Consider the following 69,679-nt stretch of genomic DNA (forward strand, 5'->3'; position numbering starts at 1 on the left):
GGCTCGCAGGGGTGGTTTCGAAAGCAGGGGCTGCACCTCTGCGCTGGTCCTCTGCTCCTCTCTGCTCTGGGAATCTGAGGGGCTGCCCCCGGCCCCTCTGGCTCTGCCCCCACCCACCCACCCCGGGCTCCTCTTGGGCCCCGTCCTCACCTCACTTGTGGTAAGACTGCTCTGGGCGTCGAGGCTGAGGACGGCATCAGTGCTGATGGCTCTGTGCGGGAAGAAGCGGTCACTGACCTGTAGTGGGAGGGAGGTGAGGCCAACTCAGCCGTGGGAACTGTGGGAACCCAGGCTCCCACAGTGACTAAGTAGCCTCGAAGCGGGAGCCCCTGCGCACGGGTGTAGAAGGCAGGCCGATGACACCAGCCAGGCTGCCTGGAACTGGGACCCGGAGCTCACTGTGACTCTCCGCACTTCCATTTCCCCTTTGGTAAAACGGGCAGAGGGTATCTAGGGGTCCTTCTAGTTTCGATGCCTCTGGATTCCTCTTGTCACATTACACGCTCACCTCAACCCTGGGAGGGGCTGTCAGACATCCTTTGAAAGAAACAGCTCCAGAGAGATGAAGGGACTTGCCCAGAGCCACACAGCACGCAGGTGGCTCCCACCATCCCGGCTTCTCAGAAGCCACCCTCCTCCGGCTCCATGTGCTGCAATCTGTTCTCATTTCCTCAAGATCCCACGTTTTTCCTCTGGCTCATCCAAGGCAGCCCACATACGCCCTCTGCCTTCCCTCATCACACAAAACCCCAGTTCTCTGGAAGCACAATCCACAAGGGCCAGGGATGGAAGAGGATCATCCCTGTGGGGCCCGCAGCTGAGACCCACGTCAGACAGCCCACCATCCACTCCAGGAAGCTCTGCCACACCCACACGGCGCAAGCAGTCCCCCCCCCTCCCCGGGGAGATCCTTGAGTGACGGGGGAGGAGGGACTTCCTGACCAGCTTCAGGCCTGACTGGAAATCCAGATCTGGCTCAGGCTCAGGCTCAAGCAAAGCACCCTGTGTGTGCCCTCCTGGGTTCCCTGCATGCAGGGGCTGGAGCCCTCCCTCCCGTGAGCCCCTCCCCCACTCCTCACCTTCCTCTGCCCCTCCAGGACTGTCAAGGGCACTGTCGTCTTGGGCCACCTGGGTGGGGGTGGCTTCTCACTGCTCCAGAGAACCAAGATCTAGGAGGAAAAGGGGTGTTCCTGAAGTCTGGGAGAGCAACTGTATTTGTGAGTTTGGGAGAGTTTAGTTGGAGCCAGGGTCCTTTCCTCGCTGCCCTGTTTTTGCCTCTGGGCTTCAGGAAGGCGGGAATTCCGGTGTCGCGAAGGAAGCTACCTATACCATTAGAACTGGAGGGAGTCAGTGGTGGTAGCCCCTCGCCTGGGCCCTGGCCCCTCGCCCCATGCCCATCTTCTCTCAAAGGCTTTCATTCTCTTCTGCTCCTTCTGCTCAGATGTCCCATCTGTGGAGCTGCTCTGTCTGTCCCCGGCTGAGCTTCCCTCCCCTGTGAGTTCTCTCAAGAGTCTACGTGGCTTCTCTGGAAGTGAGATTTGACAGCGTGTGCCAGGAAATGCTAACTGAATGGGATTCCGGGGCTGAATCCTTTCCTGCTTTTTCTCTCCATCAGCATCAAGCCCACGGCCTCGCACTGAGAAAATGACGGATGGGTGAGCACACGCGTGAACGCACGTCTGTTTACCTCTCCAGCCCCCCCAAGGGGTACCTGCTTTTTACATGATTTCATCAGTTTCCATGAGGGAGGGAAGGGTTGGGGAGGAAAGGAACAAGAATGTTGGGACTTAAAGAGGAGGGCACTGGTGGCACTTGGAAACCCCTCCCGTGCCTCCCCCCTGGAATGTGTGGTTACGCTTGGGGTCTAGACGTCTTCAAGAGCCCTGCCCTTTCCCTTGCCCCCACCCTGGATCCCAGGACCCCAGCTGGCAAGGGGAACAGACCTGGGCACAGTGCTGGGAGGCTGCCACCGCCTGGATGAGCTTCAGGGGGGGCTGGCCTGGGGCCCCCACCCAGATCAGGGCGCTGAACCTGCCCACAGGCCGAGAGCCTGAGGGGAATGAGACACAGGCTGTTAGGGTGGGAGGAGACAGAACCTCCTGAAGAGTGACCTGAGCCGGGCCCTCCAGGAGCCAGGAGAGATGTGGGAGAATCAGGGAAGGGCTTGGCAGAGCTCTATGGTTGAGGCCGGGACAGACTTGGGAAGAGCTGGTGAGGGGACTTCAAGTTGCCCCATCCCCAGGGCATACCCCGTTGTAGGTGGTAGAAGGGGAAGTCCAAGGGGCTTGTGGAAAAAGTGGGCAGGGCCAGGAGGGCGCCTGGGGGGCTGTTCCACAGTAGCGAGGGGTGAGCAGATGCTCCAAAGATCCGGTCCTGAATAATCTGTGAAATGAGAGAGGGCTGTGCTGAGGGAGTGGACGGTGTGGTCGGGGGCAGGGTCTGGGGAAGTGCGGACCTGGCCTAGCACCCACCCCCCCGCAGCCCCCCTTCAGGCTCCTGGGAGGGCAGCAGCTGCATCACTGTCCAAAGGGTTCAGGTGCAGAAGTCCAGAGTAGGGGGCACTCAGTGATGGTGTCCAGAGAGGGCTGATGATGGTGAGTTTGCTGCCTCCCTTTCCTTCCTCACTCATGGCAGACGTTGCCAACAAGTCGCAACATTCTTTCCGGGCCCAGAATCCCCTTTAACACAGCACCCCAGGCAGCCGCTGCCCATCACCCGGGCTGACATCTTGGCACTTGCTTTGAGATCTATTGGCCAGAGCTGTCCCTCTACAGATGGGGAAACTGAGGCCAAGACTGGAGAAGGAACTTGTCCAAGAGCTCAGAGCCAAGTCTCAGATTCATCCCAGAAGCCTCTTCAAGGGGGAAGTCCAAACAGCAGGGTAGAAGAGGTGTCCAGAGAGAGGGGTGTGGAGAGGGAACAGGGATGAGGCCGGAGCCAAGCCCCACGGCCCCCATCATGGAAGTCCCCCTCACCTCCAGAGTGGTATGGATGACCTTCTCCACTGAGGAGAAGTAGGCATCCCATAGAAACTGGGTCTGCTGACGCAGGGCAAGGACCCGCGTGGGGGGCATCTCCTGGAGGGCGGCAAGGACCTGAGGCACAGAGGGAGGAAAGGAGAAGGCATGGCGCCTTGTCAGGCTCTGACCGACTCTGAGGTGGGACCGCCCAGGTTGGCGGTCTGGGAACCAGAAGCCTTCTCCGCACGGTTTTCCAAGTGGGTTAGAGCAGCCACCTTTGGCCAAGTCCCAGGTAACAATCAAGAGTTCAAGGATCACACAGAGTTGGGCCTAAATGCCACTTAGTAACTGTGTGACTATGGACAAACTACTCAACCTCTCTGAGTCTGTGTCCTCATCTGTAAAATGGGGATAATAATAGTACCTGCCTCATAGGGTGGCTGTGGGGATGAAATTAGATTAATACAGCGGCACGTGGGGGGCTCAGTCTGTTAAGTGGTTTGCCTTTGGCTCAAGGTCATGATCCTGAGGTCCTGGGATCGAGTCCTGCCTCAGGCTCCCTGCTCAGCTGGGAGTCTGCGTCTCCCTCTGCCTCTGCCCCTCCCCCTCCCCCTGCTTGTGCCACACTCTCTCTCTCTCTCTCAAATAAATAAAAAGATCTTAAAAATAAATAAATACATTAGATAATATACATTAAGTGCTTAGCATATGGTAGAGGCTCAGTGGCTGGTAGCTATTATTATTAACTACCATACCATTCTCACTTCTCAGGGGATTCAAGGCTTATGCAGGGTTTTCATAGTCAGGCAAAATCAGTTTCATCAGCTGGAAAAGTCACTGCATTTTGCTTGCCTACCCCAGCCTCCATGGAGGCACTCAGATTTTGGATTTTTTGTGGCTTTCCCTTAAATTGGTCGAGTCATGGGCTGGGCCCATGGAGATCATCCGGTCTAACTTATCCCATTGTAGAGATGGGGAAACTGAGGCTGGAAAAGGCTCAGGACTTGCTCTCAGAACCCTCAGGAGTCTCTGCCTCTCTATGATCCTATGGGAGCCCCAGAGGCTTGGGGCTTGGAGCAAAATCATGAATATACACGTATGGGGAATAGGAATGAGGACTGAGATCAGCCTGGGGGCTGAGATCCCGGGCTCCTCCCATGTCCTGGGTCCAGTCCCACCCTGTGGGCAGCACCCTGAGCTACCTGAAATGGGAGCCTCTCGTCAGCTACGATGGCCGCCTTGGTCCAGTCGATGACCTCGGAGAAGGGCAGCTCCCACCGAGGGCTGAGAAGCACAGGGATGCAGCCAGCCTGGAGGGAAAGGGGAGGCACTGGGGAGCCCAGTCTTATCCTACACACACTTCCCCTCCCCCAGTTCCAAATTAGCAGCTGCTTCCGTTGGGGGCAAGGGGGAAAGAGGAGAGAAAGGTGGTTTTTTGGGCAGTGGGTTGTTCTACAGAGGGTGTGGTGAGCGTGGGTGCGGGCAGCTCACTGTCCCTTCCCATCGGCCTGGGCCCAGAGAGCCCGCCAGCTCAGGAGTGTGGGGGGACAGGGCCAGGGGATGCCTAGGTTGGGGTTGTACCTGCAGGGCTTGGAGGAAGTGCAAGGCATCAGGACGGTGGCCCGGGATGAGGCAGAAGGTGGCATTGGGTAGTGTTGCCCCAGGGTGGGTCCTAAGGAAGTACAGGAGGGGTCCCACACATATGAGGTCTGAGATAGCCGCCCCTCGCCCCACCTGGCTCCCTTGACGTCCCCCCAACTCCCCACACCAATACTCCCAAATTCACAATGTGTAAATCCATCATCTGTGCTTCATATGTTAACGAACACTCACGCACACGTACAACCACACACGGAACACTGACACAAACAAGCTTCACACCTGCCCCTCACCCATGGTGGGCTGGGAGGCAGGAGGCCTGGGTTCTAGTTCTGCCTCTGCCCTTGGTGGGCTCAGGCATCTCCCCCCTTCTCTGGACCTCAGTTTCCTCATTTGCAAAATGGGAGGTGGCGGGACCAGCGGTTTCCAAGGCCTGGTCTGAAACCAAGACACACCCCCACTACTCTGCCACACGCAGGTTCTCGGGCAGCCCTCACCTGAGTGGCCTCCATGCCCTGCCTTCCCCCCATCCCAAGAGCCCAGGCCCATGAAAGGCTCCTCTGTCAGGAGGTGGGCTGGGCCCCCAGCCTGGAACCGCACAGGAAGCTGCTGCCCAGAGGCCCCCTCGCCCAGAGGACAGGCCTCCTCTGTTCCTCCCAACCCCAGGGCCACACTCGGGCTGTGTTTGTTTGTGGGGGGAGGGGCTTGAGTCGCAGCCTCCTCGGAGCCGCCTCCCTGGGACTGCCCACCCAGGGAAGCGGTGCCCATGACCTAGCTGCTGGGAGGTGCAGGGAGGGCGTGGAGGGGGCAGGACTCCTGGCTTCACAGGCCTGCTCAGAGTGGGACTGATGAATAGAGCTCAGAGGTCCCAGGACCCTCCTCAGCTACAGCCTGTCTGGCCTGAGTCTGAACCATTGAACAGATGGGGAGACTGAGTCTCAGAGAGACCCAAGGACTAGCTTAGGGTCTCAGAAAGGGTTAAGGCAGAGCTGGAACTAGAACCAAATAGGCTAACTCCTGCCCCTGGGTTATTTGAACTACCCTGGAGCTGCGGCTTAGGGGTCTCCCAGGGGCTCTGCCTCCCGCCTCTGTCTCTCCTGCTCAGGTGGCCACCAGGCTTCTCCTGGAAGAAGCCACACGTTAAACAACAGAACATTCTCTAACTCATTGGTGCCGCAGCACCAGCCAGCTACAACCCTCCTCCCCTCCCCAACAAAGCCCTAAGGGACTGAGAAGCCCTAAGTTCCAGGCTTCCGAGAACCCAGAGACAAAGAGCTTTCTGAATAAACTGTACTCCTCAGTCCTCACTAACCTCCACCGTTCCCTCCCTCAGCCTGGAGCACCCCATCTCTGCCTTAGAGCCCAAAGAATTCCTCCTACTTGATCTTTTTTTTTTTTTTATACATTTTTTTGCTTTAAGATTTTATTTTTTATCTGAGAGAGAGAGTGGGAGAGAGAACACAAGCAGGGGGAGCAGCAGAGGGAGAGGGAGAAGCAGGCTCCTTGCCCGACGTGGGGCTCGATCCCAGGACCCTGGGATCATGACCCGGGCTGAAGGGAGACGCTTAACCGACTGAGCCACCCAGACGCCCCTCCTCCTACTCGATCTTAAAGTCTAAGCTCAAACCTCACCTTCTCTGGGAAGCCCTCCTTGATCTTTCCAGAGAAGGCTCGCTCCTCTCTGCTCCCACAGCCTGTGCGTGCACACAGTAGTGATGACCACGCCGAGCTTTACTGAGCACTGCTCTAAGTGCTTTACCTGCGGTAACTCACCTCCCTGTCACAGCACTCCCTCAGAGACCGGAGGTCTGTGCTGCTAGTCCCCTGCTTTCCAGATGAGGGAACGGAGGCCTAGAGAGGCCCCACGGCTCTGAAGTGGAGGAGCCAGCGAGCAAGACAGCTTGCACAGCATCTCTCTGCTTAACAGTGTGCGTCCTAACCAGGGGTCTGCCTGCCTCTCCCACAAGACCGAGCAACTTGAGGGCCGGGGCCCTGCCTTCCTCATCTTAGCATCCCCACGGCCTAGCGGAGCACCTGGCCGAGACTGGGCACGTAATAGCTGGTCAGTGAACGGATGCCCGGCGTGTGATAAAGCAGGGACCCAGGACCAGGGGGCCAAATGTCTGAAAGGTCAGTTTTGGCACCAATTCTAGTAATGAATCTGGCTGACAGGAGCCAGGGGGTGGCCTTGGGAGATGGTGAGATCCCCATCAGTAGAGGTAAATAAGCAGAGCTGGATGAGCACCTGCCTTTGTGTCTGTGTGTCTGTGTGTGTTATGGAGGGGACATCATGGTAACTGCCAATGAAGTCTTAGGGTTCTGTGACCATAAAAGGTGTTTGCCACAGACTCAGGGCCTCAGTGCCCAAGGATGGAGTCAATGTGGTTCCACTGGGCTCTCTTGCAGCCTGGCTATAGGCAGGGCCACATGTGACTTCCGTGTGCCCTAGGTACTTTGGCCTTTGGGGTCTCTCTGCCATAATATTATATATATAAATTACATTTGATGATTGCATTGGTATAAAAACAAAAACACTGGGGTGCCTGGCTGGCTCAGTTGGTGGAGCGTGCAACTCTTGATCACGGGGTTGTACATATTTTAAGATTACTTAAAAATAAATAAAAATAGTAGTATTATATATTAGGGGCACCTGGGTGGCTCAGTCAGTTAAGCATCTGCCTTCGGCTCAGGTCATGATCTCAGGGTCCTGGGGTGTCAGGGTCCTGGGGTGTTGGGCTCCCTGTCGGGCTCCCTGCTCAGCGAGGAGCCTGCTTCTCCTTCTCCCTCGCCCCACCCCACCCCCGGCTCATGCTCTCTCTCTCTCAAATAAAATCTTTAAAAACATATATATTAAAACATTTTCTTCTACTTAAAAGTACGGTTTTTCCTTCTGATTTTCAAAGGAATGAAAACGTTTTCCTGGGTCCCTGAAAGTACCATGGGTCCTAGGCACTGCGCCTCCTAGATGCAAAGGAGACTTTAAAACATGCATTGAATTTATGTTAAAAAACAAAAACAAAAACAAAAACCTAAGTGAGGGAGAGCATACATACGCGTTGTTTGTGCACACACAGAATACCTCAGAAAAGCCGTGAGAGAAACTAGAAACGGTGTTTGGCTCCAGGAAGGAAAACCGGGTGGCCAGAGACACGGGTGGGAGGGAGTTTTACTGTCTACCCTTTTGTGCCTTTGGAATTTTGTACCCTGTGAATGAATTCCCTATTCATAAGAATAAATAAATAACAATTTAAATGGGTGGAGGCTTATTCCAAAGCAACAGGAGACTGTTCACCCAAGATGGAAAAATGGCTCTGGAGCCAGAAGTGCCGGGTTTAAGCCCAACTCCGCAGGCGCCCCATCACAAACTCGAGGGAGGCCAGGGTGAATCAAGGAGCTCCTCACCGAAGGGCCTTGGCTGGCTCCCTCCACCGCTTTGAGCCTCAGTTTTCTGTTCCCTGAAATGGGAATAACAATGCCTCCCTTGCAGGGTACTTGAAGGCACGTGACTTGTGCAAAGTGGCCCGGAGCAAGCTCTCCCGGACGTGTTCGCTTCCTCCCCTCCCCCTCTCCCACCCTCGCCAACCCAGGGAATGTGGGACAGTGGCTGTGGGATGGTGGCAGGGACTGTGAATTGCCTCTTTCTCTGGCCAGTACTTGCTTATTCAGGCCACCTTCCAGGGGCAGCCCTGGGGCTGGTGGCCTCCCTCTCTCCCTCTGTCCCTATACTGTCCGGCTGCTTCAGGCAGCTGCCTGACACCTCGGGGAAACTGAGGCTTACGCTACTCCAGAGATCACAAGGCCTGTCCCCTGCAGGGGGGCTGAGGCCAAAGACAGACCTTGTGAAACTGCAGAGGGTAGTCAGAGGCTGCCAGGCATCACACCTTGGAAATAAACTCAGCCACAGGGCGGCCCACGCAGATAAGAAAGCCTTGACGAGTTCTGGCCGATTTGGGATCAATCGGTAAATATTTGGTGCGTCAACAGTTCACCTATGGTATGCAACTCCCTAATTTCCAGTCTCTCAAAGAAGTTCAGACTGAAATAGCTTTCAGATTCACCAGTGCAGTAACTCAAGTCAGCCGAAAGAAGAACTTCCTATAAGCAAGAACGGCTAAGAGCCTAATCAGAAAGGTCAGGCGGGGCCATGGTGAACAAGAGAAAGTTGTTCACTGAAGGTAAGCTCTGTCTGAGCTCTGAGCTTCAGGGGCCTGGGGTGGGGGGATACCCATCACTGCTGAGGACGCCTGCTAGGGATGGGTCCGGGCAGAAGGGCCTGGGGGCTGATGAGGCAATTGCGTTCCTACCTCTGGCTGTGGGGCTCCCTGGAGGCCCTGTGCCTTGAGGGAGTGCATTCCCAGGAGAGCCCTCTGGCTGAGAGAAGCCCCTGAGAAGCAGAGGCAAAAAGGGAGCTTGGCCACGTGAAGCATTCCTAGGGGGCAGGTGTTGCTGAGAATAGCCCATGTTGTTCTAGCAGAGAACAGGGAGATACCTGAGGGAGGGAGCAAGGGAAGGACTCCAAGAGTGACAGGTTCCAACTCAGGTCTGCCCCAGAGATGGAGAAGGAACCCTCTGCTGCCTGGGCCCTGGACAACCTTCAAAAGGATTTGAGTTCCTGCCTGCCCAACCAGCCTTCAGACACACGGGCCTCCTGGGGGTGCAGAGGGGTTAGGGTACTTTGGGGTTAACTGCCTTATCACCTGAGGCCTGTCACTGCAACTAGCCCACAGAGAGGGGTTTCTGCACAACTCTCCATGTCCCATAGGCCACCACACCCCCCTATATGTCTCCAGGCAGTTGTGGGGGTGGGAAGTTCTTCTGTAGGTCTGACCTCATTCATATTTGCTGTTTCCTTAAGAGATTAATCCCTCAAATTAGACACCGGGGCAGCTTCCATCTGTGACCAGTTCTTAATCTCCATGGCCCTGAGGTATCTGATGGGTTGATCATACACTCTTGGTTGAAACTCAGAACTCTAATGCTGAAGGCTCTGGAAACAGGCAGCTCTGCATTTCAACACTGGCTGTGCCCCTTCTGTCTGGATGGCCTCAGACCAGTTACTAAACCTCTCTGAGCTTAGTGTCTGGGACACAAACAAATGATAGCAATTAATATTATTTTATTATCACCATTATTTATAATTTAGCACAGAGTGAGCACAATAGATGTGTACGTTAAAATATTAGGAAAGGAGGAATTGGAATAAGAGAAAAAGAGTAAGCAGGAGTGAGTCATATTTTTGTTTTTACAGATCCCCGAGGGAGAACTCCAAAACCTCCTTTGGACACCCCGTGTGACAAAGAACCATCTTGGTGGGGTCTCTCTCTGTCTAATCTGATTCCCTCTTGCTGCAACTGAGGCCAGAGTTTGCCAGGCCTCTGGTTCTCTCGTCCCATCTCAATCCTGCCCTCCACCCTGGCCTCTGGGCTCACTCCCATTGCAGATCCCTCCCACTCAGCCGCCCCCCCCACCCCCCGGGGGTAAAGGTCCACTTACTGCTCGGGTCCACGGTCCTGCTCACAGCGCCCATCCCAGGGGCAGGCAGAGGAGTCAGGGACTGCTGTGCGCCACCCGCCCCTCTCCTCCGCCAGGGCTAGCAGGGGCACCCCAGGGTGGGGGCTGTGCTGTCCCAGCCGGCCAGGGGCCCCACCTCGCAATGGGTGGGCTTCAGGGAGAAGCGGGAGGGCCACGTCAAAGCCAGGCCGGAAGGTGTCCACCGTGGGGCTGGCCTTGGCCACCATCGCCTGTCCCAGTTGAAAGGTCTGGGGGCAGAAGGCTGAGTGGAGACTGAGGACCAGATGGTTCCTTCCCCCATTCCATTGCTGGGGCACTGGGCTGCACTCTCCAGCGGGGGCTTCCAGGCTGAGGAGGAGGAGGATGCAGGCCTCATCAGGGCTGACGGAGCGGGATCGAGAGCTCTCAATGGAAGCCAGGATCCCACGGTGAGTGTCAGAGATCGGGCCAGCCACCGGGTACACGAACACCTTGAGACCACCACCCCTGCACTTGGAGACATCAAAGCAAGCTCCCCAGTCGCAGCTGCCACCACGGGGGGCTTGAGGACGTTGAGGGTCATCTTCTGGGAGCTCCCCAGGCTGGGAGAAACTCTGCAGGAGCTCTGCATCCAGCCAGCGGGGCCAGCCTTGGGGGGCCCCTACCCAAGGTCTGGCAGGCACTACCAGGCGGAGTAGGGGGAAGACTCTCAGAAGGACGAGGAGCCAAGAGGCCGACAGTGCCAGCCAGAGGGACTTTCTTCTCCACGACTGCATGTGGCCACCCGCAGCCAGGGCTGGGGGAAGCAGGAGGAGCAGGGGCTTGAGGGCGAGTCGCTGGAGCTGGGATCTGCCTTCTAGTTCAGCGCCTTCATCGTACGGATGGGAAGACTGAGGCCCATTGAGAACAGGCTGCCTGTGTGAGGTCAAACCGCAAGTCACCAGCCAGGCACCAGGAGGCCAGGTAGGACCCGGCTTCGTGGCCTTGCCTTCTTGAAGTCAGGAATCTACTTCCTTGGCTTTTGGACAACCAAGCCAGGCTTTGACACTCTCCCCCTCCCCGACCCCGCCAGCAGGGCCCCCTGCCCCTGGGCACTGCTCAGGCTGATGCAATCCCCTGACCACACTGCAAGGCCACGTCCTTCTGCCCTCCTGGCTGCACCCCCTGACCTTGGCCTCAGCAGGGAGGCAGGCAGTCTGCCAGGCCATGGGGGACCCGTCAGGGCTCTCACAGGAGGTGGCTTGGCCAGGGTGTGTGGCTGGACAGAAGGGGGGCTGGCCTCCCCAATCCTCCCCTTGCCTGAGCAGCCCCTGAGTAGCCCTGGCTGCCCCTGTGCCCACTGGCGGGCACTCCCAGGCTGTGGGCCCTGCGGCTGGAGCTAAAATTAGACTCGGCGGTCCATGTGGGCTCTCAGGGTCGGCTGGGGTCAAGGCCTGGGTGCAGCCGGTGCCCCCTGCCTGGGGGGCTGGGAGTGCTCTGGGTCCTAGTCCTCTCCCACCCCGCCGCTGTCCCCCACTCAGGCAGCTCGGCCCCTCCCCCCCACCCCTCTCAGCTGGTCCTGCACCCTCTGACTTGCAGCTATCCCGGTGCCGACACCGGGGACCCTGCCCCACGCTCCTGTCCCATGGCCCCCCAGCCCTGCCGGGCGCCTCGGTCTTCTCCCCCGTTCCCTCTAGGGCAGCATCTGGCCCGACTGGATCTCTTTCCCAGCCTGGCTCCTCCCCTGCCAGCCCTGATTCGTTCCTGCCTGGGAGGCAGGGTCTCCTCTTAACCCGTTCCAAACCAGTTTCCTCGATGGTCAATAATCCTCACCAGCAGGACCCACTCCTCACAGATGCCTCGCGCTATCACAGCTTCTGAACCCACACATCAACGCTCCAAGGCAGAGGTTTAGCACTGCCATTTTTCACAGGTGAGAGAAGTGAAGCTCAGAGAGGGTGGTATCTTCCTAACATGTGGCAGGGCAGGGACTTGAACCCTGAACTCCTGACCTTCCTCCTTAGAGCTTCCCACTGGTCACCCCAGCAGGGGGGTCCGAGTGTGGGGAGTCTATCAGTCAACAGATGAGAAAAGTGAGGTGTGAAGTGAGGGGAGGGGCAGGGGGGGGTGGGATGGAGTGGGTGGTACTGGGTAAGATGCTCTCAACTATTCCCAGGATTAGTCCCACCTCCAGCTGCAGCCTTTTCAGGCCCACTTCTGGCACCTCTCACTCAGGTGTCCAGGTAGGTCTGCCCTTGCCTGGAGCTCTGGAGGGAAGATCTTGATGCTCATCCTCCAGTCCATATGCTAAGTTCTGCCCGACGTTGAACTTGGCTATCCATTAGTCCACGGCCATTGAGGGGTTCCCCTGCTCAGTTCCTTAGTCTGTGCTCTGAGAGGGGGGTCAGGAATGGGTGATGTCACCCACTAAAGAGTTGCTGAGGTGAAGGGGGAGACACAGCCCCTGGCTGCCAGGAGCCCCAGTCTGATGAGGGAGGCCATGTGGAATGGGCCGGCCTAGAGCGAACTCTGCCTCCACCTCTGAACAGCTGGATGATGTGGGGCCTCTGTCCCCTCATCTCAAGATGGAGGTAAAGATCTTCACCGTGAGGTGGTTTTCAGATTAAATCCAGGCCTATCCCAGGGGGTCCCTCAACAAGTGGCCACCTCCTTTCCTTGCTTGCCTGCCCCTGATCTCAGAGGGCCACTGATCTGACCAGGGAGAATGTTTTGTCCTACGTGGGAATGTTTTGCTATCGCATGGGCAGCATGTCCTAGGGAAGAGTACAGTTCATTCACCCAATGTCCTCAAAATGGCCAGCACAGGGGAAACCTGGCCTCTTTGCCTACAGCGTCCATCACTAAGTGATGGACTGACTTTCCCTGCACACATCAGGCTTTCCCAAGGGGAGAGAGGCCTTTGCACTTGCTGTTTCCTGCTCCTGCCATTCATCCTGCTCAGCTAACTCCACCTCATCCGACAGGAATCAGCTCCCCTCCTACAGGAAGCCTCCCTGACTCTCCTTGGGCTGGTTGGGGCCCTCCTCTAGGTTCTTATGCCACTTCTTCATCCTTCTATCCCTGTACTCATTCATTCATTCATTCATCCAACAAGTACTTATTAAGTCCTAAATATGGGCCAGGTTTTGTGCCAGGCCCTGGAGATATGACACTGAAGAACAATAAGAGCTAACGTTCCTATTACACTTACTATGTTCCACACGCAACTCCAAGTGCACGTGTATTAGCTCATTGAATCCTCTCCTGGGGGGCTCTGAGGAAGGTATGTTATTATCCCCATCTTATAGACGGGAAAAGAGAGGCCCAGACAGCTTAAGTAAGTTGCCTGAATTCCCACAGGATTAGCCAGGATTTGGACCTAGGCAGTCCATTCCTTCAGCCATCACACCATCCTGTCTCCTGAGTGAGACAGGTATACCCCCATTCTTGCAGAAGGCACCGTCTCTGAGGAACATCAGGATCCAGGCAATCACAGGACGAGGGGGGCGGGGAGCATGGGAGTGCACCGAGGGACACCTGCCCTAACGCTTGAAGGACATAGTACGTTTTTTAGAAGAACCAGTGTGGCTGCCTAGGTGGGAGCAGACAGGAAATGGCAGGAGTAGAGGCAGGGACTGCTTTTTTTTATGACTGTCGCCCCCACAAGTCATTCATTCCCTCATTCCACAACTCTCCTTCATGAGCCTGTACTGTGTGGGCCAGGTGGGCTCTCAGGGCGGGGAACAAAGCAGACAAAACCTTGCCCTTATGGAGTTCATGTTGAGGGAGGAGAGAGCAGCAATGAGCAAAACAAATAAAAAATCTCGTGTTATTTGGCAAGAAAGGCTGTGGAGAAGGGTGGGGGGAGCTGCAGTGTTAGATGGGACGAGTGGGGAGGGGCGCCCTGAGAAGGTGACGTTGGAGGTGAGGGAGTGGGGGGGGCAGTGCAAGGTCAGGTCACTCCAGCAGGGCGGGGAGAAGCACAGGTTCTGGGGGTGGGTGGCGTGGACGTGCAACGTGAGAGACATGATCTGACTTGTTTTTGAGGCACCGCTCGGACTCCAAGGAAGAAGTTGCCACGGGCAGAGACAGAAGCGGGGAGCCATGTGGGCCCAGGCGAACCACGCCAAGACTGAGTGGGGAGCTGAGGTAGGGGAGAAGGTCAGGGGTCCAGCTCTGAGGCTAGGAATTTTGTCTCATTCACCCTTCTCATCCCAGCACTAGGGTAATAAATGGCCAACAAATACTTGTTGAATGAGTGAATGAATGGACCGGTGGACAAAGCTGGGAGGGCTAGGAGGCCAAGGCCAGTGGGCCAGGGGCTTGGTAGGGGACTCCTGCTCCCCCAGCTCTGGGTACCCTGGCTGGCTCCTGCCTCTGTCCACACTTGTGTACACGCACAAGCCAACTCCTACCTTTGCCCCTGCAGGGGAGGCCCTCAGACTAGCTGGGCCCTGGGCTTGTCTGGCCTGCGATTCACATGGTTGCCCAGCGGCTTGGATGGAGGAAGAGAAGGCAGGGCATCCTGGCAGGCAGGACTGAGCTGGGTTCATTCTAAAAATACATCGCCGGGCTCTGCCAAAAGCTCTGGGGGCCTCTGTCGAGCTCTTAGGGCTCATCAAAGCCGCCCGGAGTTCCTGTCCTATGCCTGGGCTCTGATCAATGGCCCGATAGCCCACAGTTTGGGGACAGGGGGGTGAGACAGGGCAGGAAGGAAAGGACAGCAGGGAGGAGGAGGAGGAGAAGGCTCAGGCTCTGGTTCAGTGAAGGGAGGCTTCTGGGAGAAGGCAGCACTCTTTTTTTTTTTTTTTAATTTTTTTATTGTTATGTTAATCCCCATACATTACATCATTAGTTTTAGATATAGTGTTCCATGATTCATTGTTTGTGCATAACACCCAGTGCTCCATGCAGAATGTGCCCTCCTCAACACCCATCACCAGGCTAACCCATCCTCCCACCCCCCTCCCTTCTAGAACCCTCAGTTTGTTTTTCAGAGTCCATCGTCTCTCATGGTTCTTCTCCCCCTCCGATTTCCCCCCCTTAGAAGGCAGCACTCTTGTTTCCCACAGGGCAGGGTCGAAGCCGACCTTGAGTGGATTGGAGACCAGGGGGTGCTCCGGATGGCATCCCGGAGCTGGAGCACTGCAGTGTTTGCTTCGGGGCTACGGTGTGTCACGCTGCGGGGGGGCTGCCCGAGCAAGGGGGTGCTCCCTGCCTGAGGTGCCAGGTATCGTGTTGGCCAAGTGCCCAGGCGGAAAATGGGGATTAACACCACTGTGTTTGATCCGGAGTATTCCCTCTTTGCACCCTGGTTCTGCCTCCCTCCTGTCTTTCCTTCTCTGGAATGGGCCTGAAATTTCTAGAAAGAATGCATCTGGTCTTCCAAGAGAAAGGGGCCTGGATCGTTAGCTCAGGTGCTCTTAACAAGCTGTGTGTTCCTGTGCAAGTTACTTCACCTGTCTGTGCTGCTGTTTCCCTCTCTATAAAATGCCAAGAATAGCACATTCTTCCAAGGCTTCCTGGGAAGAGGGTTCAATGAGATCATGAATGGACAACCTTCAGTACACCATGCCTGACACGAAGCCGGCACCTAACAAATGCATCCTCTGTCCCCCTCAGACCCCAGGAGAGGTGAGCCGGCCTGCACCACGCTGTCCAGATGGGGTAGATCAGGGCTAGGCCTTGGACTTTCTCCCCTGTGCCCATGTTCTTCCTACTGTATCTCCATCTCTGTTTGGAAAGAAAGATACTTGGAGCTCCAGGAGATGATCACCATGGCAACCCATCTGCTGCTTCTCATCCGCCGCTGTTGTTTCCTCCAGCTCTGAGCTTTCTGGGCGTCTCGCTGCAGAATTCACACGTGTGGGGGGCTGGAGGCCATGGGAGGCTCTGGGGTCTCAGCTCTCACTTGCCTGAGCACTGATAACCCCAAAGCACGGCGAATCCCCACAGGACTCTATGATAGCAATCCAGCTCCAGCTAAAGTTGAGTCTCCCCCTGAGGCCCCACCAGGATGCAGAGCGATTCCTGCCTATAGCGGAGAACTCACACCTGGAACCCAGAGCTGGGGCAGGCCCAGGAAGCAGCCCAGGGGCCCAGGGGATGAGAGTCAGGGAACAGGTCTGGCCTCTGCCACTCCCCCAGGTAGAGCTGTGTGACCTTGGACCAGTCACACCCCTTTCCTGGACCTTCACTTTCTCTCCATCATCCTAACGTAGTAGCAAGACTAGCTTTTTAGAGGAAAAAGATCTGGAATGCTTACTGAGAAGCGATTCTGACAGTTTGGAAGCCCAATCCTTCCCTTTCCCATCCTATGAACACTTGACTTTGTCAGGAAAAATGTGCAAAACTTGGAAGTGAAGCAATGAGGAGACTGTATATACTTTCATCATTCTCCTGGGGCATCATCCAAGAAGCCCCCAAGGGTCATGTGACCCCCTACGTACTGGGGGCCCAGACATTTTATAAGTATGAGAAATAAGACTAAGTTGTAGGGGTGCCTGGGTGGCTCAGTTGGCTCAGCATCTGCCTTCAGCTCAGGTCATGGTCCCAGGGTCCTGGGATCCAGCCCTGCACCAGGTTCCCTGCTCGGCGGGGAGCCTGCTTCTCTCCCTCTGCCTGCTGCTCCCCCTGCTTGTGCTCTCTCTCTCTGTCAAATAAATAAAATCTTTTAAAAAAGACACTAAGTTGTAGAAAACAGGTAAGATACAAATGATTTTTATCTAATAGCAGCAATACAAATGATTTCTGACCAGTAGAGATCATCCCAAAGGTTGTAAGTCATGCCCTGTAGGGTATTTGCCAGGTTGGAATCTGACTAGCAATCTTGTTCCAGCATTCTCTGTGCTTCATGGACCATCCTCAATGAGTCCCCTGAACCAGCTCTGTCATCCGACAGTTTCCTTATGAATGAGTGAAATACAACTTTGACACGTGCTCGCTATGGTACGATCATTTTTTCTAAACACTTGGATGATTATAATTTGATAGCTCAGTGAACCTCATTTTCCTCTTCTGTAAAATTCAAGAGAGGAGTTCAAGGGAATTTAAAGGAGGGGCCGGTACATTTGCTCCCCAGTGCCAGGCATGATGGCGCTCTTTGGATCCATGATTTCATTTAAGCCTCAGAGTAAAATTGCCGCCACGGGCATCTGTTGTCCCCATTGAACAGGTGAGCTTAGCAAGGTCCTGAGAGGTGATGTGACTGCCTCAGGGCTACACAGCCAGTGAGTAACAGAGCCTAGATTTGAGCCACTGCATCTCAGGGGCCTAATTCCTGCTTCAGAGGTTTATTATGGAGCTGGATGAAGGAGACAATGCAGGGGAAAGGGTTTGGCCAACCGGACTGGCATGTGCACGTGTGAGTAATTACTGTCAGCCAAGGCTACCTTCTAACCAGCCACACCTAGACACAGCCCAGGGCCTGGGTCCCCCACCCCTGGGAGGTGGGCCTCTGCTTCTTATAGGGTGGGTGTCTCTTAGCTGGAGAAAGCCAGAAGGGGTTGAGGTGAGCAAGCTTCGCTGGGCCAGCCTCTCACAAACAGGACACCATCCCTGCCTGAAACTGCAGCCTGAGCTTTCAGCCCTGGCCACTCCTTTGGGGCCTGTATTCCTGGGACAGGGGTCTTAGGGTGGAAGCTGGAGGATAGCAGGACCGGACAGGCCAAATAAAGGAAATTTCAAACCACAGTCAGAGTCATTCTGTTCCCTCCTCCTATATGTTTCACTTGAATCAGTCCCTCTCTGAAGGCTCCAAAGTCGTGCCCAACCTCTTCAAGTTCCTCGACCCTCCCCGATCACCCCACACCCAGACTCCTCGACCTCAGCCCTGGGTGCCAAGGAGTTAGTCGACAGGCCGGCTAGGCAAGTGTTTACATAGCAGTCAGGCTGCTTGGAACCCCAGGTAATTAACAGTCTGCTTTTCAAAGCCAAGGCAAGAAGATTTATTTCCCTCTCCTCCCTCCCTAGGGATGCCACTTGGCAGAGTAAACACAGCTTTCTGTTGGCTCTTTGAGGAGATGCCCAGCAGAGCAGTGGGAGCTGGGGCAGGAGGTAGGCTTCAAGGAGGAGATAAAGGGGGCTCAGTCCTATTTCTCTGGGAGTCTTGGCTCCACCTCCAAAGCCTGGCTCAACCGACATTCCTTAAGACATTATAATTATGGCTGCAATTGATGGGAGCCCATGCAAGGGCTGGGCCCCTTACAGACCTCGCCTCATTTAATCCCTGCCACCACTGGAAGAGCTAGGTGCTTGCATCTCTGCTTCCAGATTAGGGAAGGGGGATGCAGAGAGATGAAATCACTTGTGTAGGGTCACCCAGCTAGTGGTGGTAGAGCCAGGACCAAACCATGATCTCTCCGACATCAGACCTGCAGGACTTTGTACTTTCCCTTATGGAAGAAAAAACTGTCTGTTGAGTACCTACTACGTGCCAAGCACCATGTCGGACATTTTATTTCTTTTTTTTCTTTTTTTGAGATTTGATTTATTTATTTATTTGAGAGAGAGAGAAAGAGTGAAAGAGAGAGAGAGCAGGGGGAGAGTGGCCCTGAGCAGGGAGCCCGATGCGGGGCTCGATCCCAGGACTCTGGGATCATGACCTGAGCCGAAGGCAGATGCTTAACTGACTGAGCCACCCGGGCATGCCGGACACTTTATTTCAATCTCTACTCTGGAAGTATCATTTTCTAGAACGTCTTTACTGTGCCATTAACATCAGAAGAGTGAGACAGTACGGTCCGTGACTGGAGGAGGAAACACAGGCGGGAATCCCAGAAATGAGGACAGGACGGCCCCCTGGCAAGTTGCCTCTTGTAATCCCAACAGCATCCTCATCAGGTCCCTCAGGTCCTGTTGGCCCCACCTCCAAACACACCCTGCCGCTAGCCTGACTCCCACCCCCTGCCCCCACCCAAGTCCAGGCCGCCATCATTTTGTGTCTGGAGCGTTGCGTTGACCTCTGGCGTCTGCTTTGCTCTCGTCTCACTAAAATACTATTTCCTCACAGAAGCCAGAGGATCTTGTTAAAGTGTAAACTCCATCCCTCCTTGGCTGTAACTCTGTATTAACCATATCTTTTAATTTTCTGTATTTTGATGCTATGACATGGCGGGGGGGGGGGCTTGCTGACCCCCGAGGGACTGCCCCTCCCAAGGCTAGCTGTTCCTGGAGATAATAAACAAGACACTCTTTTTTCTTTTTTTCTTTTTTAAAGATTTTATTTGACAGAGAGAGAGACAGCGAGAGAGGGAACACAAGCAGGGGGAGTGGAAGAGAGAGAGGGAGAAGCAGGCTTCCTGCTGAGCAGGGAGCGAGACACACGGGGCTCGATGTGGGGCTCGATGCGGGGCTCGATGCGGGGCTCGATGTGGGGCTCGATGTGGGGCTCGATGCGGGGCTCGATGCCAGGACCCTGGGATCATGACCTGAGTCGAAGGCAAACGCTTAACGACTGAGCCACCCAGGCGCCCCTAAACAAGACATTCTTGAGCTCACCTTTCAAATGCAAGCCAATCAATCCAGAGCCCATACCCCCAGACACCTCCTGGAGGGCTCTCGGACACAGGGCCACTCTCCCCCCGCACTATTCACCCCAGGGCCAGGTGCTAGACAACTGGGGACTGCCCCTCTGGCTCAGAGCCTGCGGACATTATTCATACTAGCCAATCCTAAACCACCTTCCCCTACCTTATCCATTCCTCCCACAGAAACCACAATAAAGGCTCTTGCCCAGGCTTTCCGCTTGCTCCCTCTGCCTCCTGACGGACCTGGTGCTTCCCCATGTGACCCCCTGGAGCATGTCATGGCTCCTTCTCTCGGGATCTGTGAGTTTCACAAACTGTCTTTTCAATCGTAGTTGTCTCCTGATCTGTTGGCCTTGCCATACCTCAATAATAAAACCTTTTTTAAAACAAACTCCCCCCAGTGGTTTGCATCACACAGAGTAAAATCCAGGCTTAGGCTTCCTTCCGCGGCCTAGAAGGCCCTGTGTGATCTCACCGCTGCCGACCCCCCGAGGACCTTGTCTCCCACCCCTCCCTCGGACTCACTGCACTCCAGCCCCCTGCCTGCTTGCTACTCCTCAGACCCAGCAAAGCCACTTCCCACCTTGGGACCTTTCCTTGGCTCTTCTCTCTGCCTCGAACATTCTTCTTCCAGGGTTCAGCATGGGTTCCCCCATCCAGGGCTCTGTGTACATGTCGCCTTCACGGAGAAGCCCTCTCTGAACCCTTGCCATCACGGAATCATAACAGAAGCGCTTCTAGGGTGTTTTCCACAGGCCAGGCACCATTTCACACACTTCCCATGTACTCACTCTTTGAATCCTCACGACAAGCCTCTAAGGTAGGTGGTATTATTTCCATTTTGCAAGTGAGGTAACAGGCTCAGAGAGGTTAAGTGACAGGACCCAAGTCTCACAGCTAACAGGCAAGAGGGCTGAGACGAACCCGGCAGCCTATTTCCAGAGTCCACATCCTGAACCACTGCACCTTATTCTCTGGTGCAGAGTCAGTTTGTAATTAGCCATTATTGTTGTCATTGTTGTTAACAGAGGCTGAATTTCACTCTCCAATTTTCTTTTTTTTGTTTTTAAAAATTTATTTATTTATTTGAGAGAGTGAGAGAGAGAGGGAGCGTGAGTGTGCGAGTGGCGGGAGGGGCAGAGGGAGAGAGAGAGAGAGAAGCAGACTCCTCGCTGAGCGCGGAGCCCAACCTGGGGCTCCATCTCACAACCTTGAAATCATGACCTGAGCTTAAATCAAGAGTTGGACTCTCAGCCGACTAAGCCTCTCCTATTTTCTTTCATGGAATTCAAATTCCTTTAGGCAAATCACTCTGTCCAGTTTGCCACCATCCTTCCCGCTCCCCAGCATCTTACAACAATTCGCTTGACTTGCTTGGACCACGAAGTCATTCATGTTTCCAAACCCCCTGCTCTGGGTGTCTCTTACTCATTCGCTCATTCTCTTAACCAACACCCACTGTGCCGGGTGCTGTGCTAGGCCCACAGAGAGGAATAAGATGGCATCCTTGTCCTCGAGGAGCCCATGGCCGTGTGGGGAGGCAGACTTGTCACGGGGATGTCGATGCGTGTCTGGGAAGCACCGAAGAGCACAGGGGGATTCAACCAGGATCCGCCAGAGGAAGTGACATCTCTGCTGGGTTTTGGAAGACCAGACAGGAAGCAGATGGGAATGGTGCTGCAGGCACAAATGGAAACAGCCTAAATCACGTGGAGGTGGCTGAGCACATGCATGTCTAGGGACCAGACAGTCTCTTTGCAGGAGAAGGAAGAGTGAATCTGACTTGCTAAAGGGAGCTGACTCAGATCTTGACGGGCTTCTGGGCTTTTTGGTGAGGATGGTAGGATTAGTCACAGAGGCTGAAAGCAGACCTAGAAGAATTTTGAGCAGGGACTGACGTGGCATTCGTTATGTTAGTAAGGGTTCCATCCCTACGCACTCCCATTATCCCAAACCTGCCAAGAACCTGGTACCCACCAGGCCAGCTCATGTTCTGCAGGCTGGCCAGCCTTTACCAGACATTTGATGGGCTTGATGATAACAAGGCTGGGGGCCAGGAAGAAAAGATTGAAAGTGGGAATTCAGGACCTCCTTGGCCTCTGGGCATCCCTGAACTGGCCTAGCCTCCAAGAACCATTTTTGATGAGAGATTCTGGGAAGCAGGCCATTGCCAAGGCCAAGTAAACTCCTGAAGACATAGAAGGAGCCAGGAAATTGAAAGGGTAATGCCTTCACCAGTTTTCCCTCTCCCAGGTGGGGGTGGGCAAGATGCCCAGCCCCTTCCTTTGCAGGAAACCCCCTCAGCCTGGCCTCCTTCCTCTGGGTTCCATAGTCCCCGAGCCTCTCAGCTGGCACTCTAGGGACTGCCTTGGGGGTTGTCCCCTTAGCTGTAGAGTTAGGTCTGACAGAGGGGAAATGTCGGAACCACCTCAGAGACCCCAATGCTTCCCCATTCCCTCCAGCCAGGTACCAGGTAGAGTAGCAGAAGAGCTAGATCTGGGTTTTGGTCCCGGCTTTGCCAGTCATTAACTGTAAGACCTTGGGTAAATCACCCAGCCTCTGTGAACCCTGTCTCCTGACCTGCAAACTGAGAATGGCCCTACTGACCTCTCAGAATTATTGTACCAGTGGAATGAGATCGGGTGTGCCAAGCACTTGGCATAGACGTGATTCTTGTCAGTGCTGGGCACTTGCAGCTGGAGTTCATCAGGTGGAGGGCGCAGGGATGGGTGAAGGTAGACATTAGATGGACCACAGTGGGTGGCTGAGACAGGGGACACAGCACTTGCCAAGGCATGGAGGGTGGCAGGGCATGGCCAGATTGGAGAATGTGATATCCCCAAGCAGTTTGCTTTGCCGGGAGCAAGAGGTGGCTGAAAATGAGGAGATGACAGGAGCAGGGAAGGTCAGGACGGGAAGGGTGTGGGGTGGGCCTAAAGGGGCTTGGGCTCCATCTTCAGGCTCACTGTCCCCTGGCATAGTGTTTAAGACTGTGGAATGTGATCCATGTGAACCTGGATTCAAATTCCAGTTCTGCCACTTGGTTGGGCAGCCTTGGGCGAATCACTCAGGCTCTGTCTTAGCTTGAGTCCCCTCCAAATCAGGCCCCGGGACTTAGGTGCTTGTAGTCTATTTGGGAGGTGATTTCAAGAAGCAGAAGTAAAGGCATGGAGGCGGTGAGTCGGGGAGAGGAGCTAATCCTGGCAGGGCCCATTTGTGGGAGGCTTGCTGCCGTCAGCCACTGGGTTCAGTCCCCCTGGGGACTCTCTGAGAGACAGTGTAAAATGCACCTCAAAATCATCTTGGCTCAGGATGGGGAGGCACCCACTTCCTTGATGGCTGAAGGTTGCCCTTGGGGTGTGGAACATGACACCCTCTCGCCCTTCCCGGTTCATAGATCCCCAAGAAAGCCCTTGGGGCACCGAAGCAGGCAGAAGGAGGAGCTTGAGTGGATGGGCCCTCAGCGTGCTGGCAGGGGACCTCAGAGAAGGGATGAGGGGGAAAGAGGCAGGTATCAACGCTCCTGTTACATTTTTGAGCCTCTGTTTTTTTGTCTGAAAAACAAAGACTATGACATACTTCCCAGGGGGATTAAATGAAGTAAAGTATTTGAAAGTTGCTAACGACACGTCTGGACATAGTAGACAGTCGAGAAACGGTGGGTATATGGTTGGGCTCCCCACAAATGTCAACTCGTCATAGAATCCTTCCCGGACCATTGTTCTCCACCAAAGCATCCTGTCTGTTTTCTGTAGAGCGCTTAACATAGCATGTGATTATCTCGGTTATATGTTTGTTTATCTGCCTCTCTCCACTAGAATGAAATCACCGTGTGGGTAGGAAATTGATTTCTCGATTCACCACTTGATCTCCACGTCGAGCATAGTGCCTGGAACATACTAAGGGCTCGATATTTTTTTGAATGAAAGAATCGTTATATTAGCAATAATAGAGAAGGACAGTTACTATTCTTGACCTTTATTAAGCATCTGCTCTATTTGTTAACAGGACATTAGACCCAGCTGGATTCATCTGGACTCCAGCGGGGGCCCAATGCTGAAAATAGTAGGTGTAGCTATATTCAGAGGAGAACCCTTTGACTCCTCTGACAGCAGCCCACTAACTTCCAGGCTGTAAGACAAGAAAGAGCTAAGAGTACTCGAGCAGGTTTCAGCCAGGACAAGGGTATTTTGGGAGAGCTTGTTTGAAGGCAGCGATTTGAAAAGAATGAAACTACTGCATAATTTTGCCTCTTCCCAAAGTCAGAGTTGTAGAGAGAGTAATGAAGTTTAAACTTTCGAGTCCCTTCCGAGGCCCTGGAAGGGGATCTAGCAATGTGTTCACATGGCCACATGTTTTACAAAGTTTGAAAAAGTAAGATATCAAAAATTCTTTTTTTTTTTTTTTAAAGCAGTCTCTCCAAATTGTATAAGCTTCAAGCGTCACAAAACCTGGATCCACCCCTGCCCCCTATCAGATCCAAGCCATTTAAGTAACCAGTGATCCGTGGATAAGCTCGCTTGATCCTTGCGTCAACTCTATAATGTAGATGCTATTGTTGTCCTTGTTTACAGATGAGCAAACCTAGGCCTAGAGGAGAGTAGCTGCCCAAGATCTCAGTTAGTCAGTGGCAGATTGGGATTTAAATTTCATAGCCAGGGCACTGGGTGGCTCAGTGGGTTAATCATCCAATTCTTGGTTTCGGCTCAGATCATGATCTCAGGGTTGTGAGATCGAGCCCTTTGTTGGGCTCTGTGCTCAGTGGGGAGTCTACTTGAGGATTCTGCCTCTCCCCCTTCTCCCCGCTCTCTCTTTAAAATAAATAAATAAATCTAAAAAAAAAAAGGTTCATCGCCTATCTCTGGGGCTCAGACCCTTAACTAAGTGCCTTCCAGTGTTATATATTTATTCTCTTGTCCATTCTCCCTACCAGCCATGAGGGCCCCAAGGACACGAAGGCAAGTGATTTCTATACACCCAGAACCCAGCCCAGAGCAGACATTAACATATGTTAGTATATAAGAAAGAAGGAAGCAGCCCCTGATCTCCAGGAGCTGGCCTGGGACTCCCAGTTGAGTTCCTAAGCTGAACAGAAACAATTTCACAGAACATCAACATTAGTGAGGCCACCATGTCCATGATGGATCAAGATACAAACAGGACCGGGGCGCCTGGGTAGCTCAGTCAGTTAAGTGGCTGCCTTCCGCTCGGGTCATGATCCCAGGGTCCTGGGATTGAGCCCCGCATCTGGCTCCCTGCTCAGTGGGGAGTCTGCTTCTCCCTCTCCCTCTGCTGCTCCCACTGCTTGTGCTCTCTCTCTCTCTGTCAAATAAATAAATAAAATCTTAAAAAAAAAAAAAGATGCAAACAGGACCACTCCGTAATCACCTCTGAACATAGACAAAATGAACATTGAACATTGTCCAAGCTACAGAAAACACCAGCCAACCCCTATCCTGGCTGATAAAAGAGACTATTGCTTCTTACTAATGGCAGCTTTCACCTTAGTGAAATCTTCCCTCCTTCTAGATAAAATTAAGATCCCCAGTCATAGAATTACCCCTACTTCTGGATAGCATCCAATCCAGAGCAAAGCCCTGCTTCCTTCAACCCTCCCTGAAATCATCTAACAAAGCCCCAATTCTAGTCTTTTCTGATACCCTCTTTCTGAGATGGCCCACAGTTCCTGATCATGTCTGCTCTCCCTCACTGCAGTGAGTATCCAATTTATTCAATTACAGCTCTGTTTCTGGTGGTCTTTTACTGCAGGGCATTTACACAGGTATCACCCATTGATGGGTCGTTGAGCATAAAACGTCACTGTCAAAAGTTACAAAGTGTTGCTCACTCAAAACTAATTGATGATGATAGAAAAATCGTGGCTCCCTCTGGGGGATGAGTGGTTATAAACAGGGAAGGGACACAAGGCAACCTTTCAGAGTATTAGAAATGTTCCACATTTCAGACTAAGTGATGATTACATCTATTTTTTTTTTTTTTTACAGATTTATTTATTTTAGAGAGAGAGTTTGGGGGCAAGGAAGGGCAGAGGGAGAGGGAGAGAGAGAATCTTGAGCAGACTCCCCACTGAGTGCAGATTCCCGACTCTACTCAGGGACTCAATCCCAGGAGCCTGAGATCATGACCCAAGCCAAAACCAAGAACTGGATGTTCAACCAACTGAGCCACTCAGGCGCCCCTATTTATTTATTTGAGAGTGAGAGAGAGCGAGAGAGAGAGCGAGTGAGCTCATGTGCACGTGAGGGGGGAAGGGGCAGAGAGGAACAAGCAGACTCTGAGCTGAGTGCAGAGCTCGACTTGAGGCTCAATCTCATGACCCTGAGATCACGAACTCAGCCAAAACCAAGAATCCGACGCCCAACTGATTGCACCACCAGGTGCCCCAACCTACATCAAATATCTAAAAAAAAAAAAAAAGATTAAGCTGTGTCCACTTACTAGTAGTGCACTTTACACACTCTATTGTATATATATTATAGTTTGATTTTAAAAAGTGTTGTCCAACAACTTTGGCAGGTAGTGGAGAGAGCAGGAGATCCAAACTGGTCACTTAAATATCAATTTAGTAACTTAGCAACAAGGAGAAGGCTGGAGTGGGATAGTAGCCAACTGGAAGGGAACCTTGGGCTGTTGGAGGACAGGATCTATGATGAAAGCCTGGAAAATCAACTGCTTGCTAAAAGCTTAAAACATTTGGGTTGTTTATCCCAAAAAAGACTAGATTGGAAGAAAATGCAATTGAACTCAAGCATTCTATTTTGCAAAAGGAGTTTGGGCCCAAGACGGATCTTCCTAACAGTGACAAAGGAGGTAAAGGAGGCTGTGACGTCCCTGTCCCTGGGAAGTTTAAAAGTCAGTTGCCCAGCAAATACCCCCACCACAGGCTGGTCTGGGAGTAGGAGACAGAGGAGTGACCCCAGCTGCTCCTTTCATGACTGGGGACTCTAGTTAGTCCTGGGTGTTCTGGGCCAGCTGCAAAGCACCGATTAATTAGTGCCAAAGAGAGCATTCTCGGATGTGTGCTAAGCTTTTTATATTCTGCTGTCACTGCCACTAACCACAGCTTTAATTAAATCTGGGGCTTAATTACCACAGTCTGGTGCTGCCATCACTCTTTCCTGATGACTTTATCGTGGCTCCTGGAAGGATGGTGGTGGTGACAGTGTCAGGAGCAGGGGTGAGCCTAAAGAAGACCAAAACAGGGACTCTGGACCAGTGATTTGAGGGTATGTGAGACAGGGCTGGGTGGGGATCACCTGTAGGACTCAGCACCTGACCTCAGAGAGCTCACAATTTCTTGCAGAGTTAAGACCTCCCACCTAGGAGATGGCACAAGGCAGTGTGAGGTAAGCCCCCACATGAGAGGTACACACAAATATCCCAGCAATTGAGAGGGGGCAGAGGTCCTTTGGGACTGGAGGAATCAGGGAAGCTTCACGGGGAGGAGAGCCTAGCTGACTTTTAAGGAAAGAACAGGATTAGACAGGCCACCAGGCAGGGCAGCATCTAGTGGAGGAAAGAGCATGAGTAAAGGGTTGGAGGTAACAACAAAAACCCGATACATCTCGAGAATGGCGAGGAGGTGAAGGGAGCTGGAGGCAGAGCAGAAGAGAGGAGATCCCTGTCAGAGTGAGCAACACTTCTGGGGAAGTAGTGGGGGGTCAGGTTGAGGAGGATCTCTAATGCCAAGCTGAGGCAGGGAAGCCAAAGAGACCACGTGAGAGGAAAAGCTGTTTTTTTTTTTCCTTTGCTCCTTTTTGGGCTTCTATTCTTGCTAGACCTGCACCCCCGCCCTACACAAACATGCTTTATCGTATGTATGTCCTTCTTGTAAGGGACAAAGAGTTAATGATATCTTTGGAGTCTTCCAGCACAATAGATAATATCTAAGGAACTCCTGGGCAAAGCCATCATGTGCATATTCCAGACCACTGGCGCTAGACATCTCAACGCCAAGACCAAGGAGTGAGTGACTCCAAGGAGTGAGTGACTTAGGATGGACATCTGGACCCTGACCTTGTTCTGACCAGTTCCTGGATGCCTGAGAGGACACGTGCATCAGACCACGATCATCAGTAAATCCCCCAGACCCCAAGCAAAGATAAGACTCATGCTCCTTTCCTTTCTGAGTCTCCCAAATGTTCTGTATTTGCTGTTTCTATATCCTCAATAAACCACGTTCACCTCCTGCTGGCTCGAGTTTGATTTCCATCCTGCATGAAGCCAAGGACCCTCTTGGCTGGTCCTGCAGGACCCCCTTTGGGTCCTCAGACCCCGCCTGCCTGCATCATAGCGAAAAAGCTGGGACCTCATTCAGTAGGTAATTGGAAGCTGTTGAAAGTTTTTAAATCGCTTGAATGATCCAAATTTCTTACAGAAGCTTACAAGACTCTTGAGGATGTGGCTCTACCTACCTCCTCAGGTGTCTCTCCATTCCATCCCTCACCCTTCTGTGCTCCAGCCTGAATATAAGACATTCTTCACAATCCCTGTACTCCTGGCTAAGTCCTATCCCTCAATTCTCAATTTTAATAACTCTCTAAGATCTCTAAGAAGACTTGCTGACACGGTCCCATTTCCCAGAAGCCTGCGCAGGTGCCCCCTTTCAGGGTTCCCACAACCCCCTTTTTCCCCTATTAGAGCGCATATCGCTGTGCTGTAATTCTTCATTTGTCGGAATCCTCCGCTAGATTGTGATTTAATTTGAGGCTAGGGACAGTATCTTGCTCACCACCGTGTCCCTAAGAACCAGCATAGGGGCAGTAAAGTGATGACGGATGGAGGGGCTGGGCCGGGAGGACCAGTGATCGCTCAGGTTCCTCCCCGTTCTCTGTCGGCGAGCTTCTGAAGGACAATGGAAAATCACAAGTGTCAACAGGTATGGGTTGGTAGAAAATGTGCGCTTAACTTGAATGACCAGTTTCATATTCTCACAGAGCGCCGAGTGGGCGTCATCAAAAAAGGCTCAGACTTTCCCCCCAATCCCCGCACCTCCCTGAAAATAAAAAGAAGCCACGGCTATTTGTAGGCACGCCCGGGGATTATTTGAGGAATGGTGAGGCGGAGGGTTACTAACCGGGACTATAAACAATAGCCCTCCGCCCGAGCCTTGTAATCGTGGCGGCGACGCCTCAGACCACCAGGGGGAGGAATCGCGCCGCATCCCGGGCCTTCGGCAGTTTCATCCAACAATGGAGGGCCGCTTGGAACTCTGGGGATTGTAGTCTTAGGGTAGCAATGCTCCATCTTGCGCGATGCACCTAGGGAGTTGTAGTTCCAGGCAGAGAGGAGGGGAACGCTTTTAGGCGTCAATGATGAGTTCTGGAAACTACACCTACCAAAGGGCCACGAGGACCGCAGTAGTTTCTGGTTTCCGTGGAGTTGACCTTCTGGGTTACTTCTGAGGGGTCAACTTGACTGGGTAAGTTGGTTTGGAGAAAGCTCTTGTTCTGAACTGAGCTATCAGCCGACTTTTTCATCCTCCAGCCGGGTTTGGGGGTTGCTCGTCTCATTCCCAGTAACTCCGCATTAATCCTTCATCCTTTTCTGTTTCCTATTCAGACACCTCCAATATCTACCCGCACCCTTAACACTCCCACTGTCAGCTCGCGCCTGCACTCCCGGCGCCCCCGGACTCCCACCCTGAGCTCTGGTGGTAGAACCCAGCCCCCCACAGCCCCACCCGCAGCACACAACGTGACCTCCGCGAAAGCTGGGCTTCTTAGGCACCACGCCTCCTGTGTGCTTCTCTCTTCCCTTCACTTTCCGCTGTTTCATGCTAGTGGAAGAAGGGTGGCCATTCCTTCTTTCCACTCCGTGGAAGAGCCCAGACTCAGCCGACCCGGGGTCTAGTCCACCTCTGCAGCTCACTCGCTGTGTGACCTTGGGCAAATCAAGCAATCTCCCTGGGACTCCGCTCTTCATTTACAAAATGGAGATGGCAGTTGCTCTGTCAGTCTTAAGATGAGGCTCTTTTGCGGAGCCAATAAGCTAATAGGTATGAAAGAGCTCTTTTAAACTGTAAAGCCTCCACAAGCGAGAGAGGTTATTTTTACTATCATTATTAATGCTCTCGAACACTCTTATCTTGGGTCCTTTTCTATCTCTGCCCCCTTGTTGCTCAAGCCTGCCCCTTGAGTGCTTGGTGTCTCCATTATCCAAGAGCAGGATATTTCCTCACTTCCTCCAGACTAATGAGCTTTAAGTCTCCAGAGAGCTTTGTCTGAAAGGAAGCCCCCGAGAAGTGCTTCTCTTGGACTCTGTCCTGAAATAGCCAGTGATGAAAAGTGCACACAGCTGGTGAAAGGGTGGTTGCTTTCAGCTCACTGGAAACAGGACCCTGGCAGGAGATAGGACAGCTGCATGGTAGGCACTGTCCATCTCCTGGTCTCTTGTGGGCCTTTTTAGTACACTCTGACTTTCGCTGCGGTGTTTCAGACTCAAAAAGGCTGGGAGGAAAGAATCCATTTTGTCAAAGGGGTTAATACAGAAAAAATGGAAGAGACCTTGACCCCTTGGCCGGGTATGATGCAATAGCATTATTAATTAATTTCTAACATTTTGTGAGCACTTAAAATGTACCAAGCCCTAGACAATATCACTTTTCTTATTTACTTATTTTTTTTAATTTTTATATATTTCCTCATTTAAATTTAACTTTTGAAGTGTCTTCATTTTACTTATAAGGAACTTAGGCTCAGAGAGGTCATGCTATAACTATTGTAGTTAGAGCTACCATCTCTCGTTATAGTGCCTTCTACATGTTAGGTGTTTTATATACATTATTTCATTTAATCCTCATCGACAACTTCATGAGTGCTATTATTTCTGTCATATGGTTAAATTCTCAGAGGCTTAGAATTTAAGGAACTTGCTCAAGATAGCAGCCAATTAAGAATTGGAATTCAGACTGTCACCAAAGCCTTTTCTTTTTACACTATACCATATAGTGTTATTTTTGGGTAAAAAAGACAGATTAAAGAATTGAGAGGGTTTAAATCAAAGCCAAGTAAAGGAGCATTTCGTGGGTCCTTACTACATAAGAAAAGCATGAAGGTAGATGGTTCGGCCTACAAAGAAGTATAAAACACAGCCTTTATATGGTATGTATATCCAAATAAATGAGGCATAAGTGTGTAAAAATTAAATCAGATTCATTGGATAAGTTAATTATTGAGACCAGTTCTATGCAGGGCACTACATTAAGCCTTGTGACTGGCAGGAACATGCTTCTAGGTGGCCATGGGGATTGAACCAAGTGAAATCATAGTCATTAGCATTTCATTACTATAAAATGGTGGGCTGGAACATTGTATACACTTAGTAAATGTTTGTTGCATGGATGCATCTCTGAATAAAAAGTCCTATGTATCATCTGGACCAGAGGTTCTCAGACCTTGCTGGTGAGAAACATGGGAAGCTTTTAAAAACTGACCTCTGGGGGGCGCCTGGGTGGCTCAGTCGTTAAGCATCTGCCTTCGGCTCAGGTCATGATCCCAGGGTCCTGGGATGGAGCCCCGCATCAGGCTCCCTGCTCATCGGGAAGCCTGCTTCTCCCTCTCCCACTCCCCCTGCTTGTGTTCCCTCTCTGCCTGTGTCTCTCTCTGTCAAATAAATAAATAAAATCTTAAAAAAAAAAAAAACTGACCTCTGGGAATGAGGGCCCTAAAATGTATATTTTTGAAAGTTTCCCAGGTGACTGTGACAATAGACTCAGGAGCCTCTGAACTGGGTTCTACTTGGACCACTTGTAGGCAAGTCACTGATTGAAAACTGCTAGAATAGGTAATTATCCAAGAGCTATCCTAAGGCAGCCCATGATTGGTTAGCAGGTGAGGGATGCGGACAGTGCTTATAGTTGAGAGGAGGGCAGGTGGAAGGACTTGTTAAAACACAGAGAACCAGAGATTTCACTGGGCCTTGATGGGTGGGGCAGGCTTGCGTGGATGGAGGGGCTTCTAAACAGGTACCACAGTGAATTGTTTGGATGAGGTGAACAAAAGAAGGTAGAGACACGTGGGCTGATTTCCTTGGAAAATTCTATGGCATTTATTAGAAATGACTCTGGATACTCTGGGTGTGTGTCTCTTAGGCAAAATTGAATTTTCCCATCTCCCCATCTTCCTTGGGCATCAGTTAATGTGAGCCCAGGGAATGCAGATTCATTTTTGTGCATGCCTCATTCTGGCCAATTAGTTTTAGTTTGTATTTATTTCCAAACTTAAAGATTCTTCCAGAAACTTTCCAGGAGTACTAGAGAGTTCTACTCCCTTCTGTTTAGCAGTTTTTTAACTCCACTCATCTTGATTCCTATCCCAAGCACTGTTCTCTATATGGGGTAAGACTGAAATCTCTTCCCATAAGAAGTTACTATCATCTGGTCACCCAATCCTGAAACCTGACTCATCTTTGGCTCTTCTGTCTCCCTTGCCTCCCCAAATCCACTCATTTGCCAATTCCCATTGTTTCTACTTTTTCACTCGATCAACAAATATTTCCTGAATACTTCATGAGAGCCAGGTACTACACGAGGTGCTTTAAATGCATTATTTCATTTTATCTCCCTAGCAACCCTACGAGGATGGATAGTTTCCTATTGTACCCATGAGGAATCAGGCTCAGTGAGATCAGAGGATCTGCCCAAAGTTAAAGAGCTAGGCAGCAAAGGAGCTAGGCTCAAACTTGGCTCCTTCAGACTTAATATCGCCCGTTTCCAGGGTAGATTCCAGCTCCTTAGCCTAGCGCTAGAGAGATTGCTGCCCTCCAAATCTCTCACACCTTTCTCTTCTCACATGTGCTTTCTTACCTCTGTGCCTTAGCTCATGCACTTTCTTCTACTTGAAAGTCAACTTTTGCCATCTTCCTCTGCCCTCCGCTGCCAAGCTACAGAAGTGTGCTTCTCAGAACTCCTGCATCTGATCCTCTTATCTGACCCTCTTTTTTTGGCAGTTAGAACTTGGAGCTGCTTCATTGTCATGTGCGTGACATGTATCATGCGCCCCTGCCCTAGGTCTTCCATGTGTGTGCCCCCCAGCGGCGAGGGGTCAGGGTTTGAGACTAAGCAGCACATATTCAACTTCACTCTGGCTAAGATCCTGACCCAGTCTGCTGACTGCGTCAGGATCTTAGTTTGTTTCTCTCCCTTTCTTTCTTTCTTTCTCTTTCTTTCTTTTTTAAGATTTTATTTATTTATTTGAAAAAGAGAGCAAGAGAGCACAAGAAGGAGGAGTGGCAGAGGGAGAAGGAGAAGCAGGCTCCCCTCCCCCCGAGCAGGGATCCCGATGTTGAACTTGATCCCAGGACCCCGGGATCATGACCCGAGCCAAAGACAGACGCTTAACGAACTGAGCCACCCTGGCGCCCCAAGCTTGGTTTCTTTTTAAAAAGAACTGCGTTCTACAACTACAGGGTAGTAGAAAGAAAGTCATTTGTTATATTCCAAAGTTAAATAGAATGATGTTCAGATTATTGGTTATTTGGGGTTTGCCACTGGACCAGACAGTTGGAAGTTGGCAACCAGGAGATCTATGTGTAATAGTAGTTCTGCTTGTGATGTTGTGCAGCTCCCTTGACCTCTGAGGACCTACGTGTAGTGGGGAGGGTGAGAGATGATTGTGGCAAGGATCGATAGAAATGTCTTCTAATGTCTCTTCTTGCCCGGACTCGATTGGATCGAAACTTTCTGATCCATCCCAGAGTGTCTTAAAGAAAGCAGCATAGTGTAATGACTAAAAATGTGGGACTGGGCTGCAGTGTATTGGTTTAGATGCTTTTGGTTCAGGCAATAGAAATCTAAAGTCAGTTGGTTTTCACAAAAAGGGGATTTATTGACTCCTGTAACTAGAAAGTCCAGAAGTGGGTCAGGTTTTTCAGGTATTGTCGGATCTAGAGATTCTTAATGTCTTCACAAATATGACTCCATATGTATGATTCTCTCTGCTCTGCCATCCTCCGTGGGTAGCTTCATGCTCGAGGTAGCAAAGCGGCTGCAACATTTCAGGGCTTCCTATCTGCACATCACTCTACCTCAGAACCAGAAAGAACGTTTCCATCTTCAACCATCAAAGTCCTGGGCTTTACTCTGAATGGATCAACTGTGTCATGTGCCCACTCTTCATCTAGAGACTGACCAGGGGACACCAAGGGCTGATCGGTTCAGGTCAATTAAGGCCCAAGTCTAGAAGTTGGGGGGGCACAGTCAGCCCCACCCAAGTCAAAAGGGTACTGCATAGGAGGGCAAGATAGACTGGATATGGAGAAGTTTGACCATATTCTCCACTGTTAGAGCCACGTTGCCCACAATCAAATTCTGGCTCTGTTAGCTGTATGTTCTTGGGGAAATGACCTGACTTTGTCAAGCATCAATTTCCTCATCTCAGTGTTTCAATTAATAATGTATTGAAGCACTTTGTGTAATTCCTGGCACTCCGTAAGTGTCGTGATGCTGCTGCTGCTGGGAATGATGAGATTGAAGAGGGATAGAGAGCAATGGCATTGGCCCCAATTTAGGGAGCAGCCAAGTTACAGGAATGTTGGCTAGTTAGGAACACGCACACCTGCCATGTCGAAGGCTCCTGGTTGATCTAGAAGGCTCCTGGTCAATCTACTGCCACATCATACTCTTCCCCATCTCTGCCCTTTCTTGCTCTTGTGTCCTGTGTGGAAATGTTTTCCTTCCTCTCCCCTGCCTCTAAATCTTCCTCATACCTCAAGGCCTAGCCTAAGTGCCACTTTTATAGTAGTTTAGGTCCGTGTTTGTGTAGACCTATATCTGAGTCTTCCCCATGAGCAGGATCAATAGGGGTTAAGAGCTTAGGTCTGGATGAGACAGACCTGGTTTTGCTGCCCCGAAACAGGATAACTTCGGGAAAGTTATTCAACTATTCTGTGCCTTAGTTTCCTCATCTATAAACGGGGTCTTCATAGGACCTTCCTCAGAGAGTTGTGGAGAGAATGAAATGATGTACCGTATGGAAGGAGCTTAGTTCAGTGCTGACACAGAGCGAATAATACATCTTATTATTATTCCTGGCCTCATGAGGATATGGTCTGGGTTACATTCTCTGCAGAGGTTACTGCCACGCTGGGCATGTGGTAGGTGCTGAACACTTTGCAGTGGGTTTTTTTGTTTTGTTTTTTTAAGATTGATTTATTTGAGAGAGAGAGCGCGCAAGGGGAGGGGAGGGAGAGGGAGAGAATCTCAAGCAGACTCCCTGCTGTGTGTGGAGCCCGACATGGGGCTTGATCTCAGGATCCTGAGACCATGACCTGAGCTGAAACTAAGAGTTGGACCCTCACCTGACTGAGCCACCCGGGCGCCCCCTTGGCAGTGGGTTTTGGGGAGCATGGAAGCTCTCTTTCCCCAACTGTCTTCACCCTGTTCCCAACAACAACAAAGCAGCCCTTAAACCTTGGCAAAGTCAGTGTAGCAAAGCAGATGACGTGGAAGACGGAGCGAGTCCCTGGCAGGGAGATGGGGTGATAAGGAGCTGTGGACACGGGTGACAGATAACACAGAAGCAACAGGAAGCTAAGAGGAAACCAGCAAGAGGCTCTTCTGTGTTCTGCCCTCAGCCATCAAGTTCAGCACTTCCCAGTTCGTTGTTTGTTTCAACTGGTGATCAGATGGGTGTGAACCAGTCCGTGGGCTTCCCACCTGTCACAGGACCCCACCTCGTAGGCTGCGGTGATGTGATGGAGGGCCAGGGTCTCCAGGTAAGTGCCTCCAGCTCCGTCCCCGCACATCCCTCCTGCTGCTTCTGCACCCTGACTTTGCAGTAGCCAGTCTGACGGTGTGATTCTCAGCGGAGGGGAAACTGAGTTACAGCTGGTCTGGATTTGGTGATAGAGCCCCCAGGTCTGTCTTCCCTGACCACCTTCTTCCTCTTTCCGGGTAGAAACCTCTCAGTAGCCAGAGAGGGGTTGTTTTGCCAGCTAGGAGGAAAGGGGGGCTCGAGCTCCAAGGGCAGCTCTCAAATCCCCTGCCCGGTCTTAAGAGCAGAGCCTGATCTGGAAAGGTTTCCAGTCTCATCCCAATTTGAAGGTGTGCAAGGGGGAGCAGTGGACCATGTGCTGTTAGCCTTTGACTCCCCAGCCTGGGTAGGAAGACCTGCTCCTCCTTTTCCTCCCCTACCTTTATCCGTTTTCCCTCCTGCATTGGTTCTGGACTTTGCCTCCACCAGTTCCTAGGTGCTTCTCTGCTGGCCCTTGGACTCCCCCTCTCCCTTGTGAGAGGCACATACTTCCTGTTAACCCATTACCTACTCCCATGTGAAACGAGCGTGCTGCTGCTTCCTAAGGGCCAGCCTTGAGAACGGGCCTGGGGGACCCCCAGCTGCCACCCCATCCGGCCTGCAGGCTGATGCATTCCCAGGGCTCCTACAGGCCTGGGCTCCGGGCCAGATTTAAGTCTCTCTGATCCAAGCACTGAAAATATTTTGGTGTCCCCCAGATGTCATTTAAAATACAGTCGGCTATTTGAAATAACATAAGCCTACGTGCACGCTAAAAATAAAATTGCTTCTTTCTGGATTTTCTGAATGCAAAATTCAGGTGTATGAATTGAAGCTTAAGTGCCCCATTTTGGTGGCCTGCTTTGCTGGCACCCCATGTACCCACCGGATGTGTCTGTTGGGAAACCTAACCGAGCTTGGGCTTCTTGCTCTGAGCAGTTGCTCTCTTCTTTCCTATAGGGGAGCTTCTTTCGACTCTTCTACCCCTGCCAAGAGGTGGAGGAGACCATGGAGCAGCCCCTGTGGATTCCCCGCTCTGAGTACTGCACCGGCCTGGCCAGTTACCTGCGCTTTAATAAGCGCTGGGGGGGGTTGCTGTTCAGCTTGGCTGTAGGTAAGTGCTGGCCTCACCCCCAGGTGCTTTCCCAGCTTCTTGGTTATGTTCCTGGGAGATCCCTAGGCAGGCACAGTACTGTGTAGCTGGCATCATCCAGCCCTCTTGTAGTGGGGCATGCATTAGCCAGTGTGGTGTGGAGAGTCGGGAGAGGATTATATACATGAGAGCTTTGGTTACAGCATTAGGTTGTCCCGGATTCGAATCCAGACTTTATCATTGATTCCTCCTTAGCTCTCCTCTCTCCGGGTAAAGTCGCCTTGACTCATCCACTTCCCCCGCAGGCCCCACCATGAGGAACTCTAGCCAACTGTCTTGGCATCTCAGGGGTTTTCCCCATAGTTCTTCAGTACTTCTTTGCATTTATCTTCCCATTTTCTATCATATTTGTACTTTCTAGGGAAGATAGGGGTAAAGGGAAGGTGATTGATTGTCCTGGGCTGTTCAGGGGCAAAAGGTGCTTCTCCATTGAGGAGGGGCACATGTCCCCACCCATGCCTCTGCCCAGGCTGCCCCTGGGATTACGGCATTGGGGCAGCCAGAGATTCTATAGCCCCTGTCTCTGTTAGGATCTTGTCGCCTGCCTGTTAGCTGGAATGGCCCCTTTAAGACAAAGGACTCTGGATACCCCCTGATCATCTTCTCGCATGGCATGGGGGCCTTCAGGTAAGAGCTTCCTCCCGCAGACCTTGTCCTAGTCCTTAACTAGTGACAACTGCTCTCAGAGGGCAGAGAAACAGACATTTCCATCCCCAGCTGTCTTCTCCGCCACCTGCTTCATTCTGGAGCGCTGGGTCCACCTCTCCGTGAAGGCTTCCCCAAGCCCCTTTCACTTGGTGGGGTCTTTCCGCGCGGGCTTCACATCCTTCGCTTCTCATGTTCCTGCATTGATAAATAAACCTGATTGATTTTATGTTTGTGTTATATTTAAAAATAAGTAAACATTTATAAATAAAATAAACACTTCTGGCTCTCTTTCCATATAACAGCACAGAAGTATCAGAAGGAGCTTGAGCTTTATAGCCAGAGTCATTCGTTCAGTGTCCGTGGACGGACAGCTCTTCTGTGGCATGCGTGTAGCGGTGGGGTGGGGCTCACTCCCAGCACACCCAGCTCAGCCTCCCAGGCCACACCGCCTGTGCTCCGTGTGAGCTCGGGACAGCTGTAGAACTCTCTGAGCCTAGATTTCGTCGTCTGTCAGATGGGGATGCTGCTCCCTCCGCATGGGTTGTGAGGATTCGGTTAGACTGGCACCCAGTAAGCGTGCACACACACAGTGCTCTGTGTTCCTCTGCATAAGGAACACGAGATGGTGAACTGGAAGACTTGGGGAAACTCTGCCTGATGTTTGTAAGAATTCAGAATTCTTCCTGGGGATCCTGATTTCTCCACCTTGCTGTGTTATACAGCTTAATAACTAGTCCATATGTTCCTGTTTAAATTTGTGAATATTCTGACTATATGTTCATTACCAACATGTAAGTCTAGTTTATGTCCTAGAGTGTCACACCTCCCAAAGGTGTCTGTTTTTGCCTCCCCACTCCCCAAACCATTGTCCACACTGGAGCCAGGGAGATCTGTTTTTTGTTCTGTTTTTTAAAGATTTATCCATTTATTTGAGAGAGAGAGTGAGCGTGAGCAGGGGGAGAGGGAGAGGAAGAGAGAATCTCCAGCAGACTCCCTGCTGAGTGTGGAGCCTGAAGTGGGGCTCGATCCCAGGACCCCGAAATCATGACCTGAGGCCAACCAACTGAGCCACCCAGGGACCCCCAGGGAGATCTGTTTTAAAAGCAAATATGACCTTGTCATTTCAGCACCTAGAACAGTGCCTGGCAGATAGCAGGTGCTCAATAAATATTTATTGAATAAATGAATGAATGTTGCTTCCCTACCTGGTCTTTTTAATAGCCCTTTGAACTTATTTCAGCTCCTTTCATGGTCTTACCTGGATGCAGGTCCCAAAGTCTCCAGCCTTGTTTCTTACTACCTGCCCCATTCCAGCTCTCTAGACAAACTGACCTTCACTTCCATAAAGGCGCTACGTTATTTTCTGCTTCAGAGTTTTTTTTTTTGTTTTTTTTTTAACGATTTTATTTATTTATTTGAGAGAGAGAATGAGAGACAGAGAGCATGAGAGGGAGGAGGGTCAGAGGGAGAAGCAGACTCCCCGCTGAGCAGGGAGCCCGATGTGGGACTCGATCCTGGGACTCCAGGATCATGACCTGAGCCGAAGGCAGTTGCTTAACCGACTGAGCCACCCAGGCGCCCTGCTTCAGAGTTTTTATCTGTGCTGTGCTTTGTGGCTATTCCCTTTGCCTGGAATATTTGCTGTTCTGCTCCTCTCTTCCTCCCATGCCCCCCACCCCTTCATCTTTGCCTGGCTAATTCCAAATCACCCTCAAGGTCTTAGTTTGGATGTGACTTTCTTAAAGACACCCATCCTGACCCCTGTATTATATGACGTTTTCCAGTAATGTGCTTTCATAAGATACCTGTACTTTCCAGTACTTAACATAATTGAAATGAATGAATTACATGTGTGATTATTCTTTAAGGTCTGTCTTTCCTGCTAAATTGTCTGTCTTTCCTGCTAGACTGTAAGCTCCATGAAGGCAGAGACCATATCTGTCTTCTCTCTCTTCCAGTGCCTAGGACAATACCTGGAAGTAGTAGTTTCCTAGTGAATATTTTTTAAGCAAATACAAGGGCTATGTTTTGCTAGGTTTTCATTCATTTAGCAAATATCTGTTGAGCACCTGTTCTGTCCCAGCGCCATGGCATGAGAAAATGATTCCTGTGGCGATAAATCAAGGAATTGCATCCAGTAGGGGAGCCCGAACATGGACTCACATAACTGTAGCCTGGGGCAGGAGAGTAAATGCAGAGATGAGGCCAGTAAGGCAAGTAGATGGTGTTCCATGTTGCTTTCTTATTCAGTAAATTTAGTACCTGCCATATTCTGGGGCCGTGCTGGGGTTGTGTACTCAGTAGTGAATAAGATAGAGTCCCTGCCTTCAGAAGGACTGTAGTCTAGCAGGAAAAAGAAGTAAGAAACATTCTCTCCTAAGCTCACAGGTATTTTATACAGAGAGCAGGTGAGCACATGACTTTGGAGACTGGTCTTTTTGGTCTAAGAATCTGTGTTGAGACTTTGCACCTCAGTTGACCTGGGTAAGCCAGTTATAAATACTCTTCATTCACCAGAATGAAATTCCAAGCCAGAGGGCAAGGAGGGAAAGGGACGTGGTTTCCTCTTGTTGCATGTGTGGTTAATTCAGGATCTGAAATCCTTCCAGACCTCTGGATTCCCACCCCAGGGAGGAGTATGTGCATTTAAATGTTCCCTGCTTGCAATGTGTTATTGTTCCTTTGGTTTCCACCCAGTCCTGTGAGGTAGGTCATGGGGGTGCATATTTTAGAGATGACCAAACAGGCTCTGAGAGGCAGACTTGCCCAAGGTTACACAGTCCGAAGTAGGAAGGGATCAGAGATCTCTCTGGTTCTTATGCCCAGTTCACTGCCTCCCTCAGAGAAATGAGAGAAGGGGAAAGGAAATTTAATGTCTGTCCTTCCTGACCTTCCTGAATCAGTTAGGATCCGGGCAAGTTGTATTAACAGAAAAACCCCAAACCATAGTGACCTAAGCAGTATGAAATTTATTTCTTGCTCAGATAAAAGAACCCTAGTGGTAGACAGAGACTTCTTTTATCATCTTGCTCTGCCCCTTGTGCCTTCCATTTCTAAGGCTATCTAATGACCTCAGGGGGCTGCTTTAGATCCTGCCATTACATCCACATTCCAGGCAATGGGAAGGGAGAACTCTCCTGAAAGCTTTTTGTTTTTTTTCCCCCCTGAAAGTTCTATACAACACAATTGCTTACGTCCCAATGACTAGAGCTGTTCTGTCCTTCCAGCCACATGTGGCTATTGAACATTACAAATGTGGCTGGTCTAAGCTGAGATGTGCTGAAGTATAAGATACACGCTGGATTTCAAAGACTTCATATGGGAAAAAAAGAACTTAATAAAATATTTCATTAACTTGACACTCTTTTTTTATTTTTTTATTTAATTTCTTTAAAAGATTTTATTTATTTATTTGAGAGAGAGCGAGAGAGAGCACAAGGGGGGCAGGGAGGGAGAAGCAGCCTCCAGCAGGGAGCCCGGCATGGGTGGGGCTCGATCCCAGGACCCTGGGACCACAACCCGAGCCGAAGGCAGACACCCAACTGACTGAGCCACCCAGGCGCCCAACATTCTTTTTTTAATGTAATCTCTGTACCCAGTGTCGGTCTCAAACTCACGACCCCAAGATCAAGAGTCAGATGCTCTACGGACTGAGCCAACCAGGCGCCCCCTAACTCAGACATTTTGATTATATGTTAAAATGATAATGTTTTGGCTCTATTGAGTTAAATAAAATATATTATTAAAATTAATTCCACCTTTTTTTTTTTTACTTTAAAAAATGTATCTACTAGAGAATTTTAATTACTTATGAGGGCAGCATTATATTTCTATTGCTGGGCTGGAAGTTAATCACATAGATAACCCTGGCTGCAGGGGAGGCTGGGAAATGTCATAACTGATGCCTGTATCTTCAGCTGAAAATCAGATTCTGCTACTAAGAAGGAGAGAAAAATAAGTGTTTAGGCAGTTAACAGTGTCTGCCATATTCCTTTTTTTCTGGGAAGTTGGAGGACAGACAAATTCACATGCTAAATCACAGGTGCATATTTGCATATTACAGAAATAGCCAGAGTGCCTGTCTCCAAGGATCTGGCCAACTAATTTGGGAGATATACAATTATATATAGATAATAAAAATGCAATTGTTAATGTACCAAACTGTATTGGGGGTAGGTGGAGGAGATGGATGAGTCAAGGTTCTTGTGGTGTTGAAAACACCATGGATCGATTTACACATGCTTCTTGGAGCCTTGGTGAGACGAATGGTCTGCTGACCAGAGAAAGCACCTTGAGGAGGAAGGGCTGCTACAGATGAAACTGCCTCCATTCAATCTTTTGAGATGGTCACTAGCAGAGCATGGTTGGAATGGGAGCTGCAGGGGGGCAATTCTTTTGATCACTTCTCTCTGTTCCTTCCTGCATCTCTAGGACACTGTATTCAGCCTTCTGCATGGAGCTGGCCTCCCACGGTTTTGTGGTTGCTGTCCTGGAACACAGGTGGGGGGGTGACGGCCATAACAAACTCTTGGATGGGTTGCTGCCAGTGGGCTAGGATATAGGCTAGTCCTTTATTGATAAATTATTTTTAATCTTCACAACGACCATGCAAGGCAGGTATTCTACTCATTTTCAAGGTGAGGAATCCAAAGTTCAAAGGTTCACTTGCTAGAAGTGACACAGCCGAGTTGGGGTAAACCCAAGTCAGTCTTCAAAATCCGTGTTTTTTCTACTCTCTTATGTGTGCCCCTGGATCTTTCTCCCTGCTAGCCAAAAGATGATCCAGTGTTTTGGTGGGAATGGAGGATTTAGTAAAGGGGAGAAATAAGCTCAAGGGTATCCTCTAGTTTCTCCGACGGCATGTGTATTTCAGGGACGGGTCCGCCGCGACCACCTGTTTCTGCAAGCAGGCCCCAGGGGAGAGCCAGCTGACTCATGAGCCACTGGAGGAGGAATGGCTCCCTCACCATCAGATTGAAGAAGGGGAGAAGGAATTCCACGTCCGGAATTGCCAGGTAGGCTTGTGCCAGTTGGGGAGGGAGAGTTAATAAGCCCGTCCTCCTGCTACTACAGTCACTAAGAAGACTTTGAACTAGCCTTCTGTCCTGAAATCTCACTCATAGTGGGTCTGAGCTTGTCACAGCAGAGAAATGGGGTATTAGTCAACACTCTTCACAATTGCAGGTGACAGAAACTCAATTTAATCTTGGTAGGCAAAACGGAGAATTGCCCGGCGTGTACAGGCTGAGTTTGAGGGGCAGGGCCACGGGAGCCAGACTCAAATACCATCAAGACATTTTTTTCTCTGTCGGTCTCTGCTGGTTGGTCTTATCTGCAAACTGGCTTACCTTACAAGGTTAGATGGACTGAGTTTGCACATGTTTTTGGCCTCACCACCTGAGAGAATAGGGCTGTTTGGGTGGTCGTCCCCCAGTTGTCACACCTGCCTCAAGCTATGAAAAATCCTGGAAGGAGGCTCCTGGGCCCGGGAGAAGCATCCAAATGGGAAATTTTCATCAGAAATAGGTCGATAGATTTGAGGGGGTCACAGTCCTCAAAAGTCAGGGGTAATGGGCGAAGTGGGGGCAGGTAAATGCTAGGCAGACAAAAACAATAGATGTATGCTATAAATAGGCAAGTAGAGTCCAGTACTGGGTTGATTAAAAAAAACACTCTTCCTTCTTTTGTGTTCAAGGTGCTTTCATATATGTTGTCTTATTGGGTCCTCCTGCCCGCCCCCCCCAACAATGGGGAGGTGGGTAGAGTCTGAATAGCAGTGCTGACCCCAGTGGACTGTTAGGTGGCGCTTATGTGAGCTGCTAGGAGGTTGCCGAGCCTTTCTCAGGATATGGAGCCCCCAGTGCTTGCTGAGATCCAGGTGGCCACACTCTCCCTACGTCCTCCCTTGGCTCTGTTGGAGAGTGAGTTTCTTGATGGACAGTTGTGCCGTCTTCCAGCCCCCACCGTGACTGTCTCTGTTGCAGGTACACCAGAGGGTAAGCGAGTGTACACGGGTGTTGAGGATCCTGCAAGAGGTCACTGCTGGGCAGATCGTCCTTAACATCTTGCCTGATGGGTTGGATCTGATGACCTTGAAGGTACGGCAATAATTGGTATGACCTGGAGCGCATGTATTCATCAGGACTTTTGGGGTTACAAATAACAGAAACCTAACTCATTCGCTTAAACCAAAAGAGAATTTATTGACTCAAGTAAGTGAGGAAGTCCAAAGGCAGACTGGCTTTAGGCTAGCATAGCGAGATCCAGGGTCTCAGACATTGTCATCAAAGCTCTGGCACTCTCTCTTCCTTCTCCTGGCTCGGTTCCACTCTGTGTGTGTGGGCTTCATTCTCACCGTTCTCTCTCCATTAGGCAGGAAAGATGGTTGCTGGCAGCCCAAGCCTATATTTCAACACAGCTCCAAATTTAAAAGGAAAAGAGATTCTCTTGGCTTCCACTATTCTGGGAAGGCTGTGGCCCTGCTTGGGTTACATGTCCCTTCCGGACCAGGCACTGTACCAGAGGGACAGGGTATTCTGATTGGCCTGCCTACATTATACACCCACTTCTGGGTCAGGGGATCCTAAGTACCAGGATTGGCATCCCTACGGGGCCACATGGATAAGGGAAAAATGGTTAATTCCCCAAAGGAAGGTCTGTTGAGCAACAAACAACCTGTGTCTACAGCAGGCTAATTCCTTCCTTTGAGGGAATCCCAAAAATCCTCCCGGGAGGATAGAAACTGTCCCAGCTATGGAATTTGGTACCTATGCAGATAACATTCCCAACCCCCCCGATCTTTCCCACCTAATTGCAAAAGTAGCTCAGGCTCTATTTAGAGAACCAAGAAATCACACAAAAGCATGAAGAAAAAAAGTGTTGTTTTACATGTTGACGTTCATCTTTCCAGTTACTCTAAAATGCGTAACACATGTGTATACATTTTTAAAAACAATAATGTTATCATTTAATACAGGCTGTTTTGTGGCCTTTTTTTTTTTCACTTAGCGTAAGTCTGAATGTCTTCTTATGCCAGTTAATATTTTTCTATGGCATGATTTTTTTTTTAAAGATTTTATTTATTTGAGAGAAGGAGAATGAGAGAGGAAGAGAGAACACATGAAGGGGGGGAGGGTCAGAGGGAGAAGCAGACTCCTTGCTGAGCAGGGAGACTATGGCATGATTTTTAATAGCCATGTGTATTCCACTGCATGAATGAGAATGGTGTGTGTGTTTATATGTATATAAATACATATATATAAATATGTATAAAATAACAATTACTGCTGTATGAGTACTTACTATGATAAGAGCCCCTCACACAAACTTATGCAGCAAGCATTATTAGCTCTTTACACAGAAAGAAACCAAGGATCAAAGAGGCTACACATAGCCAAGTAAGTGGTAGAGTCAGACTTCATACTGGGGCTTTTTGATCCCAAAGCCTGTGCTGTGTGCCCCAAAACCTTGTTAGAAAATGCCTTTTAAAGGCTCTGGTCAAGTCAAGGCCATCCAGGGCACAGTGTCCACCTGGACGGTCAGCTGGAAAGGCAGACATCGGAAGCACTTTTCCAACGATGTGATGTGTGCTGCCAGCCCCCAGCAGACAGGCAGGGTCCCAGGCACTGAAGTGCAGGGCTGCGTGCCTGTGAGCCTAAGACAGGCATTGGGCAGGCTAGAGTTGAGTTGGATTATTATGATTTGGAGAAATACAGAATAAAAACAGCTAAGAACATTTTCATCTAGCAGATAAGCTCTGAAAATTGATTACTCACTCTTGTTGGCCAAGCTGTGGGGAAGCTGCTGTGTTGCCCGTGAGAGTACAGATTGCCCCACGCAGGGCAGTTTGGCAATAGCTATCAACAGTAAAGTGTGCATATTCTTTGACCCAGCAATGTCCAGTTCTGGGAATTTATTCTATAATCTGCACATGCAACATGATACATGTACAAGGTATTCATTCCACCATTGTTTGCAATAGCAAAAGATTGGTAGTATCCTAAGTGTTCTCTAGTAAGGGAAGTGGTTTAATAGATTACAGGACAATGGATGTATTAGTTTTGGTAATGCTAATTGCTGTAACTCTTAAATCCCAGATCTCAGTAGCTTAACACAATAGAAATTTACTTCTCTCCCATGCAAAGTTGCAAGTGGGTGCTCCTCTTGCAAAGGGTGACTCAGGGATCCATGCTCCTTTCAGCTTATAGCTCAACCCTCTTCCATTTGTGAACCCCAACTCCACTGTGTGCATTAAACCAAGAGTGGGGGAGGGCGTGGAGGTTTGAACGAAACACTCTTTATGGGCGAGGCCTGGAAGTAGAGAGATAGCTTTCACGCTTCTTCTGTTGGCTAGCACTCAGGCCCAAGGCCACATCCAACTGCTGGGAAACAGTCTAGCTGTATGTCCAGGAAGAAGAGAGACAGATTTGGTGATCAGCCAGCCGCCTACGCCATGGGAAAACCAGATGTAGCTTTAAAAAGATAAGGAAGGTCTTTATGTAACTAATACTATTATGCACAAAGGTAAGTTTTGCGTAAAAAGTGGGGATATACAGATTCACATTTACCTATGTGTGCGTAAGTAAGCTCTCCAAAGACACTGAAGAAACTGGCCCCTTTTGGGGGTAGGTGTTGGGCAGCTGTGTGGAAAGGGAATGTGGTATGTGGGTGACTTCACTATATGCTCCTGATTTTCAGCATATATAAATATATTAACCTATCAAAAAAAAGCTGAAGCGGCCATCAACTAAGTTGTTGGTCTGAAGGTACTAAGCAAAGGGGGAGGAGTTAGGTACAGAGCCTCAGGGTGGAAACTGGGGGGAGCAGAGGAGAGCAGGGGTTCAGGGCAGAGGCTGGGCCGCAAAGACTAGAGAGATTTCCCAAGCCCCTCGGAAGGCGACTGCAGTGGCTTTTTATATAACCATGCCCTGCAGGCTTCTGGGGACAACTCGAAATAGATCCTTGCAGAGCATGGAAGAGCAAGCAGACTCACTCTGCTGGATCAAAGTCAGGACAGATATCCAGGGGCAGTTGAAGCTGGGTTTGTTTCTGCACGAGCATGCCTTGCTTCAGAGGGAAGCGGAGGCAGCAGGAGCTTTCCATTTTGTCCTCAACTTGGCGCCTTGTCACCCTTTGGACCAGCTGTAAGGCAGGGATCTAGGGGTTGGAGACAGTTCTCGTTCCTAACGTGCCCTTACACGGATGCATCTGTGTGGAATCACATCACTTATGCCCAATCATTTACTCATGTATATTTGGATGTCTCCCCTGGTCCAGGTATTACAGGTGGTATGATTATAAAAACAAAGATGAAAAACATAGTTTTCAGAATTCCTGACTACAGAAAGTTGTTCGGCCTGGGAATTGCCTGACTGGCCGCTCTCTGGTGAGCAAGAGGTTCTTACCGTGCAGGCGGGAGCTCACCCCCCTGTATGGTGCTTCTGCCTCATTGTCTCACTCTTTGCCTCTTGCCTCTGAAGAATTCCTGAAAAAGCAGCCCCACATTTCTGATTTGGTTCAGTTCTCTGCTTTCAGGGCAGCATCAACATGAGCCGCGTAGCTGTGATGGGACATTCATTTGGCGGGGCCACGGCGGTCTTGGCTTTGGCCAAGGAGACCCAGTTTCGGTGAGTGTCCCATCGATGTTCTGTGAGCTCCGTGCACCATTCATTCATTCAGCAAGTATTTGTCACGCAAGTGTTACGTGCTAGGCACAATGGTTTGGGGGCTGGGGACTCAGTGGTGAACAAGAAAACGAGGTCTCTGATTTCATGGAATTATGTTATTGTGGGAGGAGACAGACGAGTAAACAAGCTAACAGCCAAATCCCCAGCACTCAGGTGTAGTGAAGAAAATAAACCAAGCTGGTATGCCGGAGTAATTGGAGGCGTCCTTCAGAAAGTGACATGAGCCAAGACTTAAAAAGAAGCCAACCATATGAAGGTCTAGGGGAAAGATCATTCTAGGCAGAGGGAACAGCTAATGCAAAGGCCCTGAGGCAGAAAGAAGCTTGCCATGTCAGTGTCAGTGTGGGAAGGGCACAGTGAGTGGGGCAAGTGGGTCAAGATACGATCAGAGAGATAAAGGGGCTAGATCACATGGCCTTTGGCCAGAGTAAGAGAGTTCGATTTTATTCCAAGTATGATGGGAAATTATTAAGGGTTTTAAGCAGAGAAAAATCTTTTTTTTTTTTTTTTTTAGTTTTTATTTATTCATTTAACTAATTACTACACCCAATGTGGGGCTCAAACTCACAACTCCAAGATCAAGAGTTGCATACTCTTCTGACTGAGCCAGCCAGACTCCGAGAAAAATCTTATTTACACATTAAAAGATCCCTCAAAGGGGGCGCCTGGGTGGCTCAGTCATTAAGCATCTGCCTCTGGCTCATCTCCCAGGGTCCTGGGATCGAGCCCCGCATCAGGCTCCCTGCTTAGCGGGAAGCCTGCTTCTCCCTCTCCCACTCCCCCTGCTTGTGTTCCCTCTCTCGCTGTGTCTCTCTCTGTCAAATAAATAAATAAAATCTTAAAAAAAAAAAAAAAGGATCCCTCAAGGGGGGACTTGGGTGACTCAGTGGCTTAAGTGTCCGACTTGATCTCAGCGCAAGTCTTGATCTCAGGGTCGTGAGTTCAAGCCCTGTTGTTGGGCTCCACGCTAGGCATGGAGCCTACTTAAAAAAAAAAATTAAAAATAAAAAAATGAAAGATCCCTCTGGCTACTGTATGAAGAGTGGATCGTAGCAGGACAAGACTGAAAACCAGGAGGCTGGTTAGAGGAAGGCTGTTTCAGAGTCAAGGTCAGAGGTGAGGGATTGGCATTAGGATGGAGGTGGCAGGATGGAGAGAAACGAATTTGAGTCAGGATATGTTTTAGAATTTGGGTGGGAGATGATTGTCCTTTATTGAGATGGAGAAGACTCGAGGAACTCTGAGTAGGGGAGAGGAGCTAATCTTGGGGCCTTAATTTTGCCCCAGGTGACAGATTACTGCTCGACACTCTGGCCATGTCTTTGAGCTATGCCACCAAGGAGGCTTTTCCTGACTCCTGTGCCATGCACACTGTGGGCTCACATAGCTCCTTGTGCAGTCAGGGCACTAAGCTCCATTTTGTTACCTTGTCTGTTCTGTCTCCCCTTCTAGACTGGGAGCCCCTTAAGAGCAAAAACTATGTCATTTATCTCTGTATCCACAGCACAGGGCTAAGCACATAGTAGGTACTCGATGAATGTTGAATGAATGAAGTGCCTTCTGAGTAACCCAGGTCAGCTGCCTGAGGGTAGACCCAAGAAAAGGTCTGATCCTTGCTGCCAGCGAGTTTAAAATCTAGAAGGATCTGAGGTGCCTGGCTGGCTCATTCAGTAGAGCATCCACCTCTTGATCTCAGGGTCGTGAATTCTAGCCCCATGTTGGGCATGGAGCCTACTTTAAAATAAGTAAATATAAACAAACAAATAAATAAAATCTAGAAGGATCTTTGGTGACAGGTGAGGGTGATCTCTATCCAAGATCCTAACTGAAGGGTCTGGGCCCTGGTATCCCCTTCCTGGCTTTCTGAGCTTTTGTCCCACTGAAGGGAAGAATCCTGCCCCTCCCCCACCAGCCTAACTACTCTTGCCTGGGTTTCCACATGGCAGTTCCAAATGTCTGGTCCTGTCACAGGTGTGCTGTGGCTCTGGATGCTTGGATGTTTCCTCTGGAACATGACTTTTACCCCAAAGCCCGAGGCCCTGTGTTCTTTATCAATGCTGAGAAATTCCAGACAATGGAGAGTGTCAACTTGATGAAGAAGATATGTGCTCAGCACGAACAGTCCAGGATCATAACTGTCCTGTGAGTAAGCCCCAGGGTCATGATCATGATCCCCAGTGTCCTCTCCATTTGCTACTTAGTTGTGGCTCTCTTAATTTCTTCTAAATTATCCGTAAGTTCTACCCATTAATACAATACTTAAATACTTCCTAAAGTGCAAAGTCTTAATTCCTTTAGGATTTCCTATCTGTCCTCCTCCACTTAGCTCCACTTACAGCAATTCCTTTACTAGTTTATATGACTTGCTGACAGGATTTACCTGTTGCTTTCTGGAAAAAAGGTATTGCAGGATTGTGAGTTGGAGAGGGAGAGTATGGGTCTGGATGGACTCCAGAGATGTCTAGCCTCATTTGGGAATTTTAGTGAGTCTTTTGAAGAATGTAAATACAATAGATCCTTGACATTCACAAGATAGACTTTTGGAGACCTTGAATACCTCAGTTCATATATCTTCCATAAACCATATATATTCTGCCCAAGAGAAACCATATTCTCTTCACTTTACTTGCTAGCACTATCAGATGGTTTTCTCTCAGGAACCACTTATCACAGAAAGAAAATTTTGAGTTACCTTCAGATCCATACCGTAGATCGAAAGTGGCCCAGGGCGCCTGGGTGGCTCAGTCGTTAAGCGTCTGCTTTCGGCTCAGGTCATGATCCCAGGGTCCTGGGATCGAGTCCCACATCGGGCTCCCTGCTCCTTTGGAGCCTGCTTCTCCCTCTGCCTCTCTCTCTCTGTCTCTCATGAATAAATAAATAAAATCTTAAAAAAAAAAAAAAAAAAAAAGTGGCCCAGAGTTCAGGTGCAGGGCTGAGGGCCCACTGACACATCTTCGACTTGCTTCTGCCCTGCACTCGGAGCCTAGCAGAGCCTGACTGCACATGCCTCGAGGATCCCAGGTCGTATTTCCACAAAACAAGTAACTACATGTCACAGGCTTCTGGAATCACTCGGGTAGTTGAAATGCTGAATCCAAAGCGCCGGAATGCTGCGAGTCCCCTTGGTAAACAGTACTTCTTCCCTTGCTCCTCTTGGGTAGGCTATCTTCCTTAGGGCCAGCCCTCCCCTTTCCTTTTGGTCTTATGGCAGCAGGGGACTGCTTGACAGTTTCCCCAGGCCAGTCAGTTTGAGGATAATGGTGACCTCTGGAGGGAAGGGAGGTGAGAGCAGTTGGGAGGGGGAACCCAAAGGCAATTTAACTACCGGCAATGTATTACTTCTTAAACCGACTGCTGGATACTCAAGTATCCATTATATTATTCTTCACACTTTTTCATGTGCCTTAAACAACACATTTTTTTAAAAAGTCAGGTATTCCGCATGATGTCAACCAAAGTTGAGCGTTTCGATTTCTTTCCCTCATTGAATTGACTAGTAAATATTTAGCTGTGAGTCATAGCCCAAAATGAACCTAGTGAGAATTTCACTTTTGAATTAAATGTATATGATAGCTAGGAACTTAAATTCTAATCCGGAAACCCTCTTTTATAGGCGTTTGCCCTTACTTTTCTGATTACTTCAATAAAGGCAGGTGATTCCTTTTCCTGTTCACTTTGTGGCACGGTTCTGATGAAGAAGGAGCTGATATGTTTTGTGACTGTTCAGAAGTCACCAGGGAAAAGCCACGGTGCAATAGTTTATAATCACAGCAGAATGGCAGGGATGGCAGGCCTCGCCTCCTCGCCCTGCGCCCGCCCACTCCGCCTAACTCACCCTTCCCCGGCACTGTCAGACATTGTGGCCTCGGGGTCAGGGCAGCTTTGAAGCCACGCACACCTGTGTTCAAGTCCTAACTCTGTCCCTTCCTGGTTGTGTGACCTCGGGCAGATCATTTCCTCTGATTCCGTCGAAAGGAAAATGCTTCCTTTCCGAGATTGTGATGAAAACTCAGAGCTAATGCACATAGAGCCCCTTGCACATGGTAGGTGCTTAGCAAATATTTGTGTGCCCTCGCCTCCAGACCCGTACCAGTTACTTGTTTCTCTTTTCCTCTAGTGGTTCTGTTCATCGGAGTCAAACTGACTTTGCTTTTGTGGCTGGTAACTGGATTGGTAAAATCTTCTCCACTCAAACCCGTGGGAGCTTGGACCCGTATGAAGGTCAGGAGATTATGGTGAGGGCCATGTTGGCCTTCCTGCAGAAGCACCTAGGTAAGGAGAGAACTGGGCTTTGTGGGCAGCCGTGGGGGTCTCTTAGATTTCCCTACCCAGTGGCCTATCCTGACATGTCCCAGGTCAGGAATATTTATGGCAAAAGGAAAACCTGAGTGAAGGAGAGAGTTGCACAGAGTTATAGAAAGAACACTTAGCTGTTAAGTTTGGAGACCCTGACTCTGTTTCTTACTACCCAGATGACCTTGGCCTAGTCATTTAACTTCTGAGCCTTGGTTTCCTCACTGTAAATGGAACTTTCACCTCTCTCTTTCCTCCGTGACGTGTGTCCTAACTCATTCTCACTCACCTCATCTGTACTGCAGAGGAGGTTATGATGATAAATGGGCTAAGTTTGTAGAAGTGCTTTAAACAAAACAAAGCATGGAAGGCTTACGACCAGTGTCATACATCACAGACCAGCTAAATGGCAAGGCCTGTAGAGGTCTTTGGCCCAGCCTCCCACCCAGAGGAGATCTTCTCTTCCTTCTTCCCACCACACGGTCAAGCAGCACGGAGAGTGCGCTGCTACGAGGGTCAGCCCTCTCCGCCTCTCCGTTTTATGACGGATATTCTAGTTAGGCTCATTTTGGTTACAAGGACTAGAGATTCCATCATCTACCTTGAGAAAAAAAGGAGAGTTTGTTTATGAAAGTGCACCCAGCCACGTGGGAAGTGAAAAGTTACGGGAACCAAGGTAACTTACAGACTGACCTCTCTCTCTCTGGTCTCTCTCATGGGCTCAGTCTCTCTGTCTCTTCCTCTCATGACAGCTGTTTCTGTTGCCTCTGGTCTGTATTTTTCTCCCTTTCTACTCTAGTTTTTCTCTTGCTGATAGCATCTACTTGTTCATAGTTACTGGTTCCTCATAGCTTCGGTTGGCTCGAACCACTCATGGCTTGGTCTCCCTGCCTTGTGGCATCCTTTCCTCTGTGGCTCCCAGTGCTCACTGCCGTATTTTCTTGGATTTCTTCGATCAGATTCGAGAGAGACAACTTGATTCTCCCAGCTCATCTTTACTTAGCAGCACATTGTAGGCCACTGCCCCACCCAGGCTCGGAGCTATCCTGACCAGATGTCCCTTTCTGAACCAGCCAGAATGGAGGCGGCTACCACTGTGTGCACCAGACTGATCCCTCAGTAGTGTTGTGCACAGTACAGTTCCCTTCAGAAGGGAGCCAGGCCAGCCCGAGTTTCCAAGGCCACCTCACTCTAGCCTAAGAGCAAGATCTGATCCTTTCTGACTCCTCTCCACTCGCCCTGGTCATCCTCACAAGGGCTACCCAGAGAAGCCTCAGACCTCTTGCACATGGCAGCTCTTTAGATACTCGAAGTCCCCAGTGGTGTCTTCTCTGCATTTTCTGTTCGGTAAGCTAGATGTCCATGGTACCTGCACCTGTTCCCCGTGCGGCTCCCCACGTTGCAATTTATTATCCCCTTTGGACGCACTTGTTTGTCGGGGTGTCTTTTAATGTGTGGTGCCCTGACTTGAACGTGACATGCTGGATGTGGTACATACAGCAGGACGGTCACCTCTGTGCTCTGGACACTAGACGTCTAGTTGCATGGCTTGAGTGCATTAACAGTTCCAACAATTGCCAAACAAATTTGGTGTGGAGTTCAGTTTGCTTTTTTTTTTTTTAAGATTTTATTTATTTATTTATTTGACAGACACAGAGAGAGAGCACAGATAGGCAGAGCGGCAGGCAGAGGGAGAGGGAGAAGCAGGCTCCCCGCTGAGCAGGGAGCCCAATGCAGGGCTTGATCCCAGGACCCTGGGATCATGACCTGAGCCGAAGGCAGATGCTTAACTGATTGAGCCACCCAGGCACCCCTCAGTTTGCTTTTATTTATTTATTTATTTATTTATTTTTTTAAGATTTTATTTTTATTTGACAGAGAGAGACACAGCAAGAGAGGGAACACAAGCAGGGGGAGTGGGAGAGGGAGAAGCAGGCTTCCCAATGAGCAGGGAGCCTGATGCGGGGCTCGATCCCAGGACCCTAGGATCATGACCTGAGCCGGAGGCAGACGCTTAATGACTGAGCCACCCAGGCACCCTCCTTAGTTTGCTTTTAAAACATATTTGTTCTGTTATGAATGTATTGACTTTTTTAACCTAAATTTGCATATCTACATGCCTGTTCATTTCATCTTGCTCCTGTGAGCCATTATGCCAGCCTGGGTATAGAGACTGCAGGGTTAATAGAGACTTTAGGGCATCACCCTATCACCTCGTAGGAGAGGAATGGATCCATGACTCTAGACTTCAGTGGGGACTGACTACATGGTCCTCGGCCCACTTTCCCTGGTAACTGTTAGCATCATGTCATTAGGTAAAGAGCCAAAGATGACAGGGGAGCCCCGCATGGCATGATTGGGCTGCAGTTAGGAGCAATGTCTGTTGAGCTAAAATGCTCATTACTGGAGACCAGCAGAAGAGGAGATGGGAAGGAGAGTCTTAGACTATAGGGACGTTATCGAGAACTTGCTTTATGCCAGGCCTTCCACTAAGTACTTCAGATTCACCATCATATGTAATCCTGAAGACGACCCTCTCCAGTAGGTACTTTTATTATTAATTCCATTTTATAGATGAAGATATGAAGCTTAGGAAATTTAAGTAATTTGTCCAAGGTTATCTGGTTACTAAGTGGCAAGGCCAGAATGCAGCCTAAATTGTCTGATTCCAAAGCCCCCATACTTAGCTGATACACTGTCCTGCCAGCGACTCTTAATGACCAAGGTATGGACTCAGTCTTGAGGAGACACAGAAAGCAGGCGCCTAGCTGGCAGAAGGGACGGGACAGTCAGGAGAGGAGGCTCCCTGGACAAAGTGATGCTTGTCTTTAACTTTAACAGATGAGTCTGGCTCACCAGGGAAGGGGCAGGGGTCTTCTAAACAGAAGGCACTGAGGCTTGTGTGGTCAGTTTGGGGAAACTGTTTAGTGCATCTGGCGCTCAGGATAGTGAACTGGTAGAACATAACGGCAGAGAAGTGGGCAGAAGCCAGATGTAGAAGACGTGTATTTGCTGAAATGAGTGTGGATTTTAGTCCACTGGCAAGGGAATGTCATGATTAGACGTGTGTGTGCGGTCTGGCTGCATCATGGAGGACAGGCGATGGGCCTGTCTGAGAGGCTGAGGGCCCCGCTCGAAGGCTGTGGTGTAACCAGGCAAGAAGAGATGAGACAGAGTCTGAAAAGGCAAAGACTCTCCACTTGGGGCAATTAGCTTTGCAAAGGGAGAAAAGCATTTTGGTGGCCACATGTCACACGGGAAACCAAAATGGGCTGCGGTGAGCTGTACCTCTCCCCGCTCCTAAAAATACCTCTGGGAGCACATCTGCCACTGACCCCGGGATGTTCTTTCTCTTGGTGCTTCTGTCCTGTGAGCTATAGGCAGCTTTCTGTCTCCCTCTTCCACTCTCCCTTCTCCTTTCTCTGCAGACCTCTGATACCCTCCCCTCCCCTGTCTCTCCGCTGATTAACTTCGCCTCCCACCTCACTGAGAAAATGAAAGTAGTCAGTACTTCCTCGAAATCCCAGCGCCTTATCTACCCACCTTTGTGCAGACACTCAGCTCCGCATCTGGTTACTAGCTCCCAGTCAGTGGTCTGTCTAAGGCCAAGCCCTCCACCCGCACACAGCTTCCCTTCTCTTCCGTGGGCTCAAAGTGATTGTGCCAGCAGGTTTTTCCTCTTATCTTTGATCATCAATTTGCCCCTCTCGACTTGGTTCATTTCACCCTGAAATTTCTGTGTTTTTTTTTTTTTTTTTTAAGATTTTGTTTATTTGAGAGAGAGAGTGAGCCAGAGCGAGAGAGGCAGCACAAGCAGGAGTTGGGGCAGAGGGAGAGAGAAGCAGGCCCCCCACTGAGCAGGGAGCCCGATGCGGGGCTCGATCCCAGGACCCTGAGATCATGACCTGAGCTGAAGGCAGACGCTTAACTGACTGAGGCGCCCAGGCACCCCTCACCCTGAAATTTCTCTTAAAAAATACCTCTCTTGACCCCACTTTCCCCTCCAGGTTACCACCCCGTTTCCCTGTTCCTCCTAACAGCAAAACTCCTCAAAAGAATGTCCGTCTTTACTCTCTCTGGTTCTTCTCTTAGCATTCTCTCTTAAACCCACTCCAGTCAGGCGTTTGCATCCCAGTTCCCTGGGAGAACTGCTTTTGTCAGTGTGACCGGTGACCCTCACAGCCCTCAATCCGGTGGTGAGTTCTCATTCCTCATCTGCTGGGGTGCCCAGCAGCTTCTGACAGAGTTGGTGACGCCCTCCTCCAAGAAACCCTGTGTTCGCTTCCAGGACACCCCACTGTGGGTTTTCTCCTGTCTGGATGTCTGCTCCTCCTCGGTCTACTTTACTGCTTCCGGGGCTCAGGGCTTGGACCTCTTCTCTCTCCGCATCCCCTGATGTCATCCATCCACTCTCATGGCTGACAACGCCCCATGTCTCCAGTTCGATCTCTCCCATGAACATCACATTTGTATAACCTGCCACTCAATGTTTCTCTGTCCAGTAGGACATCTCCAACAAAACCGGATTTCGATTTACTCAAGCTGACATCTTCCTTCTTGTCTCTGCTCGCCTTTCCAATCCCTTAGAAATCCTCTTGGCGGGCGCCTGGGTGGCTCAGTCATTAAGCGTCTGCCTTCGGCTCAGGTCATGATCCCAGGGTCCTGGGATCGAGTCCCACATCGGGCTCCCTGCTTGGCAGGAAGCCTGCTTCTCCCTCTCCCACTCCCCCTGCTTGTGTTCCTGCTCTCACTATCTCTCTCTCTGTCAAATAAATAAATAAAATCTTTAAAAAAAAAAAAAAATCCTCTTGGCTCTACCTTCTGGCTACATATGGAATCTCGTCCCTTGTCCTCACCCCCACAACTGCCACCCTGTCCAAGTCATCTCTCCCTGCCCTTGCCTCCCCACATGGTCTTTTCTTAATCAAGCGGCCAGAGTGATCCTGACAGAAACTAAGTCCGATCTCTCACACCCCTGTTCCGAATCCTCCAGTGGTCCCCATTTCTCTGAGAATCAAAGCCAATGTCCAGTGTCCCGCTGGCCCCATATGATGCGGCCCTCTGTTTTTTCCCATAGTACTTATCACCTTTTCCCATCCTATATAATTTATTGTGTTTATTGTTATCTCTGCCTATTAGATTATGAGCTCTATGAGGATAAGGGTTTCTATTTGTGTTGTGGATGTATTTTTAGCACCAAGAACATATTGGCTCATCATGGGTGTGCTCAATAGTTTTTGAATTAATGAATATGTAACACTTACTTGATGAGGACCTCTTCCATGCCAGGTTCTTGGCGGGGCACTGGGGATCCAAAGATGGAGAGTGGTCCCTGCTTTCTGTCCCAGCTTTTGTTTGTTTTGAACAAAAGTACCATTTGCCTGTTCAGCTGTGCCCTGCTCCCTCAGCCTTTGACTGTTCTTGCTGTGTTAGATCCATCTGCCTGTGACCCCAGGGCCCTCTCTTGAATCCTATCCTGTGTTAGGCTGCCTCATGATGTTGCCATCCTGTTCTCTCCCACCCTTCACTGAGGTGGCCCTGAATGTGCTTCCACCAGCTGACGTGCAGAAGATCTCTTCCTTCCTGCTCAGCAGCTTCCCTGAGCTTAGATGTAGGCTTTCCATATTCTCACTCTTTCTGACCCAGGTTTGAATTCTGTCTCTACCACTTCTCCACTGGAATGACCTTGGGTGAATTAGGTAGCTTTTCTGAGCCTCAGTTTCCTCAGCTGTAAAATAGGGCTAATACAGGACTTAACACATAGGGATATTGTGAGAATTAAATGAAACAGTGTATGTTTGGCACAGTCTCTAGGATGAATTACTCTTCAGTAAATGCTGCCTTCTGTTGTTATTACCCTTATTGAGTTGTTATGGGGTAAGCAAGTCACGTATGAAGCCCATTTATAAAAGCACTCAGTGAACAGTAGTTACCATACTGCTGTCACCATCACAACCACCTAACCAGTCCTTTTAGTATCCCTGGTGCTCCTCTCCAGGATGACCCACTAAATCCACAGTAGCTATTCTTTGATCTTACCTTACAAAGATTTCCCTAACATTCCTGTTTTTTCCCCACTCAGAACTGAAAGAGGACTATGACCAGTGGGACAGCCTCATTGAAGGCATCGGACCATCGCTCACCCCAGGGGCCCCACACCATCTGTCCAGCCTGTAGGCACAATCAGTCATTTGTGAAAGGTCACTGAGCTGCGTTCCCATTTGGGGCCTGCCCAGGGACACCCGTAGCCTCCTATCAAGAAGTGGTTGGCGTGATCCTTCTTCACAGATTGAGAGGATATAATCACACTGCTGATTGGATAACTGGGTACTTTGATCTTGGACTTGTTGATCTTAATCTCACACTGGGACTTGGATCACTTACTCATTGGCAAACTGGCTTTCTGGGAACCGAACCCTGATGGTGTGGGGAACAAGCAGTGGGGTAGAGTTCGGGGGCAGGGGGTTGCTTCAAGCTCCAAGCTGAACAGTATTAACCCAGCAGCCTACTCCCTCCCCTTGGGCCATTGTGGCTTCTGTCGTGGAAGAAATGAAGCCAAAGGATGGAGTAAAATTCCCACCTTCAGGACCTCTAGCCCAGCTTAGCACTATCCCTTCATACCTCTCAGCCTTCTCCCTCCCCAGGGCCACTTGGTAAGTTCTGAGCACTTTAGGTAACTTTCTAGGATATGGACCACCATCAGATTTTCTGTTTATTTTCTTATTGCATGAAACATGGTTAGGACTCAGACTTGTGAGCCCATGGAGGAGGGCAGAAGCATTGTCCTCACAGCATAGGTGGAGAAGCTGAGGTCCAGAGTGGTATCACAGAAGCTCTGGATGTCATGGAGGTTTGCCAAAAATGTACCTTGAAGAGAATCAACACAAGTTGGTAGAGATAGAGAAGGTAGATTAACACCATTAAATGGCCGTTTGAACAGGCCCTTGCGACAGGAGGGAGGCAGTTTGGTTGGTTAGAATTCAGGTGGCCACCCCTGGAGATGTCTAGGAACACTTTGGTCTTGCCTCTTAACCTCAGATATCATGAGTCTCCAACTTGCTCAGAATCAGGGTGCTGTAATTGTTTTCTGGCTCTGAGGCCCTAGCCTCAAATGTATATCAAGATATAGACTGAATTTCCATTCTGTTCCATTTATAATATGAATGATATTAATACTCATGTTTGCCTAATGATATGTTGGAATATTTTCTTTATTTAATCTGCATTAGAGCAAGATGGCGAGCCATCTGGAAGTAACTTTTCCTTCTGTCTTTCTTTGTTCGCTTACCACTTATGCCCATGTGGAAAAAAACACTTTAAAAGGAAAGGAAATCTTCTTGGAAATCTAACTCAAAGCTGTCTGGGAACATCAACCTGAAACTCTCCTCTCCACTCCTCTAGACTTCATACCTCAGCCCAGGTAGGGGACCCCAAGACAAGGCAGGAGCAAAAGGGAAATGCATCTCTACACAGTAGATCCAAGGTCAGTGCCACCAAAGCAGGCTGGGACCATGTCTCCCATCTCAACAGCTATTCTTTCTAAGACATGAAATATCAGATCCACTGAGACTGTGGACCTTGGGAGGATCTGAAGAATTCCGGTGAGACGGAGTGTAAGGAGAATATCATTCATTAAAGCACTGGGCTCTAGAATTCTGTATCCTGGTTTTGAGTCCCAGCTCTACCACTACTAACTGCGTAAATTTGAGCAAATTGTGTTCTTTTTCCATTCTCAGTTCCTGAATTTCTAAAACGGGGATCTGCATCATGAATCGTTAAGAGGATTTAAGCATAAGGATGTGTGACCCATGGATTATTTAAAAGTATGATTCCTACTTTCTCATTATGTGAGATTTTATCTTATAGCTTTTGTTTTCTGGCTTTATTGCTTTGCGGTCAAAGAAAATAACCCCTACGGTCTTCATCCTTCAAGATTTGTTGAAACTTGCTTTTTGGCCCAATGTAAGGTCAGTTTTGTAAATATTCCATATATGATTTAAAAGACTGTATATTTTGAAGTTTTGGGCTTGCTATTTTACTCAGCAGCACATTATGGACTTCCTTCTATGAGCGTGCATACGGTATTTAATAGAGCCTTCAAACCCCCATATGGGGACCAGAGCCCCTCCGCACTTACAGAACCAGTAGATGCCACTTCCTGTGCCTGGGGCTGGTTCTGCAGATGCTGGGGGCCAGTCCTGGCAGCATTAGCTCATGAGACCCAGCAAATATGTCCAATGTCTGTGCAGCTATGTTTTGTAAAGAAGGTACTCCGAAACTGGATCCATCTCCTCCTTTCAGTTCATGAACTGGTAATGACTCATTTATCTGGCAACACTGGAGTAGGTGAATCTTTATATAATTGAAAATTATCCTATAAGCCACAAAATATAATATAATATTGACTATTTTGAATGGCAATCTACCAAAAAGATAATGCACCCATTTTCTTAATGTGAGCTGACGTCTAACTTTTTTAGGATGTCTCTATTAAGATAAACTAGATTATGTGGTAGTTAACAAGCAGCCCCCAAAAGTAACAAGTGTGTTTCTTGCCCATGTCCTTGTTCTCTATTGGTTGGGGAAGCTCTGCCTGGTGTCATCTTTATCCTTACTTGGGGACCCAGGCCAGCAGAGCTGCCGCTCTTGAAACCATTCATTGCCAGTTGCCAAGATGGAGCACTCACTAGCTCTTGAAGCTTCTTCCCAGAAGTGCCACCCACTCACTGTTTCCATTCACATTTCATTAGTCACAGCAAGTCATCTGGCCTTACCTAATACCCCACAGCACCCCAGGAGAGCCGACATATCTGCGGGCAGATCTGAGGTCTGAGCAGCGCTGCCCTCTGGTCTGGAAAGGCGTGGAGAGCTGTTTGCACCGACCCTCTGTGGCCCCAGTGGCTGTCCTCTGAGCTCTCTTGATTGCTTTTCAGAGCTTGTGCTGTCTCCCTTGCAGTCGGGCTGCCAGCCATCACCCTTCATTGCCTTAAATGTGCCAGCCCCTGGTGGCCCTCCCTGTTCAAGTTTGTGACTTCTGATCAGCCACCTTATTTACAACTGTCTAAACGAAAACTAGGTAGTCAGAGAGGGCTTTAGAGACTCTCCTGGAGTTAAAATGCACTGCCTTTAGCACTGGGACTTTATAATCCTTCCTTTGACAGCTCAGAAGGGATATCACAAGACCTTCGGTCCTTTGTCCTGGTTTTTTGTTTGCTTCCAGGGGATCGAAAGACATCAGCTAAATGGGCCTTTAGATAAGTAAGGTAATTATGCATATTATTTGGCATTTGCTGGTAAATTACCTTCTAGTGAATCCTTTCCAAAAGCAAAGAAGAGGTCTTGGGTTTCTTTTGCATCTTGTTCCCCATCCCATTCTAGGACTACCCATGGAAGCCTCTTGGTGGTACATGTTAAACCTTCTGTGCATGGGATGATGCAGGAGGAGGGAAGATTAATAAACACAGACTGGAATGAGATTCCTCATCCCTCCCCCTTCCCGGACTTGTCAGGCTGAGGCCAATCGGATTCTCACTGTGCCCCCAACACAGTCCCCAGATGCCTTTCTCGTGTACGTCCTGACATAGCTGCTTCCTTGCCCATCCTCAGGAGGACTACGAGGCTCTTAAAATGTCAGTCGATGGACTCCAACTCCATGTCTGGGCCTTGTGGGGACCTACATCTGCTCCCCTTTTCTTCTGGGGCACCACTTACCCCTGGGCCTGCAGAGTGACAGAGGGACAGGAGAGGCTGCACTCTGTACTCAGGACCCATCCTCATTAGGAAGCTTACTTTCTGTCCTGTCACAACCACACGCAGATGCCAAGTGTCCCTGTCCGTTGCCACATGGCAAAGGAACGGAGATGATGATGCTCATAGCCTGTGTTTATTGGGCCCTTCCTGGGAGTCAAGGACTACGCTCAGGGCTTCACACACATCATCTCGCTTGCTTCTCACAGGAACCCCCTGAGCTCGGGTGCTGTTGGCTTCATTTTACGTATAAGGAAACAGAGCATTAGAGAAGTGACTTGATCAAGAGGTCACAGCAAGAATTTGGCAAAGCTGGCATTTTGGCATCAAAATCCAAGCTAATCACTGAGCCATACTGTTGGATACACATACTTGGTTTTGCACCTTCCTCTGTCTCTTTAAACTCTCAATATATGAAGAATGTAATTTCATGAGAAATTGAATCAAAAATACCAAACTCCATGGGGTGCCTGGCTGGCTCAGTCAGGGGAGTAGGTGACTCTTGATCTCGGGGTTGTAAGTTCAAGCCCCACATTGGGTATAGAGCTCACTTAAGAATAAAATCCTTGGGGCACCTGGGTGGCTCAGTTGGTTAAGCGACTACCTTCAGCTCAGGTCATGATCCTGGAGTCCCAGGATTGAGTCCCGCATCAGGCTCCCTGCTCAGCGGGGAGTCTGCTTCTCCCTCTGATCCTCTTCCGTCTCACGCTCTCTGTCTCTCATTCTTTCTCTCTCAAATAAATAAATAAAATCTTAAAAAAAAAAAAGAATAAAATCCTTAAAAAAAAAAAAAAAACTCCAAAAAAAAAGTCTAACTCCAGCAATTTCTATATGACTTGTATTTAGACTCAGTGACACCCTCAGCATTATTGAGAGATGGGTTGGGGAGGGAAGTGCCCCTCACCAAGGACTGTGGGTTCTCGGTTGGTTTGATACATGAGACAAGTAGCTCGGGTTGAGAAGATGGTCTTTGAAATCAGACAGCTCCACCTCTATTAGCCCTGTGACTTCATGCTGTTCATGAACTTTGGTTTCCTCGTTTGCAAAATAAGAATTCTGATAGTATTTACCTCTTCGAGTTGTTGTAATAATTAGATGAAGTAATGCGTGTAAAGAACTTTGCACAATCTGTACTAAGGGCTTAACACTAGCTGTGACCTGCACTGTGTTCTTTGGTCCTCCTTACATGCCTGTACGGTCAGATATCACTTTCCCTTCCCTGAGTGGACCCCAGTGGTCCTGGCCTAAGCTCTTAATGCAGCTTGTCTGGTTTCCCGGGTATTTCCCTCACAAGAAGCCTGCTCCCTGCCGCCCAACTGCTCTCATTGTGCGAGGGTGGAGCTAGATGAAAAGACAGTTTTTCTTTCTCGTGGCTGTGATTTCCTCACATCAAAACTCAAAACCCACCCCGCAGTTCTAGCCTGGCAGGTTCTCTTCACCACCAGGAAGGGTCTACACTCTTAGGTTCCAGTTTGGGTTTTAATTTCACTCCTGATCATCCAAGCACACATGTCTATGCACCGGATGTAACCTGGAGGTCCTAAAATGTTGCGTGGGAAACTCAGAGGTCTGTGTAGACGTTGGTCAGAGGGAGGAGGACCTGGGGGGTGGGGAGTGTGTAGTAGAGGCTAGTAGTGATTGTCTGCTGCCTGTGAGGTGGGCATAAAGGGGTTCAAGTGCCCCATGACCTCCTCAGGAGAACACCCCCCAGGCCTGACGAGGGCCTGCGAATGACCTCAGCTCTCCCCCTCACTGCCAGCTCTGATTTCCCACCAGCTCCTCTGTGTCCCCCTGCTGCTGGTTTCCAGGTCTTTTGAGGCCAGTCTCATCAGCAGCTCACCCCTGGACTCATCTCTTTCCCCCTGCATCCTGCTGCCAAATCTTCCTAAAACACTACTTTTGTATCAAAATGCCAGTCTGGCAAGGTGGTCTGATGGGAAGAGGACCAAACTGCTGGTCTGGAGCCTGGGTTTTTTTTTTTTTTTTAAGACTTTATTTATTTATTTGACACAGAGAGAGAGATAGTGGGAGAGAGAGCACAAGCAAGGGGAGTGGCAGGCAGAGGGAGAGGGAGAAAGAGGCTCCCCGCCAAGCAGGGAGCCCAACGCGGGGCTTGATCCCGGGACCCCGGGATCATGACCTGAGCCGAAGGCAGATGCTTAACCGACTGAGCCACCCAGGCGCCCCATGGAGCCCGGGGTTCTTGTCTCGTCTCTCAGTCATGGTCTCTCTTGCTTGGTGACCTCATGTAGGTGCATTTCCTCTTGTGACTTCGGTTTCCCTGTCTATAAATTGGGCTATGGGGTGGTGGTGGTTGAATTGGCTGATCCCTGAGGCCCCTTCGGTTCTGCCATTCTGGGGCTCTGGCCTGGAGTTGTCAGGAATCTGCAGGACTTCCTTTTCCCTGTAGGATGGCATCTCGCCCCCTCACTCCGTCTGGTCTTGCCCTACCCCTCCTGTCCTCTGCTTCTTGCCACACACTCTTTTTCCCCAGTCCCCCTAATATGCCCACCCATTCCCCAAACCAACACGCATGCCCTTTCTCACGATGTTTTCTTGCTTGGGGAGCCTCCCAACCTCCTTCCTCTACTTCCAAGTACTGCTAATCCTTTAGGCCCCTTTCGAGTTCTCCTCTTCTCTGAAAGCCTTCTTGATTAGACTCAACTAACATTTGATCTCTTGGCCTCCTGCTCCCCAGGAGAAACACATTCGTGCCATAATGGATTACATTATTCCGGGAGCAAGACCCATCTGTTGCACGGGAAAAGCATCCTCCTGTTGACTGACACAGGGGAGCAGGGATCACTGTCCCCACCCCGCTTGTCCCCCTCATCAGCAGGCTTCTTGTTCCCCAGCCAGACTTGGGAACAGCTGGTGTTCGCCTAGCCCTCTGATGGCTCCAGCTGCCCCTGCTGCTTCCCTTTCTTTTGGTTTTCTCAGACCCCAGCTGTGGGGCCCAGGGCAGAGCTAGTGACGGTGCAGCCCAGGGCAGCTGGAGTGAACAGAGAACATGGATGTGGAGTGCCTGAGAGTTAGAAGGAAAGCAAAACTGAGCACAAATCACACCGATATTGAAAACGAGGGAAAGTTTGCCAGCTTAGTTTCCCCATCTTGCTTTCATCTAAAAAAAGAAGCTGCTCAGAAATCCAGTCCTCCTCAGCCCGCGAAACCAGATGGTCCCTACATGCTCAGCCTGCCAAGTGTGCGTGTATAATTACTCATTTTCATGGTATCACACCCAGGTCTGAAGCCAGACACACTTTTTTGCCATTTGATCTGGAGCCAGTGAACCCTTCTGAGCCTTTCTTTTTCTGTAAAATGGGGTCACTAATGTCTGCCATGCCCACCTCAGGACTGGGGGTGGGGGGAGGGTTTCAGTGTCAGATGTAAGAGCGCTTTGTAATTTACAAGGCACTAGACAAATATATATTGCTATTAATAACAAAAGTGCCATATTTTGTTTTTGCCAGTGTGCTGCTACATAATGAGCACTTGTTTTGTGCCAGGTTCTGTGCTGAGTGTTTCACATACATTGTATCATTTAATCCTAACAACATCCCTGCAAGGTAGTGCATGTCCTCCCCATACCAATGCCCAGGAAAATGAGGTTCAGAAAGCTGTGCTCACTCAGCCACAGTTACCCAGCGTGTGATTAAGTCCTGGAGCCAGGAGTTGAACTTAAGCTGTTGGGTTCCAAAGCCAGTGCTCTTAATTTCTGTTCATTCCTATCTCACAAAAAGAAAGCAGCTCTCTACCCTACGTAGGCGAAAATAACCCATGATTTGCTTTCCAGTAAATGCCCTCAACAGTTGGGTCATACAAAGAGTCATTTTTGTTGACGATCCAATGGAGTCCTGATAGTGCACCTGTGCATGCTTTTCTAGTAGTAGAGATGGGCTGGTTCCAAGAGTCCATCTATCATCTGTCCACCTCACAGAAAGCGAACAGTTGAGAGAACAAACACATTAGCACTGTACTCTATAAACCATGGAGCCAACCAACTGGCAGAAAAAATTTTTTTAATCTCTGACTTATATATTGTAGATTAGTGATTCTTAGCTCTAGACACACATCTGAATCACTTTGGAACTATATACAAATACAGATGCCCTGGCCATGTCTCCAGAGACCCAGAGAAGCTGATTCGGAAGGTATAGCGGTGGGCTCCATGGGTGGGTGTGTGTGTGTGTGTGTGTGTGTGTGTGTGTTATAAGCTCCGGGGGTATTCCTGATACACAGCCTCATTTGAGAACCCCTGTTATGGTTTAACACTACTAGCCTATTTTTCTCTTCTTTATGGAACAAGAGTACTAGCTGAAAATATAGAATCATTACATTTTAGAATTGGAAGAGCCTTTTGGTGCATGAGGAAACCAAAGCTCAGAGAAGTTCAGCAAGTAGTTGGCAGATTTGAATTAAAATCCAGATCTGAAGGTGCCTGGGTGGCTTAGTTGGTTAAAGTGTCTGACTCTTGATCTCAGCTCAGGTCTTGATCTCAGGGTCATGAGTTCAAACCTGTGTTGGGCTCCATCTTGGTCATGGAGCCTACTTTAAAATCAAATCAAATCAAATTCAGATCTGAATTCCAGTCTCGTGCTTTAGATGCATCCATAGATGCCAGGGTTTTGTTGGATTATTAAGAAAATCCTCAGGACCCACTCACTATGACATCTATGGTTTCCAGCAATCATACCTTGGAGTTTTTGTGTAGGGAAGAAGCCTGGGCTAAAAGGTCTGTCAGAGTCAACTCAGATGGCCTTTCTCACATGTGTTCATTTACACTAATGGTTGGCCCTGTCCTCGTGGAACTGAATCTAGAGGGCAAGAAAGGCCAACAGTTAGACTCCATGTCATGATTGCTATAATAGGGGCTGTCCAAGGCTCCAAAGTGGTACAGGGTGATTAGTTCAACTTCAGCAGAGGAGAAAAGCTCTCAGAGAGTATCATATACTTGAGCTTGGTATTTGTATTAGTTATCGAGGCATAATAACCCCAAATTTAGCAGCTTAGAACAACAAACATTATCTCACACTTTATGGCTCAGGAATTCTGGAGTGGCTTAGCTGGGTGGTTCTGGCTTAAGATCTCTCTTGAGGTTGCAGTCAGGATGTCAGCTGGGATTACTGTCATCTGAAGGCTTGACTAAGACTGGAGGATCCACTTCCAAGCTGGCTCACTCACGTGGCTGTTGGCAGGAGCTCTCCGTGGGGCTGCCGCTTAAGACATGGCAGCTGGCTTCCCCCAAAGCAAGTGATCCAAGAGAGAATAAGATGGAAGCTGCGATGTCTGTCATGACCCATCCTTGGAAGTCATATTCCATCGTGTCCACAGTATCATACTGTTATTCAGGCCAGGCCTATTCAGTGGGGGAGGGGACTCTACAAGGTGTCAACACCAGGATGTGGGGATTACTGAGGGTCATCGTGGAGGCTGGCTGCCACAGAATTGAAGATGGAGTTTTCCAGATGGCCAAGGGAGAAGGCCTTCCAAGCACAAGAAATAACATGTAAAGATGCAGAAATATAAATAGCAGGGCATAGCATATTTAGGACATTGTAACCGGTTTGGAGAAAATAGGTGAAAAATGGGGATATAGGGGAGCTTAACTGAAGAAATCAAGGCCTATGTCAAGTGAAGGAGTTAAGCCTTTATCATTTGGCAAGGGTTTTCAGATGTTTCCACATATTGGAATCATGTGAGAAGATTTTAAAATTTCCAATGCCAAAGCTACACCCATATCAATTAAATACGAATCTCTGGGAGTAGACCCGGATATTAGTAGTTTTAAAAATTTCTCAGGTGAGGGGTGCCTGGCTGGCTCAGTCGGTGGAGCATGCGACTCTTGATCTTGAGGTTGTGAGTTCAAGCCCCACATTGGGCATGGAGCCTACTTTAAAAAAAATGTTTCTTAGGTGATTGTAATATGCAGCCAAGGTTGAAAACTAGTGCTGTAGGCCACATGAAGTAACCGAAAAGCTTGAAGCAGGAGAGTTATATGACCAGACTTCCCATCTCTTCTCAGGGATGAAGAAGTGCAGCTGTACTTTCCCTCTCTGCTCACCTTGGAAGTTACTAGTAGAACCAGAAAGGCCCCTCGTCTGCACTCACCCCGCCCTCAGGTATTCTATGTTTCATCATCTTTACTACCGAAAATGGAGCAGAAGCATCTAAACTTTAGCAGCCCCTAGTAACTTCTCATCATCCTAAATTACCTATTTATAAATTTCCAAACCTAGTGTGGATGCCAACTTTCTTACATTAACATAATCACTCGAGAGTTTTTTTTTTTCCCCCACTTCACACTTTCATACATCCATTTGTCTATTTCTGCACGGTCCTCCCATCCAACAGGAGAGTGTAAATTAGGGCCGGGGACTTCTGAGTCAGATGGACCTCTGAATTGGAGTCCTGATGTCATCACTTATTAACGTGTTGGGTGACTGAACCTCTCAGGGCTTCAGCTAACTCATCTGAAAAATGCAATCCTATCTGCTCAGAAGATGCTTGAGGATACTAGATGAGGTCATGCATGTCAAGACCTCTCCTCAGTGCCTGACACATAGCGTGCAATAAACGTTTGTTACCATTCAGCATCCCAAATGACATTTTAATATTCCGTCGCATCAACCACCACCCTTCCGTTTGGGTCTGCTTAGCAGTTCTCCCCATTGCCAGGGTTTTGAGCCACTTTTAGTTGTTTTTAGCTGTACTATTTTACATTTTTTTGTATAAATTGGTGGGATTTCTCTTTAGAGTTCTTTCCCTAATATTTTAGACATGGAAATTGAAGATCAGAGAGATGAGGTAACTTGCCAAACGAAGGTCTTACTGCTTGTTAGTATCAGAGCCAGGACTAGGGCCAGGTCCCAGATACCCTGAGGCTTACCCTCGTGTTCTTTCTCCCCTGCCACCCAGACTGGAAACTTGAAGAGTGGCTCTTCTTGCCTTCTCTTCTCCAGGCTGAGCAATTCAGATCTCCCAGTGTGCCCTCTGACATGCCCTCTCCCACCCTTTCATCATCCTAGAGGCCCCTCATCAATCCACTATAATTGGAGCTGCAGCCCTGCTGGTCCCCTGGGGGGTGGGAACAGACGATGACTAATGCTTTGGAGACCTGGACTCCTCTCTTGGCGCCTCTGGATCTCTGTTGGTTGATGTTGTGCAGTCAGATGGGGATGGGGATCCGTCTGACTCATACCCCTCTCTCCTACCTGGAACACTGTCTGATTTCATCAAATCCACCTTCCCAGAACAGTGGAGCTTAAAGGGACCAGAGAGATCATTCTCTAACCCCGTTATTTACAAAAGGAGGAAACAGACTCAGTGATGCAGATTAGTCAGTAGCAGATCTGGGACTAGGACCCAGGCCAGGAGACTCCCAGTGTGGTGGTGGCGAGAGGGCCCTGGAGCCAGGCAGGCCTGGGTATGAGTGAGTCCCACCTGTGTGAACTTGGGCAAGCAAGTTAAGCGATGCCCAATTTCCTCTTCTGTAAAATGGTGATACCCAGCTCAGGGATGTGATAAGGAGTAAATGAGATAACTAATGTAGAGTATGGAGCACTGTGCTCCATAAATGGTAGGTAGTTGGTAGAGCACAGGGGTTGAGTCTGGGCTTTGAAATCAGAGAACTCTTCAAATCCTAGACACCCACTCACGAGTTGAGCTATGTGATCTTGGACGACTTATTTAACAAGAGCTAATACTTAGTGAATTTACTTGCTCCAGGCATTATGCCAAGCACCTTAGAGAGATTATTTCATGTAATGTTCACCACACTTTTATGAGATAGGTGCCATCGGTATCCTGCTTTTACGATTGGGGATACTGAGGCATGCAGCAATTTAATAATTTTACCTCACCATCAGTATTTCTGATTATTCTCTACTTTAAATTCTTTTCTGCCAAGCACACCCATCTTCTTCCTTCAATGATGTAGAATTTTCTCCTGCTTTTGAGCTTTGGAACAGGCTGTAGTCTCTTCTATCCCGCCTCCCCTCTTCTCTTCATCAGATTCTGTTCCTCTCTTCTGTTCCAGCGTTGCCATGGACTCTCCTCCTCTGAAAAACCCACCCTCCAAGCCTCACACAAGCTGCTCCAGCATCTTCTCGGCCCTGTCTGCTGCCAGCGCCTGGGATCTACTCCTCAGGGCTGTTAGTTTCTCCTCCCCAGGTCCTCATGCACACTGGTTCCCCCATCACACAAAGGACTCCGTGAAGGACAAGTGTCCCTGGCCAGTTCAGTTCAACCAACATCATACCTGCTTGTGTCGCTGCTGGACCAGATGTTGGGCACTGTCCCAACTGTTCAGCCAGGCTGACAGATCACATCCTGCTCACCCCTACTCTATAAAAATGAAACTCAGATTTCACACCCCAAATGTGGAAGTCTGAAAACACGAATGCCAGCAAAAACGCGGAATTGGGGGGGATACTCATTGGGAATATTCATGCCCTTCTGGTGGCACGCCAGTCAGTTGGTGCAACCACTTTGGAAATATCTTCCAGAGTGGAAGATGCATATACCCTACGAGCAGCAAGTCTACTCCTAGGCAAACCCAAAGAAACCCTTGCTCACGTGTACAAAAAAACACATACAGAATTGTTTCATTTGTGTGGCACACAAATGTTTCTTCATCACAAAAGTTATTGTTTCCCCAAAAGCTCCAACTAGGGTTTTAAAAAAATAATGAAAGTGCTGAATTTTTCAAAATCACACTTCTTTTTAAAAAGTTTATTGTGGTAAAATATACATAACATGAAATTTACCCTTTTAATCCCTCAAGTGTATGGTTCTGTGGTTTTTTTTTTTTTTTAAGATTTTATTTATTTATTTGAGAGAGAATGAG

General features: G+C 49.6%; 2 protein-coding genes and 2 long non-coding RNA genes across 7 annotated transcripts in view; 3 read left to right on the plus strand and 1 right to left on the minus strand.

Annotated features, from left to right (window-relative positions):
* The window catches only part of EXTL1 (exostosin like glycosyltransferase 1), a 15,055-nt gene extending 3,311 nt beyond the window's left edge, over positions 1 to 11,744 (minus strand). Inside the window, exons 1-8 of the mRNA XM_036114553.2 lie at positions 10,053 to 11,744; positions 4,542 to 4,632; positions 4,163 to 4,270; positions 2,976 to 3,095; positions 2,250 to 2,382; positions 1,944 to 2,050; positions 1,080 to 1,169; positions 151 to 237 (exon numbers count right to left, since the gene is read on the minus strand). Of these exons, the coding sequence (XP_035970446.2) occupies positions 151 to 237; positions 1,080 to 1,169; positions 1,944 to 2,050; positions 2,250 to 2,382; positions 2,976 to 3,095; positions 4,163 to 4,270; positions 4,542 to 4,632; positions 10,053 to 10,825 (1,509 nt within the window). The 5' untranslated portion in view covers positions 10,826 to 11,744. The remainder of the gene's footprint in view (positions 1 to 150; positions 238 to 1,079; positions 1,170 to 1,943; positions 2,051 to 2,249; positions 2,383 to 2,975; positions 3,096 to 4,162; positions 4,271 to 4,541; positions 4,633 to 10,052) is intronic.
* LOC144381965 (uncharacterized) lies at positions 10,909 to 19,961 on the plus strand. Of its 2 annotated transcripts, XR_013448331.1 has the most exons (4): positions 10,909 to 11,012; positions 11,865 to 11,961; positions 15,651 to 16,976; positions 19,739 to 19,961. It is a non-coding gene; the product is annotated as an uncharacterized LOC144381965 (long non-coding RNA). The 2 variants fall into 2 exon arrangements; XR_013448330.1 differs by lacking the exon at positions 19,739 to 19,961 and having other exon boundaries at positions 15,651 to 19,382.
* A 6,133-nt stretch (positions 19,962 to 26,094) lies between these two features.
* LOC144381780 (uncharacterized) lies at positions 26,095 to 27,754 on the plus strand. The gene is made up of 3 exons (XR_013447599.1): positions 26,095 to 26,802; positions 26,880 to 26,922; positions 27,504 to 27,754. It is a non-coding gene; the product is annotated as an uncharacterized LOC144381780 (long non-coding RNA).
* Positions 27,755 to 28,857: 1,103 nt separating this feature from the next.
* Positions 28,858 to 58,740, plus strand: PAFAH2 (platelet activating factor acetylhydrolase 2). Of its 3 annotated transcripts, XM_036114655.2 has the most exons (11): positions 28,858 to 28,997; positions 35,150 to 35,290; positions 36,268 to 36,421; positions 36,991 to 37,087; positions 41,540 to 41,608; positions 41,982 to 42,123; positions 43,093 to 43,206; positions 46,643 to 46,734; positions 48,766 to 48,936; positions 50,912 to 51,066; positions 57,170 to 58,740. In XM_036114655.2, exons 2-11 carry the CDS (start codon positions 35,201 to 35,203, stop codon positions 57,262 to 57,264), a joined length of 1,179 nt encoding a protein of 392 aa, XP_035970548.1. In that variant the 5' UTR covers positions 28,858 to 28,997; positions 35,150 to 35,200; the 3' UTR covers positions 57,265 to 58,740. The 3 variants fall into 3 exon arrangements, with proteins under 3 accessions (XP_035970548.1, XP_077929742.1, XP_077929741.1); XM_078073616.1 differs by lacking the exon at positions 48,766 to 48,936; XM_078073615.1 differs by lacking the exon at positions 41,540 to 41,608.
* The last annotated feature ends 10,939 nt before the right edge of the window (positions 58,741 to 69,679 follow it).

The sequence above is a fragment of the Halichoerus grypus genome, chromosome 5 (assembly GCF_964656455.1).
Source record: "Halichoerus grypus chromosome 5, mHalGry1.hap1.1, whole genome shotgun sequence".
In the NCBI taxonomy this organism is placed as follows: Eukaryota; Metazoa; Chordata; class Mammalia; order Carnivora; family Phocidae; genus Halichoerus; species Halichoerus grypus.

Excerpts from the sequence above, each read along its gene's own strand:
- PAFAH2 (XM_036114655.2), top strand. The coding sequence starts at position 35,201 with ATGGGTGTGAACCAGTCCGTGGGCTTCCCACCTGTCACAGGACCCCAC. Across the intron at positions 35,291-36,267 it reads TGGAGGGCCAGGGTCTCCAG|GGGAGCTTCTTTCGACTCTT; the intron begins GTAAGTGCCTCC and ends TCTTTCCTATAG. Across the intron at positions 42,124-43,092 it reads TCCACGTCCGGAATTGCCAG|GTACACCAGAGGGTAAGCGA; the intron begins GTAGGCTTGTGC and ends TCTCTGTTGCAG.